The following is a 72,089-nucleotide window of genomic DNA, read 5'->3' on the forward strand; positions in this document are numbered from 1 at the left end:
GCTTATTATTTATTTTCCTCCACTGTTTTTTAATACTTTCCTGGCATGGGTCTCCTAAATTTCCCTCACTTGGAAGGAATTCCTGCCCTTATCATGGGTACTGCACAGGTTGCAGTCCCTCGGGGACATCCTTGCTCTGGTGTGAGTCACCCATGGCCTTGGAGGTATCTCCTGCATAAGAGAGTGTTTCCTTCCAAGGTGATGTCTCCATCTGCCTCCTGCCCTTTGCAGATGCTGCTCTTTCTTATACAGGTTTGAGTAGGGGTACCATAAACTCCTCTGATGGATTAAAGGTCTGACATGCAATGGGCAGCTTTGATCTGTTTCAAAGACTTTTGGGACTAGCCATACTGGTACAGGGCATTGTCTTCTCCCACCCACCTCTGAAGTGCCCAATTACCAAAAATGTGCCCAATGCAAGAAAAAAAATCGTAACAATAATGATGGAGTACATACCCAACTCCAATATGGAACGTGATGCCTTCTCATGTTGGCTTGGTGAATTAGTGAAGGAATGTGAATGGTGACAGAATGTTTTGAATTAGGTCTCTCTTGAGATCTGGAGCTTATGAACAACCAGCCTATTCATAAAATAAACAGATTGCATTTGTTTTCAGTTTGCAGAACTTGATGGGCTCAGGAAATGTGGATTCTGTCTACTAAACAAAGTCACTTTGCACCATTCCATTATAGATTCAGTTAATCTCTTTGGAAATCAGTAACACCTCTAACCTATACTTACACCTCAGAAAGGGATTTATGCTATTCAACCCTTTGAAAGTGCATTCTTAAATGCTTTCACACTCAGATGATGTTTTGCAGTGATAAATTCCTGCCAAACTAAATATTTCTGTTCTGTAGAGTGAGATGGGTGTTCAGATCTAACTACTAATTTGATCATTTCCAGGTTCTCAGTTTAATATGATTTATCTACCTGAAAGAAGCAGTATGGTTGTTATCAGCCACCACTAATGAATGCATGAAAATGACACAGTATGTACTTCTATTGGCCAGTCATGTAGTCTAAATATAATCATATAAACTACTGGCACAGTTCTGGTACTCTTTGAGCCGTGATGACATGAAAAGTTGCTAGAAGATATGAGTGTGCAGATTTAGTATAAAAGAATGTCTGTAAGCCAGCTGGCCTAATGTTTGTGCACTGTAAGGGGGTCAAGGACCTTGTATGGTCTTAATAAATAGAATCAACTGACTTCATATGTATTTTGGCACTAATATGTGGCCTATGGCATCATTTCCTGAGCTTTAGTATAATATTAATAAAAAGGCTATTCCAGATTAGGTCCAAATCAGTGTTATAGTGGAGAACAGTTTTTCTCTTTGCTTATTCAGAAAATAAATAAATAAATAAATAAATAAATAAAGTGGAATACAGCACAGCTGCTTATGGCATTATGCCAAAATAGCCACACAAACACAAATCCTCAAGTCAAGTTGAGGCATGCTTCAATTATATTTATTTCTCATTAGTTTGCTTTAAATCACTGATTTCTCTGGGAAGGAAAAAAAGTGAAAAGAAAAAAAGAAAAAAAAAAAAATCTGCCCAGGCCTGAGAAATGAATTAAGCCCATGCCAACAATAAATCCAGGTTTAGCCTTTGGATTTAAAACACCCTGAATTCATTACATTTGTTTGTGCAGCCACTATTAATCTGTTGTGACAACAAATTTAAGTCTGATTCAAATTAAAGCAAATCACAAAATTAGAGCTTTTTCTCTCTTATACCACCTTCCAGTTCTTAATCTATTAACCTGGCTCAGGTTAGGGATTCACAGCCTTCCTTCCCTTCCTTCTTTCTCTTTTCCCTTCCTTCCTTCCTTCCCTCCTTCCTTCCTTCCTTCCTTCCTTTCTTCCTTCCTTCCTTCCTTCCTTCCTTCCTTCCTTCCTTCCTTCCTTCCTTCCTTCCTTCCTTCCTTCCTTCCTTCCTTCCTTCCTTCCTTCCTTCCTTCCTTCCTTCCTTCCTTCCTTTCCTTCCTTCCTTTTCCTTTCTTTCTTTCTTTCTTTCTTTCTTTCTTTCTTTCTTTCTTTCTTTCTTCTTTCTTTCTTTCTTTCTTTCTTTCTTTCTTTCTTTCTTTTTCTTTCTTTCTTTCTCTCTCTCTCTCTCTCTCTCTCTCTCTCTCTCTTTCTTTCTTTCTTTCTTTCTTTCTTTCTTTCTTTCCTTTTCCACAATATAATGTGAAGAACTTGGACATTAACCTTTGCTTGACCTGCTAAACTTCAAATAATCATAGAATCACAGAATGGCTCAGGTTGGAAGGGACATTAAAGATCACCTACTTAAATGCCCCCTGTCATGGGCTGGAATGCCACCCACAAGATCAGGTTGGCCAGGGTCTCATCTAACTGCCTTGAACACCTCCAGGGATGGAGTATACACAACTCTGGGCAACCTGCTCCAGTGGTTCACCACCCTCTGAACGAAGAACTTCCTCAGAACTTCCTCTTAACATTTAATCTAAATCTTGCTTTTTTTTTTTTTTTTTTTAAGTTTAGTTTAAAAGTTTTCTACTTTGTCCTATTATTATCTGTCCAAGAAAAAGTCCCTCTCTATCACTCTCTATCTTTTTTTATTAAGCCCCCTTTAAGTATTGAAAAGTTTCAATAAGGTCACTCCGGAACTTTCTCTTCTTTAGGCTGAACGTCCCCAGATTTCTCAGCCTTTCTTCATATTTCTCTCTTCAGAGAGGTACTCCAGCTCTCTGATCATCTTCATGGCCCTCCTCTGGAACCGTTTTAACAGTTCCACTTCCTTCTTGTGTTGGAAGCCAAGACTTGGATGCAGGACTCTAAGTGGAGCCTCACAAGGGCAGAAAAGAGAGGACAATCCCCTCCATTGACTTGCTGGCCACCACTCTGTTGATGCAGCCCAGAATATAGTTGGCCTTCTGGGCTGCATGTTCAATGCTGGCTTATGTCAAGCTTTTTGTCCACCAGAACACCCAAGTTATTCTCTGCAGGGCTGCTCTCAACAAGTTCTTCTCCCAGTCTGTTCTCATGTTTGGGATTGCCCTGGCCCAGGTGCAGCATCTGGCACTTAAACTCCTACTTTAGGTGTTAGAGGAAAATATACTTCTTAATTTCTTTTTTAGTGGCACTAAGTACTTGTTCCATCCTTTCATTATTGATTTCTTTGTAGATTTTTGAGTTACTCTGAAAGATATCTTTTGAAATAAATGTTTCCCATTCCAATGCATCATATTCCATAAAAAAGCTGCATTATGGCTCACTGTGCAGCACTTTTACTTGCAGATGCACTCCTCAAGTGAACCTATATTCCTGTCTTATTTACTATTTTATTTCCTTTTCTTTTTTCTTTTTTTTTTTTTTTCTTTTTTTGCCCTTAGTAAATATTAAATCCAAATTTGTATTTAAATATGGAAACATGAATATGGAAGTAGTTATGTAAAGTGTAAGATGTTAAAAATTCTATATCCAAGACATTTATTAATCAATAAAATGTGCAGTCCATCCTTATCTGAAGTATACAACATACATATGTTTAAAATACATCCATGTTTAAGCCCTATTTTGAAACAAACAAACAAACATACAAAAGTTCATAAGTCTTTTCAAAACCTTTTTAACAGAGATGGATTTCATATTTTAACAGAGCTTTCATAGAGCAAGTTCTTGTGCTTGTGTATGAGTTTGCCATGGCTGAGAGGGAAAAAAAAAAAAAAAAACAGCTTCAGTTTCAGCATTGAATCATAGAATAACTGAGTTGGAAGGGACCCACAAGGATTACCGAGTCCAATTCCCAGGTCGCCAAAAGATCAGCCAAAGGATGGCAGGTTATTCCAAACAATAGAATAAAATAAAAACTTTCCTGGCTATAAATCCTCTTGTAAACTTCTCATATTTTCTCCACTCTGTTTTCTACTTATCTGCCAATAATGACAATGAAGTGCTATATATGTACTGAAAAATATTATTACATTAAGAAGATAATACAGATACTTTCTTGTTAACTAGTTTGAAGCCCAGCTCAATGGAAACAAATGGACATCTAGATGTTCTCTTCAAGAAATTGTAAAGAAGTTTTATGGACTGTGTATATCCCCAACATAGCAGGAATATTAACAGTGATGTCAGCAGTTTGTGATCGCAGCCACATTTAACATTAAAGTTAATTGCGGTGGTTTTGTTAGAGAATAAAGAATTGCATAGGGAGAAGAAAAACATATAAAGTCTAGCTTCATGGGTGGTGTTTTAAGCATGGTATAACTCATTCTTTGTTTAATCACATAACATGTTGATATTATCAGAGAAGATTAAGAAGGCAAATTAGAATCATATAATCATTAAGGTTGGAAAAGACCTCAAAGATCATCTGATTCAACCATCACCCTACTACTAATGTCACCCACTAAGCCATGTCCCTAAGCACCACATCCAACCTTTCCTTAAACACCTCCAGAGACAGTGACTCCATCGGTCAACCCATTCCAATGCCTGAGTACTCTTTCTGAGAATAAATTAAAATTAAAATATCTCCTCCTTTTGTATCTACTAGGTTGAATGTGTAATTCCACTAAGTAGAGGTAGAAATGAATACGCCACTAGAATTTCACTGTCATAGAAATTGTACTTGTCTTTCCTAGCTTTGTTTATGAAATATAATAGTCTATGACTAGGTTTATAATAATCAATCCTGTAATAAGCAAGTTAATTTTAAATAGCAGTACTGAAAACATATTTTATCACTAAATTACTGAAATTTAGAACAGTTATTGGAGAGTGATTTACTACTGGCAACAGATTAAGTATATTAAGTAGGGTATATCATAAAAATAACAATAATAATAAAAACATTTCTTTACAACTTGGTCCATACCCACAAAAATTAATAGAAGTGACTTCACTGAAATTAGTTTTCCTACTGTTAAAAGCAAGGACGTTTTACATATTTTTCTTCTTTTTAAAGGGTTCAAAATATGTATAACTTAGAAAACAGAAAAAAAAATGCATTTAATTGTCTCGATTCACTCTTTTCAAAACCACAGAGTACTGTGGGGCTCTACTCTATTTGTCTCTGAAGTTATTACAGAGATTAATAAAATAGAAAGAATTCAAGATCTGTAGAGTGCTTCTACTCTCTGTGATGTTTCTAGTACTCTCTGGTGTTTCTAATATTCTGTGTCGAACAGGACCATAAACTAACCATTAGTATAAAATACCTATATCACAACATAGGTTTTTGATAACTATATTCTTTGGTATCAAATAAGATATCCTTTTCTTTTTTCATGTAATAACTGAAGAAATAATATTAAACACTGAGATTCAGATTTGCAATCCATTTTATATCTTCCTTTTCCATGAAATGGAATGATATTCTGACTTTGGAGAAAGATATTACTGTTTTTCTGCATGTGCTATTTTTTTCACAATCATACATAAGGACATCCTTTAGTTGTGTTTACAAGTATTTTATACTTGGGTGAAATCCCAACACAAAACAAAATAGTTATAGTACTCCGTATGAACAAAATATTTTATTTTCTATTTTGGAAATATTAATGTGGTTCTACATGTATATTAATTATTTTCCAGGCAGCTCGGCAGGACAATTTTACACTTCAAACATCTTAATAATTTTAGTCCAACCTTGAATATTCACTTGCTTCTAACTTTTGAGGAAAGGGAAAGATCTGTACCTGTGAGCCAACAATAAATAATATATTATTAGTGATGATAAAAATAATAATAATGTTCATTTGACAAAACATTTTTTTGTCTATAAAATTATTTCTGTAATTCTGATATACAGCTTCGATAAATTATTTTTTAACTTTTTACCATAAGAAGGCTTTCCAAAATTTAGAGATTTTCCTAAATAACAGTATAGCAAGCAACACAGAGAGGTTTTTGGTTTTGCTAAAATTGACAATAAACTGGGAATAGTTTAATTGAATTTCATTAGCTACTATATAATTATAAAATAAATAATTACAGTTTATTACAATTCAGTTTTGTACGTGCTAAAGTAGCACAACCTATGTGAAAAATACACTGTGTATACAACTTCAAAAGTTTAGTAAAATGTGACTTTTTTCCATCTGTCTTCCAAAACTAATAAAAGTATGCCTATGGCTACATTAAAAATAATAATAAAATAAAAAGGAAAAATGCAAACTACCATCTATTATACCATCTGTGTGACAAATAAATAAATAAATAAATAAATAGATAAGTTAATAAATCCTTCAGCTTTATTTTCTTCTTCACTTAGTTCATTGATTAACCTATCCTTGAGAAAGAGTTTAGGTTTCTTTTATTTTTTATTATAGTTGTTTGCATCTTTTTTTTACTATTATTATTATTTTCCAAATCTTATGAAAAGTAAGACAATGATGCTTGTCACTACTTGCATGACAAGTCTGTAACTAAAGCATTTGTCCACAAACTTTCAGTCCAAGATCAGCAACATTACTCTATTTTTCTTACTTTCAGACCAATGCACTAGAATGGAGAGATACTTCTAGATCAGCCGCCCTTGTCCTTATGGGGAACTTCAACTTGCTAGATATCGACCAGGGATATCATACAGCTGAGACAAACAAGTCCAAGAGATTTCTAAAGATCCTTGATGATAAATTCTTTATAGATACTAAAAGAGCTGACTAAGAAAGGTGCCCTCCTAGACCCATCTCTTGTGAACAAGAAGGGTCTTGTGGATGAAGTAGCCATAGGTGACTGCCTTGGCCAAAGTAACCATGAGGTAGATGAATTCAAAATCTTTGGTGCTAGGAGAAAACTGTTACCTAAACTTCAGCCCTGGATTCAGGGGAAGTAGACTTCAGACTGCTCAGGTAACTAGTTAGTGAGGTCCCCTGGGAAACTGCTTGTGAAGACATTGGGAAACTGCATTTTGAAGACATCAGTGCTGGTTGTTTTTTAAGCACAGCCTCCTAAGAGAAAAGAACAGGCAATTCCAGAATGTCAGAAGTCAAGCAGGAGGAGGAGAAGGAGGGATTGACTGAGTAGAGACCTTCAAGAGCTTAGGAAAAAAAAAAAAAAAGTGGATAGTCATGGGAAGCAAGGTCAGGCAACATGTGAGGACTACTGGGATGCTGCTCACCTTTGTAAAAAGAGAATCCGGATGGCCAAAGCTCAATTAGAGTTGAAGCTAGCCATTAATGTGGGGGACAATAAAAGAGGCTTTTAAAAGTATGTTAACGGGAAATGGAGGACCAAAGCAAACATTGATCTGATACTTGATGAGGATGGTCACCTAACAAATAGGGACATAAACAAAGCAGAGATGTTTACTGCATTTTTTTTTACCTCTGTCTTCAACACCAGTGATGGGGTCTGGGACTCCAGCTGCCTTGAGTCGGAGGACTGTGATAGTGGGTCATCTTCCAGTCACTCTTGAATATGTGCAGGATTTGCTACTCCACCTGGATTCGTATAAGTCCATGGGGACTGATGGAATTCATCCATGGGTGCTCAGAGAGCTGGCTGATGTTGTCGTGGGACCTCTCAATTATTTTTCAATGGTCTTGGGTATCTGAAGAGGTCCCAGTTGTCTGGAAGCTGGCAAGTGTGGTCCTAATTTTCAAGAAGGACAAGAAAGAACATCCTAGTAATTACAGACCTGTCAGTCTCACTTCAGTACCTGGTGAAATTATGGAAATTATTCTGGGAGTTATTGAAAAAAAAAAAAAAAACCAACTTGAAAGACAATGTAATCATTGGTCAGAGCCAGCATGGGTTCGCAAAGAGAAGATCATGTCTAACAAATTTAATTTCCTTTTACAGCAAGACCACCCATCTAGTCGACCAAAAGAAACCAGCTGGTGTAATTTTTCTGGATTTCAGGAAAGCTTTTGATACTCTTTCTTACAGTATCCTTCTGGACAAAATGACCAGAATACAGTTAGATAAAAGCATAATAAGATGGTTGAAAAATTGGCTGAAGGGTCAGGCCCCAAGGGTTCTTGTAAATAGGGTTACATCAAAATGGTGACCTGTCACTAGTGGGGTTCCCCAGAGCTCCATATTAGGAACAGTCCTCTTCAATGTTTTCATAAACAATTTGGATGAAAGATTTTAATTTTTTTGTTTGTTTATTTGTTTGTGTATTTGTTTGTTTTCAGAAAGTTTGCAGAAAATACTAAATTGGGTGGAGCTGTTGACTCCATAGATGGTTGTGAGGCCTTGCAGAGAGATCTGGACAAGTTAGAGAGCTGGGCAATCTCCAACAACACGAAGTTTAACAAGAGCAAGTGACAGATTCTGCACCTGGGAAGGGACAACCCTGCTTATACATACAGACTGGTGAACAAGATGCTGATCATCCCCACAGAAAGGGATCAGGGAGGTTGATCAACAGCAAGCCCATGAGCCTGCCACAGCACAGGCATCTCCTGTTATGCAGAAGACGGAGGCTCCCTCCTCCTGCCAGGCAGCGGGAGGAGACCTAGATCAAGGGGGGGAATGGAGGCAGGTGCCTATTCGGGGTGGTAGGCGAGCCCTCTCTCTGCCCACCTCACCTTCTCATCTACCCTTAAATAATCGATATGAAGGACTAGAACAAGACAATCTGAATGACAAAGTAGATAAAAACCTGTCCCAGTTGGAGGGGGCGCCTAAGACAAGGCGACCTACACATCGCATTGCCACATCATCCTTCAAAAAAGAAAGAAGGGCTATTGTTATGGGGGGCTCCCTTCTGAAAGGGACAGAGGGACCGATATGCCGACCGGACCCAACCTGCAGAGAAATCTGTTGCCTCCCTGGAGATCGGGTGAGAGACTTTGCCAAGAAAGTCAAGCACCTGGTACGGCCCACTGACTACTACCCACTACTGGTCTTTCAGGCTGGTAGCGATGAAGTAGCAATGAGAAGTCCGAAGGCGATCAAAAGAGACTTTAGGGATTTGGGGTGACTACTTAGAGGATCAGGGACGCAGGTTGTGTTTGCCTCTGTCCTTCCGATAGGGGGGATCGGAGCTGAAAGGCGTGCTGTTCACATAAACTCGTGGCTTCGAGACTGGTGTGACCGGCAGAACTTTGGGTTCTTTGATCACGGGAAGGTCTACGCTACACCGGGCCTGATGGCACCGGATGGGATGCGCCTCTCTCGGAGAGGGGTAAGGATCTTTGGTCAGGAGTTGGCAGGGCTGATAGATAGGGCTTTAAACTAGAGTTGAAAGGGGAAGGGGCTAAAACCAGGCACGCCGGTGAAGACCTAAGGGATGGTACTCTAGAATCAGAGGGGCTGTGTGCCAGTGAGGTCCTTCAGTCAGATCCACAAGGTGCTGAGTGTAAGGAGACGCACCTGAAGTGCTTCTACACGAACGCACGCAGTATGAGGAATAAAATGGATGAGCTAGAAGTCCTGGCCCAGTCCCGCAATTACGACATCATCGGCATAAGCGAAACCTGGTGGGATGAGTCCTGTGACTGGGATGTTGCGATAGATGGTTACAGGCTCTTCAGGAGGGACAGGCAGGGTAGGCGAGGTGGTGGGGTGGCGATGTATGTGAAGCAGGGACTGGACTGTGTGCAACTTCAGGTCGGCAATGGCAAAGTTGAGAGCCTCTGGGTAAGAATCAAGGGATGAACGAATAAAGGGGATGTCGTTGTGGGAGTCTATTACAGACCGCCTGGCCAGGACGATAGCGCCGATAAATTATTCTTTACAGAACTAAGAGATGCCTCGAGATTAACTCCCCTTGTCCTTATGGGGGACTTCAACTTGCCAGACGTTAACTGGGAGTGCCACACGGCTGACACGAGCAAGTCCAGGAGGTTCATGAAGCACCTAGATGATAACTTCTTGGTGCAGGTGCTAACGGAGCCAACTAGGAAAGGTGCCCTCCTAGACCTGTTGCTAGAAAACAGAGAGGGTCTGGTGGGAGATGTGGTGATTGGTGGCCGCCTTGGTCATAGCGACCATGAAGTGGTTGAGTTCAAAATTTACGGTGACAGAAGGAAAAGTGCCACCAAAACCTCATCCCTAGATATGGGGAAAGCGGACTTCAGGCTGCTCAGGGAACTAGTCAGCAAGGTCCCCTGGGAAACTGCTCTTGAAGGCCTCGATGTCCACCAGTGCTGGTCATTCTTTAAGCGATGCCTCCTAGAAGCACAAGATCAGGCAATTCCTAAATATTGCAAGTCAGGCAGGCGGGGCAGGAGGCTGGCGTGGCTGACCAGGAACATTCTAATGGAGATTAGGCGGAAACAGAGAGTGTTTCGCTACTGGAAGGAGGGCCAGGTGTCATGGAAAGAATACAGGGATGCTGTTCGTGTTTGTAGGGAGAAAGTTCATGTGGCCAAAGCACACCTAGAGTTGAAGCTGGCTGTGTCTGTGAGAGAAAATAAAAAGTTTTTTTTTAGATATGTGAACGGAAAAAGGAGAACTAAAGAATACATAGGGCCACTCCTTGATAGGGAAGGTCTCCTCACAGACAATGACATAGGCAAAGCAGAGACGCTTAACGCCTTCTTTGCCTCTGTCTTCAATGCCGATGATGGGCTTCGGGACCCAGGGTGCCCTGAGCTGGAGGACCGGGACAGTGGGGATGACAAACTCCCAAACGACCCTGAACGTGTGCAGGATTTGCTACTCCACCTGGATCCCTACAAGTCCATGGGTCCGGATGGGATTCATCCCTGAGTGCTGAAAGAGCTGGCGGACTTCATCGCGGAACCTCTCTCAATTATTTTTCAACGATCCTGGGAATTTGGAGAGGTCCCGGTAGACTGGAAGCTGGCAAATGTTGTGCCGATTTTCAAGAAAGGTCAGAAAGAAGACCCTAGCAATTACAGGCCTGTCAGTCTCACGTCAGTGCCTGGTAAAATCATGGAGAAGATGGTTCTCGAACTTACTGAGGTGCACCTGGGGGACAAAGCAGTCATTGGTCCCAGCCAGCATGGGTTTGTGAAGGGTAGGTCCTGCCTAACTAACCTGATTTCCTTTTATGATAAGATCACCCGTATGGTGGACCAAGGGAAACCAGCTGATGTGATTTTTTTGGACTTCAGCAAGGCTTTTGACACGGTTTCCCATAGGATCCTACTGGACAAAATGTCCACCATACAGCTAAATAAAAACATCATACGATGGGTGAGCAATTGGCTAACGGGCAGGGCCCAAAGGGTTATGGTAAATGGGGCTGCGTCAGGCTGGCGGGCGGTCACCAGTGGGGTCCCTCAAGGTTCCATTTTAGGGCCGGTATTTTTCAATATTTTTATAAATGATCTGGATGTAGGAATAGAAGGTATTTTGAGCAAGTTTGCTGATGACACCAAACTTGGAGGAGTTGTGGACTCGAATGAGGGTGGAAAGGCCTTGCAGAGGGATCTGGATAGGTTGGAGAGCTGGGCGATCACCAACCGCATGAAGTTCAATAAGAGCAAGTGCCGGGTCCTGCACCTGGGACGGGGAAACCCTGGCTGCACGTACAGACTGGGCGATGAGACGCTGGAGAGCAACCTAGAAGAGAGGGATCTGGGGGTCATGGTAGACAGCAAGTTGAATATGAGCCAGCAGTGTGCCCTGGCAGCCAGGAGGGCCAACCGTGTCCTGGGGTGCATCAAGCACGGCATCGCTAGTAGGTCAAGGGAGATGATTGTCCCGCTCTACTCTGCGCTGGTGCGGCCTCACCTTGAGTACTGTGTGCAGTTCTGGGCACCACAGTATAAAAAGGACATGAAACTGTTGGAGAGTGTCCAGAGGAGGGCTACGAAGATGGTGAAAGGCCTGGAGGGGAAGAAGTACAAAGAACGACTGAGGTCACTGGGCCTGTTCAGCCTGGAGAAGAGGAGGCTGAGGGGAGACCTCATCACAGTCTACAACTTCCTCGTAAGGGGGTGTCGAGAGGCAGGAGACCTTTTCTCCATTAACACCAGTGACAGGACCCGCGGGAACGGGGTTAAGCTGAGGCAGGGGAAATTTAGGCTTGACATCAGGAGGGGGTTCTTCACAGAGCGGGTGGTTGCACACTGGAACAGGCTCCCCAGGGAAGTGGTCACTGCACCGAGCCTGTCTGAATTTAAGAAGAGATTGGACTGTGCACTTAGTCACATGGTCTGAACTTTTGGGTAGACCTGTGCGGTGTCAAGAGTTGGACTTGATGATCCTTAAGGGTCCTTCCCAACTCAGAATATTCTATGATTCTATGATAAGCCAGCATGAGCCAGAAGTGTGCCTTGGCAGTCAGGAGGGTCAACCATACCCTGGTGTGCATGAAGAACACCATTGCTAGCCAGTCAAGGGAAGCGATTGTCCTGCTCTACTCTGCACTGGTGTGGCCTCAGCTTGAGCACTGTGTGCAGTTTTGAACACTACAGTAAAAGAAAGCTGTAAAACTGGTAGAGTGTGTCCAAAGGAGGGCAACAAAGATGTTATAGGTTCTATAGGGAAAGATGTATGAGGAGGAGCTGAAGTCACTTATATTGTTCAGCCTGGAGAAGACGAAACTAAGGGGAGACCTCATTGTAGTCCACAACTTCCTCATGAGGGGGAAACAGAGAGGCAGGTGCTGATCGTTTTTCTTTGGTGACCTGCGGCAGGACCTGAAGGAACAGCATGGAGCTGTGACAGGGGTGTTTCAGGCTGTGTTTCAGGAAAAGGCTTTTCTCCAAGAGGGTAGTCAGGCACTGGAGCAGGGTCCCCAGGGAAGTGGTCATGGTGCTGAGCTTGCCAGAGTTCAGGAAGCATTTGGATAATGCTCTCAGACACATTATCTTATTTTTATCTGTTTTTTAAAAAAATGTTGGCTGATCCTTTGGGGACCTGGGAATTGGACTCGGTGATCCTTGTGGGTCCCTTCCAACTCAGTTATTCTATGATTCTATATTTCCACTAACTGGTGGTTTATAAGGTGCTAAAACAAGAACTAACTGAGCTTTTGTCCTAGATATTCATAACAAAACCACTGAGAGAAGAGAGGTATTTCTCATCTAGCAATGTTTTATTTCTTCCTCCAGTCAGAAAAGGAAAACAAAACAAAACAAAACAAAACAAAAAACTCTTAAGAACGTAATCTGAAGTGAATAGACTGCCAAGAGCTTTTAGGTAAGTCTTAAGTTCCTATAGTTTAGTAGGATCTAGACACTTTTAAATATTACATATGCATAACAAACATTCAGTGACTGATAAAAGAAGATAAATTAATGTGCATATCTAGTATAACTATGTGTAACTCGTGGCCTAAAGTACAGCTCATCTTTTTAAACAAAAATACTATATTCCCTTAGAAAAGGAAACGTTCCTGGTAGAAAAATTGATTAAATTTAATCAAGGTCCTACCAACAGTTTTTCTCCTTCTCCTTCTCCTTCTCCTTCTCCTTCTCCTTCTCCTTCTCCTTCTCCTTCTCCTTCTCCTTCTCCTTCTCCTTCTCCTTCTCCTTCTCCTTCTCCTTCTCCTTCTCCTTCTCCTTCTCCTTCTCCTTCTCCTTCTCCTTCTCCTTCTCCTTCTCCTTCTCCTTCTCCTTCTCCTTCTCCTTCTCCTTCTCCTTCTCCTTCTTCTATTCTCTCTCTCTGTGGGCTCCTTTTTACTAGATTAAATGACCATGGTCATGCAAGAGGTTCTCCAGTAATTGTATTGGCACAAATGGCATACAAAACTGTAAGACTTATTATTTAAAGAGATATATAAGAAGCAATGACAATAAAAGTAGAAAGCAATAAATCAGTTCACTCTTTTGGAACCAAACTAAAAATCCATTTTCAAAAATGCTATTAGTTCAGCCGTAATCTGAAGCACATAGGAGCTCAAAATTTCTAAGATGGAAATATTTATTAGACAGATCAATATAGACTGGGGATTTTTCAACTCCTTTTCTTGATGGTTGTTCCCAATGTCTCTGTTTTGGCCAGCTGAGCTTTTGGAAGATGACACCAAGGAAAGACTGGAGGTCAAGGAATGGCAATCATGTCTGAAAAATTCAGAATGGAGCAGTAACTGTAATGATGCTTCCCATGAGTGAGAAGACTGGGCTAGAGCTCATTCAGAGACCTTTGTCTAGTGTTGAACTGTGTAGTTTAAATCTTCTGCAAGCCATTTTCCTATTAAAATTATCCAGACCCAAAGTTTTTTTGCTTTCTGAGTTGACAGGATTTGCTGCTTATTTTGGAAATGTTTTGGAATTTTTGTTTTGGAAATATAGATAGTGTTTTCTTTCTAGTGATTTAAACTGGCAATAGAGCATGGCTGTAAGTATGTAACAAGGATTACTTCACACTTTTGATCCTCTGAGACCTAATGTGGCAAAAGCATTTCTAAAATCAAATCATCTCCAGCAACTTCAATCAACCAATTTAAAGTGAACTACTAAAACTACTCAACTACTTCTCTGGGCAGCCTGTTTCAATGCTTCACAACCCTTTCAGGGAAGAAATTTTTCCCCATATCCAACCTAAACCTCCCCTGGTGCAACTGAGTCCATTCCTTTTGTCCTGTCACGTTGCCTGGGAGAAGAGACTGACTGCTACCTCACTACAACCACCTCTGAGGTAGTGATAGAGAGCAATAAGGTCTCCCCTGAGCCTTCTTTTCTATTGGTTAAATACGGTTCCCTCAACCATTCCTCATAAGACTTGTTCTCTAGAACCTTCACCATCTTTGTTACCCTTCTTTGGACACTCCAGCACCTCAATGTCTTTCTTGTAGTTAGGGGATGAAAACTGAGCACACTATTCAAGGTGTGGCCTCCTCGGCACCACTTACAAAGAGACAATCTCTTTCTTAGGCCTGCCAGCCACACAATTTCTGATACAGGACAGGATGACATTGGCTTTCTTGGCCACCCTGGTCACACTGATGGCTCATGTTCATCCAACTGTTGACTAGAACCCCTAGGTACTTTTCTGCTGGACAGATTCCTAGCAACTCTTCCTCCAGTCTGTAGCATTGTGTGAGGTTGTTGTGCCCCAGTTGCAGACCCCAGCACTTAGTTTTTTGAGCTTTATTTAAGTAGCCTTGGCCCATTGATCCAGCCTACCCAGATCCCTCTGTGGATCCTTACTAGCCATCAGCATTCCCATCTACTTGGTGCTGTCTAAAAACTTAATGAGGATACATTTTATTGCTTTATCCAGATCATTGTTAAAGATATTAAAGATAATTGGTCCCAAAATGGGGAGGGGTGAGGGGGGTGGAGGGGTAGAGGGTGGAGGCCTGTCACTCCACTTGCGACAGGCCTCCAAATGGACTTAATTCACCAGAGCAGTTTTTCTTATCCAGCAAGGTATATGTCCATCCATCCAAGTCATGACCAGCCAGTTTCCCCAGGAAAATGCTGTGGGATACAGTGTGAAAATCTTTACTAAAGACTACGTAGACAACAGCCTTCCCCTTATCCACAAAGTGGGTCACCTTGTCAAAGAAAGAGATCAAGTTTGTCAGTCAAGACCTGCCTCTTGCATAAAACCATGTTGATTGGGCCTTATCACCTCATTGTTCTGTATATCTCACATGGTAGGACTCAAGACAATCTGCTCTATAATCTTTCCCATCACCAAAGTCAGACTGACAGGCCTGTGGTACCCCAGATTGTCCTTCCTGTCCTTTTTGTAGATGAGAGTTACATTTGCTAGCTTCCAGCCAAGTCAGACCTCCCCAGTAGCCAGGAATGTTGATACATGATGGAAAGCAGCTTGGTGGGCACTTCTGAAAGCTCTCTCAGTACCCTTGAGTGGATACCCTCTGGTCCCATAGACTTGTGTGCATCTAACAGGTCACTATTTTCTCTCGGATTATGCTCCCTGTCTCTGGAAAGATCAGGAGGCTGGGTACCCAGAGACCAACTGATCTTACTACTAAATAATGAGGAAAAGAAGACATTGAGTACCTCAGCCTTTTCCACATCTCCTGTCACTATGTTTCCCCCCACAACCAACAAAGGATAAAGATTCTTTTAGTCTTTCTTTTGTTACTAATGTATTTATAAAAGTATTTTGTATTATCTTCAATGGCAGTAGCCATATCAAGATTCAAGGGAAGATCCTTTTAATAATAAACTCAAAAGGAAGCCCTTCTGTGTAAGAAGGGCTTTGTCTCTTCTAATTTACTCCCTGAATACATAGCCTTATGACATATTTATAGTCCTCCTGAGTGGCCTGCCCCTTCTTTCAAAGGTCATAATTTTTTGTTTGTTTGTTTGTTTGTTTTTTCTCTGAACCAAAACTCTCTGTTTAGGCAGACCTGTCTTCTTCCCCACTGACTCATCTTTTGGCACATGGGGACAGTCTGTTCCTCCACCTTTAAGATCTTAAGATTTCCTTCTTAAAGAGTGTCCAGCCTTCTTGGATTCCTTTGCCCAGCTCTGTGGTACTGTATACTCACAGCTAGTTTGGAATATCATTGTTAAGTACTAGCAGTTCTATGTATGTAGTGATGGCTGAAGATGTGTCATAATTGGCAATAGCATTAAGTGTGTTTTTATTGAATGAATTTGAGAGTTTCATTTTGAAGATGAAATCTGGCCTGATTCTTCCAAACACTTCTATCATAGCAACCTTTAGTTTCCTCATTGATACATATCTAGCTAAATCTATATATCTATACCATCTATATCTATATCTACATCATTTGCATCAATATCTATACCAATTATATCTGTGTATATGTGTATCCATCTACCTATAGCTATAGCTATAGAGTTAGATATATAGAATTAAATAGAACTATATAGATATACATGTATGTAGTTGCAGAATGCTCTTAATTACTCCATCCTCAGCTTGTGGTAGGCTGGGGTATTAAACGTGTTAAACTCCACTGTGCTGGTTCACTGAGTGAAGTGCCTTGAATTTTATGTGAATTATGGTATCTATCACTAAAACTTTTTGCGTGCCACAAAGGAAGGGCTGTCTTCCTGGCTCCATGCATATCACATTTTCGGTAAGTGACATACTTCATGAACACATATATCACTGTTAAGCTTCCAGTCCTGGAAGCCACAAACCTAGAGCATACTCCAGTGGCAGGTCTGATCCCAATATTTATGAGGTGTCTCAATTTGACTGAATTAAAGAGATGAGGAGGAAGTCAAGTGATGCATCAACAGTGAAAGAAAGAGTAAAGAAAAGGGGAACTGTTGTTGGCTGTGGAGAAGGAATGTTGAGAGACAATCAGTATGTCCAAGGCTGGAGACAGAGAAGGAAAACTCTTTGAGAAAATATGGAAATAGTTTTATGCATTTTAAAATGGTACAGGTATGTATGCTTTTGTAAATTGTTCCTCTCTTAGAACTAGAATTAACCTTAAGTGATTTCAGGAACTAAAAGATTCCACCTGTATCTGTTAAAAGATACTTAAAGAAGTCCCTGTTGACCTCACAGGTATGATATACCTAGACCTAAAAGATGGTAATTGCACACAAAGATATCTGATTTGCAATCTGAATTAATTCCTTACTGCTATTCATAGAATCATAGAATGGCTTGTGTTGGACAGGACCTTAAAGATCATCCAGTTCCAACCCCTCTGCCTTAGACATGGATGACACCTACTAGATCAGGTTGCTCAGGGCCTCATCTAACCTGGTCTTGAACACCTCCAGGAATGGGGCATCCACAACCTCTCTGGGCAACTTGTTCCAGTGCTTCACCACCCTCTGAGTGAAGAATTTCCTCTTAACCTCTAAATTTCTTCTCTTTTAGTTTAAAACCTTTCCCCCTCATCCTGTCACTATCTGATTAAGCAGAGTCACTCCCCATTTTTTTATAAGCCCCCTTTAAGTACTGAAAAGCCACAATGAGGTCACCTTCTTTTCTTTATGCTGAACATCCTCATCTCACTCAACCTTTCTTCATAGGAGAGGTACTCTAGCTCCTTGATCATCTTTGTGGCCCTCCTCTGGACCCACTCTAACAGATCAACATCCTTTTTGTTATGGGTGCCCCAGACCTGGACACAGTGGGGCCCCACAAGGGCAGAGTAGATGAGGGCAATCACCTGCCTTGACCTGCTGGACACTCTTCTTTTCATCCACCACAACCCCCAAGCCATTCTCTGCAGGCCTGCTCTAAATGAATCCTTCTCTCAGGCTGTACTCATGTCTGTGATTGCTGCAGCCCAGGTTAAGCAGCTTGCACTTGGACTTGTTGAACCTCATGAGATTCATGTGGGCCTACTTCTTAAGCTTGTCCAGATCCCTTTGGATGGCATCCCTTTCTTCTATTGTATCAACCACACCACTCAGTTTAGTGTCATCTGAAAATTTGCTAAAAGTACACTCAATCCCACTGTCTATGTCACTGATAAAGATATTACAGTACCTGTCCCATGACAGACCCTAGAGGAACAACTTTCATCACCGGCCTCCACCTGGACATCAAGCCATTGACCACCATTCTCTGGGTGCAACCTTCAAGCCAACTCCTAACCTACTGGATATCCCACCAATCAAATCCATATCTTTATATACCTCTATACCATACCTTTAAACTAGTCAAGAAGGGGGATGGGGATGATATAAGGCTTGTTGGAGGTGTGCCAGGGGAAATAATGGCTAGGCCAGAGGAGAAGGCAATGGCCCAACTGAAGTGCATCTACACTAATACATGCAGCATGGGTAACAAACAAGACGAGCTGGAAGCCATCGTGCAGCAGGCAGGCTATGATTTGGTTGCCATCACGGAAACATGGTTGGACCACTCCCATGACTGGAGTGCTGCAATGTCTGGCTATAGGCTCTTCAGAAGGGACAGGCAGCAGAGAAAGGGTGGTGGTGTGGCTTTCTATATCAGAGAGTTTTTTGATGTTGTAGAACTTGAGGCTGGGAATGATAAGGTTGAGTCCTTATGGGTTAGGATCAGTGGGAAGGCCAACAAGGCAAGCATCCTGGTGGGGGTCTGTTATAGACCGCCGAACCAGGATGAGGAGATGGATGAGGAATTCTACGGGCAGCAGGCAGAAGTTGCAAAATTGTCAGTGCTTGTTCTCGTGGGGGACTTCAACTTCCCAGACATATCCTGGAAGCACAACACAGCCCAGAGAAAACAGTCTAGGAGGTTTCTGGAGGGTGTGGAAGGTAACTTTCTGATGCAGCTGGTTAGTGAGCCTACCAGGGGAGGTGCCCTGCTAGACCTGCTGTTCACAGAGGACTGGTGGGAGATGTGGTGGTCAGGAGCTGTCTTGGGCAGAGTGACCACAAAATGGTAGAGTTCTCCATTCTTGGCAAAGTCAGGAGGGGGATCATTAAAACCACAGTCTTGGACTTCCATAGGGCTGACTTTAAGGTGTTCAGGACACTGGTTGGCAGAGTCCCTTGGAGGTGGTTCTGAAGGGCAGAGGAGTCCAGGAAGGCTGGGCATTCTTCAAGAAGGAAATCTTAATGGCTCAGGAGCAGTCTGTCCCCACGTGCCCAAAGATGAGCCAGCGTGGAAGAAGACCAGCCTGGCTGAACAGAGAGTTGTGGCTTGAGCTTAGGAGAAAAAAGAGGGTTTATAATCTTTGGAAAAGAGGGCGGGCCACTCGGGAGGACTATAAGGATGTTGCAAGGCAGGGACAAAATTAGAAAGGCCAAAGTTCATCTGGAGCTCAATCTGGCTACTGCCATTAAAGATAACAAAAATAATTTTATAAATACATCAACACAAAAAGGAGAACTAAGGAGAATCTCCATCCTTTACTGGATGCGTAGGGAAACTTAATTACAAGAGATGAGAAAAAAGCTGAGGTGCTTAATGTCTTCTTTGCCTCAGGCTTTAACGGCAAGATCAGTTCTCTGGATATCTAGTACCCTGAGGGTACTAGGGGAGCAGAATGTGGCCCTCATAATCCACAAGTTAATGTTTAGTGACCTGCTACAGCACTTGGATGTATGCAAGTCGATGGGGCCAGATGGGATCCAGTCGATGGTACTGAGAGAACTGGCGGAGGAGCTGGCCAAGCCACTTTCCATCATTTATCAGCAGTCCTGGCTATCAGAGAAGGTCCCAGTTGACTGGCGGCTACCAAATGTGACTCCCATCTACAGGAAGGGCTGGAGGGTAGACCTGATCTTTTCCATGATCTTGCCAGGCACAGAAGTGAGGCTCACCAGTCTGTAGTTCTCTGGGTCCTCCTTTCCACCCTTTTTAAAAAGGAAGAGATCTTTCCTTTTTTCCAGTTACCAGGGACTTCGTTTGACTGCCAGGACTTTTCAAAGATGATGGAAAGGAGGTACTATTCTGCAGGAGCTGACCTTAAAGCCTGTATGGTTGATGAAGTAGAAACACAAGAGAGCAACTACAGGGGATAGCTGGGGGAGGACAGAGTCAATAAATCTCTTCTCTGCAAAACACTTAGAAGATTGTGATCTGATCCTCGCTGAAAAGACCTGTTGTTGTGATTTAACCATGACAGGAAATTAATTATCATACAGCCGCTCACTCAGTCTCCTTAGGTGGACAGGGTAGAGAATCGTAAAGTAAAACTGAAAACTCATGGGTTGAAATAGATAAAGACCTACATTTCACTAGGTAAAGCCAAAGCCACATATGCAAGTAAAGAAAACAAGGAATTTACTCAAAGGCAGATGTTCAGTCACTTTCTTGGAAAGCAAGGCTCATCACAAGTAGTGGTTTCTTAGGAAGACATATACCATCACTCTCAATATCCTCCTTCCTCCCCTTAGATTTTACTGTTGAGCATGATGTCATATGGATTATCCTTTTGGTTGGTTGGAGTCAGATGACATGGCTTTGATCCCCCCCAACGTCTCATGCAACCTTCCTCGGTGGAAAGACATCTAGAGAAGCAGAAAAGTTCTTGACTCTGTGTAAGCACTGCTCTGCAACAATGAATAAAATCAGTGTGTTATCACCACTATCCTCATCAAAAACAAGCACACACACACACACAAAAAAAAACAAACAACACAACCTAACAGCATCATATGGGCCTCTGGGAGGAAACTTAACTCTATCCCAGCCAAAACCGTTACACCTGCATTTATTAACATCATCATCCACATGTAAGAGCTATTAATAACTCTTAATAACTATAACAACTTATAATAACTTAGTAACTATATAATGACTCTTACTAACTCTTAACAACTCTATTAATAGCCAGATTATTGTCCAATAAATTGGCATAGCTCTCTAAAATAGAAAGTAGCAGTTCTTTACCCAGATATAGATCCTGCTGGATATCATTTGAATAATATATGGATACCCTCAAAGCTGTACTGGGTCTGGCTGGGATGGAGTTAATTTTCCCTGCAGCAGCCCATACAGTACTGTTATAAATGGCTGGCCATTTATAACAGTACTGTGCTCTGCACTTGTAGCTAGATCAGTACTGGTATCACACTACTGTTTTGTCTATTGCTGAGCATCTCCCTCCAAACCCCCATATTGGCATACATGTATGATGGCACACAGCAATAAAAGGTGGGAAAGTGAGGTGAGGGAAGAGGGAGGTTATCATTATGAAGACATATATCCTCCCCAACAACTGCTACACATATTGAGGTCTTGCTTCCAAGGGGCTGAACGTGGCCAAACATTGCTTGTTGATGGGAAGTAGAGAATATACATTTTTTTCTCTCTCTGTGCTTCTGCATGGCCTTTGCTTTGTTGTTGTTTGTTTGTTTTCCTGCTTCCTTTTCCCTTTAATTAAAACATCTTTATCTCAAATCTTATCTCAAACTTTTTTCTTCTTACCAGCATGCTCTCTTCTCCCCCTTTTCTTATGTGGAGGGAAAGTGAGAAAGTGTTTGTAGTGGAGTTTAGCTGCCCAGCAAAGTAAAACCATTACACTCACAAAGAAAATAAGGAATTAATTCACTACTGTCAAGCAGATGTTCAGACACTTCTAGGAAAGAAACAGAAAATAAGCAAAAAATAAGAAAAACTTATTACAAGTTTTTTTTTTTTTATTGTTGAGTATGATGTCAGATAGACCAGAGCATCCCTTTGGTCAGTTGGTGTCAGCTGTGTTGGCTCTGTCCCCTCCCAACTCTTTGTGTACAGCTGGCCTACTTGCTGGCAGAGCAGTATAAGAAAAACAAACAAACAAACAAACAAACAAACAACAACAACAAAAAAAACCAATTATATGTAAGCTCTATTCAGAAATAGCTAAAACATTAGTGTGTTATCACCACTGTTTTAATCAAAAATCCAAAACACAGCATCATACAGGGACTCTAGGAAGAAAATTATATTCCAGCCAAAGCCAGGACAGCCACCTAGAACCAATTGCCAAAAACAATGTCCAGAAAGGACTTATTTCTACTGTATAGATAAACTTCTGTAGTGTGCAGATAACACATAGTTTATACATATCATTTTAATTCTGTATGAGTATTTAGAGAAAATATTCATTAGCCACATATAAAAGCCTTACAAACATTTTAAATGCAAACTTTTGAATAGAACACTAAACACAGTGAATTAGGTTTTTCCATGTTGCAGAATAATATAATATTTATTCATCAATTCCAAACATTAGAAATTATGAGTCCTTTTCTATTGGTCATTATTTATTTATTTATTTATTTAAAGGAAAAGCATATTCTAAGATGAGTTTAATTTAACAGGGAAAAAAGAATTAGTGGAAAATGATAAAATGATTAGGATTGTCTCTTAATGTGTATAATATTTCTAATGAGATTTACACAGTTCTTTGCCTTTATTTATCAAGTCAGATTATTATCATTTCTCTGTTGAATTTCCTAGTTGGAAGTCATCTGTATCTATTGCAGCCATTTAAATCCATTCTTCTTTTAAATCCATTTAAAAGAAGAAATAAAAGCAGTAAATAGTTTAATAGAAATGTTTATTGATGTGGCTAACAAAATCCTCTTACTTTACATTTTTCTTTTAGTTTTAAAATTTGTTAAATAATTACTTGAAGTACCTCATTTACTAATATGTTGGTGACATGTTATTCAAACATATGTTGACCAGTACAGGCAAACTTAGCCCAAAACCTACTTTTCAGTTTTCTAGTGTTTTTGAAATGTTTACTTGTTGTTGACTGACACGTACGTCCCAGCCCTGATGTTATTAGGGCTGGATGTTAATATTATAAATATTAAATAATAAAGCTGATGTTAATATTATAAATATTAATAAGTTTGATTTGTTTGATTGATTGCTTGTTATAAAGTGGTCAACAAGTTCTGTACAAGCATTTTAAGTACATACATGCTATGCAAATTACCTTCCTAAGCCAGTAGCAGGCTTCACATCTAGAAAGCCTGCTTCTACATCAGTAGCAGTATTCACATCTAGAAAAATTTTCACTTATAGACTTTCCTCTCATTCCCCCCCCCCTCTCAAATCACTCTTCTCATTTTATCTACTTCAAATATTTCATGCTGTCAGATTCAATGATAATATGAACTAAGGTTTAGTGTAGGTGGAATTGTCATTGCAGGTTTTCCATATTTGACACTTTTTTCAATTTATTTTTTTTTCTCTTGAATATAGAAAGTGACAAATTATTAAAAATGATAGATAGATAGATAGATAGATAGATAGACAGACAGACAGACAGGCAGACAGACAGACAGACAGACGATAGATCTCTCTGCATGATAGATCTCTCTGCATGATCCCCAGAACAAAAAAGACAGGGATCTCCTGGAAAGAGTCTAGCAGAGAGACACAAAGATGATACGGGGCCTGGAGAATCTTCCCTATGAGGAAAGGCTGAGAGACCTGGGTATGTTAGGCCTTGAGAAAAGAAGACTGAGAGAGGATCTTATTGATGTTTACAAATACCTTAAGTGTGGGAGACAGAGGGATTTGGCCTTTTCAGTGGTTTGTGGGGACAGGACAAGGGGCAAGGGACACAAAATAGAGCACAAGAAGTTCCACGCCTACATGAAAAGGAACTTCTTCATGGTGAGAGTGACAGAGCACTGGAACAGGCTGCCCAGGGTGGTTGTTGAGTCTCCTTCTCTGCAGATATTCAAGGCCCATTTGGACACCTTGGCAACCTGATCTAGGGAACCTGCTTTGGCGGGGGGGGTGGACCTCTTGAGGTATCTTCCAACCTCTACAATTGTGTATCACTCTGATTGAATCACTGTGATTCTGTGGTTCTGTGATACTTCATAACAAAATGAGATTGCGGGAGGTTATACTCTAGAGCATGTCTTCCTACAAACTAAAGCACAAAAAGATATTGTTTGGATTGTTTTTCCACTGCTCAAGATTTCTCAAAGTTGTTCTCAGTTATCTTCTCCCTTCTGGAGACAGGAAAAGATCCACTTATGTAGCAGAAAACTGACAAAGGATAACTTTATATAAGTTACATGGGAAAAATATGTATTCATTGTTTATTATACTCCCTGAATTTTGAACAAGAAGCCAACAGTACATCGGTTCTTATATAGTACCAAGAAGTATTCAGTTTTCATAATAGTACACAGTTTTCATAATAGTTCATGATCACGTTTCTGCTTTTGTTATCATAATGAATTACTCAACTTTTCTTATTTCTAGTTAGTGATAAATTGCTACATGTTGCCTCACTTTCCCAGTGAAGGAAATGGATTCAAGAAACTCTCTTGCTGATGATACTCTGTTTTGGCTCTCTGAAGGTTGAATCCACTCAGATATTGGCAAATACCCCATTATCTTAATGAACATAACAGTCTAATTTCAGAAGAAAGGGGGGGAGAGAGACAATCTTCTACTTTCAAGTTGTCTTCCAGACAGACTGAATGTACTGGTCATAAAATCATTTCAATTCTTGAATATATTCAAACATACCATTATACTTGGATTAATGCAATCGTCTTCATATGTTAGCTGGACAGAAATCTAAGTGAAGAAACAGTTAAAAATACTTTCTTATCTGCGGCTTAATAACTGTATTTGTGGAAATATTCTAAATAGATGGATTATGGGTCAGAATATCATAGTGAAAAAAGCTCTTGTGAGAATTAATCTAATTTGACTCTCGATAAAGAAAAAAGGAATGAAGAAAAAAAAATATTTATATTTATATATTAGCAATTGAAAGTATCTAGGTATCCTGTAGCTTATAAGATAATGCTTATAGCTTATAGTGTGTGTGATAGTTATATGTCTGTATTTCCTAAAATATTTTATGTTTATATGAATAATATATTGTCTTTTTAGATATACATTTTTCACAAGCACAATCTCAGTATATCTTACTTCATATCTCCCTTGCCTCTTCAAACCACATTTCTTTACACATTCTGGCAGATGTCATGCCTAAAGTCAATGAAAAATTTAGTAAAATGATGCTTCAGATCCCAGTCCTTCAAATAGATCCATATAGCTGGATAAAAATTTAGGTACTGTATGATGTTTTAAATGACAGAACTGCTGACAGTAAGACTTAATATTAGTCTTTATTAGTATAAAATAAATGATGTACACAACAGAAGCACTGCAAAATAAGAAAAAGAATATAGGTTGAAACAACAACAAAAATTAAGCTGTCATTTTGTAAGAGTAAATCCACACACACACACATACACAAAGTTAACTTGTGCAATAATTGAGTGGTAGATTCAGAATTTGTCCCAACTCAGTTGTGTGCACAATTTAGAACACATTTTTCAACTATAATGGATGATTCTGATTACATTGGTCTTCTATAGTATTCCACAAGTTGCACCTCTATTTATTTATTATTATTATTTTTCCTTTTCTGTTTTGTTGGGAAGAAAATGGGCTTCAGATGATATAAAACAAGCAGAGCAGAAATATCATTGGCCTGGACTGACAAAAGTTTAGTATGATTTATTGTAGTTCAAAACACAAGGTCATATGTTTAGAAACTAATGGACTGATAAACAGGTGGTGTTTTCTGAAAACTCATCATAAAAGAATTACATCAGATAAATCATCACAGAGTGACTAATGTTGATTACTGGGTAATGAAATACAGATTTGATCTTAAAGTGTTTCAAGGAAAGCTTTCTCAGTAGGCAGAAGAAGTGTTCCTGTTAGCTCTTAAGATACTTATGATGTTTCTTCTGGAATACTGCATGTTTTTAAATGACTTAGATTTAGGAAACTAAAAGAGGTGAATATATTTGAAGACATTAAAGAATGAACAGAAAAAGAGAACAATCTGGTTATGCTAAGAATGGCCAGAGATATAAACAGAGAATTTAAGATTTACTAAAAGTGAGGAAAATTAGTGGTTTGGGAATGGGTATGGATGGGTGTGGATTATTTGTGAATAAATTTGGGCTAAACATTAACAGTCATTGGAATCATGAGGTTTTGATGTGAGTTTTTGGTGGGAACACTAGAGTCAAAAAAAGTTGTCTTGTTTGAGGATGGATCATGAGGTACACCAGAAGGAATATACAGTGTAACTATTCATGGAAGCAGAGATCTGGATTCAGGAGTTTTCTTCAAAATACAGCTCTCTAGCCTGAAGTATGAACTAAATTTATAGCAGCCTAGTCTTTTAAAACTGTCTTCTGATGTTGCCTTTATTTCCAAACTTCCCCCGTTGCTTCTGCAACATTATAATAAGTTATTTCACCTGCAAATGAGATTCAGAATGCCTAAAAATTGTCAGTACATTAAATAGCTTATGAAAGAATTCACTGAATAAAAAATAGCACTGTTTCAGCATTAAAATTTGGAATCAAGTGACACTTCACACTTTATTCTGCTAATTTTAACAGAGTTATGCTGTTATATTTAAATATGCAGAACAGAGACAGTGATTTTTGCACATTCTACAGAAACAAGTATGAGACATCTTAATCAGGTGTAAAAGTCTATGATAATCTATCCCCTCTTTAATTTTGTTAACATGATACATTAGAGTAATTGATGCTATCATGGATTATCTACATACAGTTCTCATAACAGAACTTGTTGATATATCCATCATTCTTCTAAAATCTAGTAATTGTGAACATGCTAAAACAACATTGAAGAAACAGGTTTGCTAAATAAAATAACATTAACCAGAGAGTTTGCAGATTTCTCAGCTCTTAAAATACCTAATCAAGAAAACTACACTGATGCATTTTGGCACCAGAGTTATAAATTATGCATAACACAGCATAACATTAAAGCATTAACATAATTTAACAATACCAATCTATCAGTTGCTAAGTGAAAGAAATAAGTGTTATATCTGAGTGTCTTGACTTGATTCACCTAGTTTGCACATTTAACATTTGTAGTAATAAGAATAATCATTTAAAATCTTCTTTTATTTTATTTTATTTTTTTTTTTTGCTAATATGGGCTTACATTTTTCTTTAACTGTTTATATATATATTCAAGCTTTCATTTGTTTTTTTTTTTTTTTTTTCTTATACATGTGTGCATATATATATATATGTATATATATAGGTGCAGCTGACACATTAAGTAATGCCCTTTTCTAACCTGTCATATTGTATATTTAGCTAAGACTGGTTGCTTTAAATAAAAAAAAATAAAATTTAGTTCTGATATTTGTGTAAGTATTGAAATACATGTAACAAATATCATTATCAAAGATACTTCAACTAGTTTAGCTAACACTCAGAAGAATAAAATAGATAACAGTTATCTTCATTCATGATGATTGTCACTCTAATTATATTCCTAGCGGTTTTGGAATCTCAGCTGATTTTTTTTTTTCTTCATTTCAGCTTTCTAGCCAATAATCTCAGAAACGGTATGGTCTTATAGGTTTTCTTGCAGATTGGAAACATAGAACTTGGATTGGCATAAGAAATTCTGGATATCTATATCTGATCTGTAATATTTACATATTTTGTGGTATTGTCTTATTTAGGCATTAGTTACAAATGTAGCACTGGGAAAGACTTTTTGTTACACATTTAGGCACAGTAAATATGTGCAATATGCCTGTAAGTGATCTCCCAGGGTGTGTAACATCACCTTATGGTGCTATGCTCTTAGAGAACCAGATGAACTGCTATACTAAAAGAAAAAAAAAAAAAAAAAAGACAACAAAAACACATCTCCTCTTTACAAATATAAGTAGACAGTTTTATGGAGGAATTCTTTGCTGCTGAATGATTGTTCTTAATGTTTGTGTTATATGATGGTAGTTTTGTGTTTTGTTGTATGAAACATGAAATATTGCAATAACAAAATATGTGTGTCTACACTCATTTTCATTTTAAATGAAAGAGAAAACAAAATAATAATAATAAAAAAAAAAACTAAACTTTCATAACAGCATAACAAAAACGAAAAAGGTTAAAAGATCACTTATACTATAATTTCTCTACAGAAAAATAATAATTAAAAACAAACAAACAAAACATAAACTGCATACATTCAGACTGCATATTTACAGTTAACAATTGTGATTTTTATAATCATTTAGGTCATTCAGACTGTCTACACTAAAGAACATAAATTTCAAATCAGCATCTTCTACAGCATGATAAAATAATTTTATACTGCTTGCTCTTCTCTCAGACACACATACACTCTTTATCAGTCTATAAAACTAATTAAATATTTTTATGTGGGAATGTAAATAAAACACATGTGCCCTAACTAAAGGTACTCTCCTGAAAAATACTTTTCTTGAATAAGAAGTCCTCAGTGTATATCCTTGTTGTAAAAGCCTCTAATATTTTTCATTCAAAACTATTTATTTTTTTTTCTAAAGAATTCTGAGAAAAAAAAATAAATCCAGAATGCCCTGATCAGTATGCAAAGGTCATGTTCCTTCTTATTATTACTTCAACTTTATGTAGGGCTCATGACATTTATATCCTTTTCTACACAGAGGGCAATTTTTTGCAAGAGAGGTGGTGACAAGCTTGAACTGTCACTTAGTAGATGGGTAGGAATTTCTTTAGGCAGAAGAGGGCACTGAATACAAATCTAATTTGTTGGACAAATAGTATAACTCTTTCTATATTACACAATGTAGGCAGAAGTAACAATCAAAGTAATTACAAGCTGTTGTAATTTAAAAACAAACAAACAAACAAACCTATTCATCTTTATATAAAAGTTACATTGCAGTCTTAAATAAGATTGGAAGTTCAAGGGAGGGTCAGAATTTCAAATATGAATTTCTTTTGTACTCTTTGTATCATACATGAAGTATATCTTTTCATTAAAGATGATGTCTTCTGTGGAAAATTGTAGGATTTGGTATAGTTAAAAGTTGGGGTTAACTTCCCTCACGTTGGTATTTAATTCAGCTTCCAATTAGTGTACAAGGCAGGAAAAACAAATCCCCTGAAAGTACATTTACTGAAAACAAATAAACAAACAACAAAAACAACAACAGAACACGTAGTCTTAACTCTTAGATGGGTCCAATTAGGCAAGCTGAATGCACAAAGAATTAATTGAGCAAGTAATTCAGGTTCATAAGTCATACTTTTTAAAATTTCACTTCCCAAATGAAGCACATGATATTATGTTCCACATAATCAAATCTGAGACTTTGGTGGATTTTGGCATTAGAAACAAAATATGACCACAGAAAATTCTAAATTAAATATATCTATATGAATAGTACCATATTCAAAGTGTACTTAAGGAAGTGGAAAATGATACTCAGGTTCACAACTGAAGTGCTGAGAATTAAAAGAAATATTCATTAATCAGTTTAGAAAGTAATCTCTGTTCTCTGCACATAAGATTAAGAGTGTTAGTGAAGATGACAGCATGGTCATATATATAAGGATGATTAAATTAACCATGGCTGTACAGCATCGTTACTAAATTTTATAATTTATAAACTTCTGTCTATTTTGCTTTACTATTAATTAATTAATTAATTAATTACTTTTAATGCATCTTTGACAAATAAACACATGAAGATATATTATCCAGGAGTATGTATATGGAAATAAATGTGTTTAAATCTCCATTATTTCTGAATTGCATTTATTAGCCCTAGTGATTATACAAAAGCAGACAAACTTTGATCTAACACTGAGTATGGCAGCCCAGGCCATAAGGAATGGAAGCTTCAACACATTTCACTGTCATAGAGAGTTATCACTACTTTTGGTGGTAGTTTCCAATGTAACTTGACACTTAATAGCCATTCCAAATAAAGCTCTGGATCTGGAGTAAATAGCTTGGAGTTTTGAATTGCAACTTCATATCTGTAAATGTGGCAGATAGATATCACTATCAAAAAAGTGATAACTTTTTTTTTTTTTTTTTTTTTTTTATTGGTAGCAATGCAATGGACTTTAAGTGTTATTACAACTATGCAAATTTTACACAAATTACAAGAGAAGTTCTAAAACTAAGGTCTAAAACCAAGTTACCTGTCTACTCTACTGGTTTTATGTGGTTTGTCTGCCCAAGGGCAAAAATACATTAGCCAATTCTTCATTTTGAACACTGACTATACTGATACTAGTGGAAATTCTTTAATATGTAGTTGAGGATGATGCTTCTGCCACAGACAGCGCATTAACAGACAGTCCTAAACTAAATTAGAGCAATGAGATTCATTTTTTTGTAATTTAAGTAGAATTCAGAAAGCAAGGTGTTTTTGGAAAAGAAGAACTGAGAAACTGAAACTGAATAAAACCTTGTGTTACAGTAATGGCACCTTTGCTGTAGAAGTGTTTCAGCTAGTGGAAGAGCTGCTAAGCATACAGGCACGTGTGTTTAGAAATCTTTCAAACCCATTTTACATATATAGGACAGGTAGTCATTATTGAAATAAGGTACACCCTCCTCCTACACATTCACACCTTAAGTATTAGCTATGAATATTTATATAGCATCATTTTACAGATTCACACAAGAATATTGAAATTATTGAAGGGAGATAAAAAACTAATTAGTTCCCTTTCATATTTAGACTTTTATTTAAGATAGTGGAGGTTTGAAAATCATAGCACCACTGCAAATAAAGCTATATCTGTGGCAGACATGTTTAAAATGAAGGCAGAGAAAAAAAACGGTAGAAGTCAAATTTGAACTAGTTGAGCTTTATTCTGGTAACTTTAACTTATTTATATCAAATGTGGACAGCAGTCGCATGGAACATGCTTATACAAAAAGCATCGCCCATTCAGGCTCAGAAAGATTCTATTTATCCCCTGAAACACATAATATCTTGTGTTGTTTTTATTAATCTAATTTGACATTTCTAGTTTGTCTTATTTGTGTGCATATTCACATTTTTTGAAGTGGCAGGGAGTAGAAACTGCCAGATCACTAATGTGAAAAGAAATCCAGAGCCACTGTTTGCAGTGATATTATCATTCATGGAATTTAAAATTGCAGAGAGTAATCTTATCCGGAGTATTAACAGCCTAAAGGTATAGCTTTATTTATTTATTTATTTATTTATTTTTTGTGACAGATTAATTGTTAAAGTGTTGTTTGTGACACCTTCTTAATTTTCTTTGGCTTACTGTGCACCTTCAAAGTTTTTTTGAACATCTCTCTTCAGTGAGAAAGAAGTACATTGCTCATGTTTTTGTTACAGTTTACAATAATCTCAGCTAAAGTTGTTCCAATAAAAGTAAAAGTAAAAAGTAAATAGTTCCAATAAAACCAGCCTGAAAAAGTCTCTGGGATGATTTGGCCTTAGATTTGTTAGATCAGCTTATAAAGCCAGGAGAGGGGAAAAAAATAATAAAATAATAATAATAATAAAAAAGGCATGGTATGGTTTTGGGAACACCAGACCTTTTCAGTTCTTATATCCCAATATATATCTGCTAAAATAATCACTACTGTTTTAATATTTAATCTGTGAAACATCTAGGTGTTTCTATACTCCCAGGAACAGAAAAATAAATTTTTAATTTATTCTAAAATAATAATAATAATAAAATGCTATGTGTCATATATATTTTACAAAACATTGTTGGTTGTTTCTTTAATGACTCATGTTTTTCATCTTCACTCCATAATTATTTGTCTTTTAAGATATGGCATGATTGTGAAGCCACTGAATTCTAAAACCTGAAAAAATTATTTCTCGGTTCAAAATATTTTATTTATTCAGAGAATGAATGGTAAACTGTTTTAAAGACGTAGTTGTGTGGGTGCTTATATTGTTAGCTGGTATTACAGTAACTCCCTTAATTTATTACATATTCATTTGCTGTTCTGTAGATTTAACGATCTCTGTCAGTATATAACTTTAGATCTCTTAACTAAAGATGTACAATTCCTTTACAGTTAGTGATTTGTGGAGTATCCTACATCACCAGATTTACTAATTTCTGAGTTATTAGTGTGGTCAGTGTAAAAGCTTCCAACATATCTGACAACATCTTTGACAAACCATAGTTGCATATAAACTGATCTGAAGTTTGGAATATCTTGGTAATATGAGCAAGATCATTCTGTACCATAATTAAGCCAAACACATACAGTCTTTATGTGAAATGTGATGTGGCTGAGAAAAGAAGGACAGGTTCTGGTAGCATGTTCTGCTGTCATGGCTATGGAAGTTTTTGTCCTCTGTCCATTGCCAGAGTATGGGCTACATTTACCTCCTATTCTGAAAGTGTCTTCGGTCAACATTCTGCTAGCATTAGCTGAAGAACTTCCTTTTTTACATGTTCATAGTTTTGAACATGTGGCTTCTGGCTTTGATTTGTTTCAATAGTAGGAAATCACAGAATCACAGAATCACAGAATTTTCTAGGTTGGAAGAGACCTCAAGGTCATCGAGTCCAACCTCCAACCTAACGCTAACAGCCCTCCACTAAACCATATCCCTAAGCTCTACATCTAAACGTCTTTTGAAGACTTCCAGGGATGGTGACTCCACCACTCCCCTGGGCAGCCTGTTCCAATGTCTAACAACCCTCTCAGTAAAGAAGTTCTTCCTAACATCTAACCTAAAACTCCCCTGGCTCAACTTAAGCCCATTCCCCCTCGTCCTGTCACCAGGCACGTGGGAGAACAGGCCAACCCCCACCTCGCTACAGCCTCCCTTGAGGTACCTAAAAAGAGCGGGAGCTATCCTATTTGTTTCAGAAAAACAATAAGTGAAACATTATTTTTAATTACATTGGTGTAAAGTAGAATTTTATCCTAGTTAATCTGAGAGGATTAGATCTAAGTTTACATCTCAATACTAGAGATAAATATTTTGTTAAATATTCCCTAAAGCAGATTCAGGAATTTGTTTAGTTTGTGAATTTACCATTCATCCATTGATCATTCAATGTATATCATTGATCATTCAGATTAAATTGATGAATTATGTTGATTGAAATTGCTAACAAATTGTCAAGAAAGAGGAGCTGTGATATAGCTATATTCTTTGACATTCTCTGACATGCAAAATAATAGAATAGCTATTTTACACAATAATGAAATATTTCAAAATAATAAAATATTTGAAATATTTTATTATTCTCTTATTTTGATCAAAAATATTTGATCTTCTACTCCTCTCTTCCCAAAATAAATCAAGTAAAAGAAAGAAAAAAAAGTAAAAATATGCAAATTATTGAATAAACTCAGATGGCTTTTTATTTTTAGCTAGCACTTTTTATTTATTTATTTTGTTTGTTTGTTTTTTAAACCATATATTTTCAGTCCTGGGTCTGGTACATTCTCCTTTTTACCTGACCTTTTGAATTTTACATATATTTATTTTAGCTTAAAAGTTTAAAAAATACCTTAAAAGTTTACAAAATAACAATTATTTTTTCTCCTTTTTATTTATTCTGCATTAGGATATCCTGAAAAATCATTTTTTTTTCCATATCCTTTGAAGAGGAGGACTGAGAGAACAGCTGTGGTGGAGCTTAGCTGCCCGGCAGGGTAAAGCCACCATAAATGGTAACTTATGGCCCACAACACAACAATTTCACTTCAATAAATGTATCAAGGTCCTTTTTGAGTTTGCCAGTATGAAGGTACTAGGTACTGTACTAGGTATAGGTACTCTAAAAGATGTGTATGGTTTAAACTGGGTTGTCAAAATTTTGATATATATTTGTTTGTAGATCTAATAATAAAGTATGACTTCAAATGATTTGAAATATAATTTTTTTTTAAGTCCAAAAACTTGATTTCATTTTTAATAATAATAATAGTAATAAAAAAAGCTTTTTTTAAAGACGTATACTCTTGCTTTACCCAATTTTGATTGATACAGAGGTGACAAAAAGGAAAGGTGATCTCACCTTGTCAAGTATTTAATTTTAATAGATGTTAAGAACAAATACATGTGCTTCTATTTTATACTTTACTATAGTAATTAGTCCCCATTAAAAAATAAATAAATAAAATAAAATAAAATAAAATAAAATAAAATAAAATAAAATAAAATAAAATAAATTGGAAAGATCGATTTAATAATTATGAAAAGTAATGCAGTGTGGAAAAAAACTTTTTTTTTTCAATAAAAGTGTATTTCATATTAGCTTGTTTTCAATCTCATGCTAACATTCTAGTTGTTCACCAAAAGATTGTAGACATTCTTAAAACAAAATAATAATAAACAAAAAATGTAGTTGCAATTATTATTATGAAAATAAATAATTCTTTTACATATTATAGATATTAAAAATCCCATTGAACTGATCACAGCAAAGTTCTTTTTTTTTTTTTTTTTTTTTTTTTTTTTGAGTTATTTTAGTTCACCATACCAACATTAGGCAGGTAGATGTTTTAGAAAAGAAGACTTATACTGGAAGGTTTAATGCCAGAAAGGCAATTGTAGAGTCTCTTATATGGTAATAAATGTTACTGTGAAGCAACTCAATCAAACCTCAGATTCCCCATGATTGTAATGGAAGCTTAGACATGTACTTGTAGAAGAGCTTCATTCAGTGTATAGTATCTCCTCACACCCAAGTACTTCCGTTTTACAAACCTCCCACAGGTCCTGAGTGAGCACCGCATGGAAATCCCAGGTGTCCTAGGGTACCTTAAATAGCTCCAGATGAATATAGGAATATACACAACTGAACTGAGCTCCTATTTCTATTAAATTTAATAGGAACCCAGACACTTAGCTTGCACATGGAAGCCAACTTTTGGATGTCCACATAGGTCAATACTGTTATGCAGGGCTAAAAAGGTGAAGGTGAAGGGCTATAAAGGTGAAGGGTCTAGAGGGAAGACTTCAACATCAGCTGAAATAACTTGGTTTGTTCAGCCTACAGAAGAGGAGACTGAGGGGAGACTCACAAAGAGGCCTACTGTTTGTTCACAAGGATGAGCATCACGAGGGGCAGGTACTGATCACTTCTCTCTGGTGACCAGTGACAGGATCTGAGGGAATGTCATGAAACTGCAACGTGGAAGGTTCAACTTGGATATCAGGAAGAATTTTTTCACTGAGAGGGTGTCTGGGCATTGGAATAGGTAAGTGTCCTAGGGATGTGGTCACAGCACCGAGTCTTGCAGAGTTCAAGAAGAATTTGGACAACATTCATTTGGTCTGATATTTGAGTGGACCTCAAATTCAGTGGACTGTGCGGAACAAGGAGTTGGACTCAACGACCCCTTCCAACTCAGGATATTCTACCTAAGAATGCTGGAATCAGGATTTCAACCTGTATCTCAAGATAACCTCTTCAGTGCTACAGAAAAAAAAAAATAAAATCATATTTTGGTCTTAAGGCTGTCATTTGTGTTTGAGGTAATAAATAATTACCATGAAACCCAACTATTAAGAATTACAGTAAAGTACAAAAAGATACTATTAAAGAGAAGAAAAGCAAGATGAGTCCCTTCCTAAGCTGTAGTTTAAATGTTTCAAAGACAAAGAGAATCTATAATCAGCTTCTCACAAAGTATTGCCAAGAAATGGTGACTGTACAGCTGGACTGATCCAGATTGACATCAGTAGCAGGGGAGTCCAATAGAATCTTTCAGGAAATTAGATATTCTTGGCAATGAAACTAAAAATATGACTAGTTATACCAATTCTTATATAAAAGTGGCAGGCGGTCTTCACATTTTTTAACAACATTATCAGTTGAAAGCAATCCAAGTGGTGATGAGCAAAAGAGAGCACCTGCTTTTCATTGATAAACACATACTGCTCAGTGCATGAGTTCCTGGATAAAGAAACATGCATGTGCTTCTGTAATAACTGCCTGTTTAAGTAATGTCTGGGAAAAGAATGTAGTGAACAATCAGATCAACATGACTAAATTAAAAAGAGACTCTCATGCTGAGTATGTATTTCAAGGATAATTTGTCTTGCCATTTTTAAAACTTCATCAACAATAGCTGTTTCTACAAGGCCTTCTTTTTCAGCTTAGCTGCCCCTCCGATTTTACCATTCAGAAAGACTTGATTTGTAAATACTAAAATGGTGAGATTAGAAATAGGTAACATTAGAAAGACCTATTTTTGAAATTAAAATATTGTAATGATAGAAAATAATGGAGACTGTTACCAGTCACATAAAATAAATACTTCAACATTACAGCAACCATGTTCCTTTTTCTAGCAATGTGCCTAGACTGAAATAATATGTGCGAATCTTAAACCATAAAATAGAAATTGCCATTAAAACTGAATCAAATATTAGAGATATGTGAAACATATTGTATAATTGTCTAGGTCTTTTCTTACAAAATTTGCCAATGACTGAATTTGTGAATTCTATTAAATTCAACATTGAATATTAAATCATAGAATCATAGAATATCCTGAGTTGGAAGGTATCCACAAGCATCACTGAGTCCAATTCCTGGCTACCTTCAGAACCACCCAAAATAAAACCATATGTATGAGGCTGTTGTCCAAATGCTTTTTCAACTCTGGGATTATTGAGATGAATATTATTCATATTATTATAACACCAAAATATATGAAATACAATTTAGGTAAAAATATTACTCTTCACAGCTGAATTCATGCACATTGACTATTTTGCCCTCATACTTCAGGAACAACAACAAAAAAAAATCCTTACATTTTTAACAGAAATTCAATAACTAACCATAATTTAAAAGATTTAAGAACAAGTATAATGTAAAAGAAGCAGATATTTTACAATGGAAAATGTAGTTCATTCTTCTAGGATAGTACAAATTATGTGTATTAGCATTTGTCAGATGATAACCTTTCAATTAACCTGCCAAGAAAGTGACAAAGAGATGAATTCTAATACTGAAAAATAAAATTTCATACAATAAAATTTCCTGAAGACTTGTAAACAGTCTGAAAATTGTTGAATCTAATCTGTATGATAACACATGTAAATGAGAGTTCATCCATAGATTTATAAAAGTATTTATGGAAATACACATAGAAAAGAATACATCTTACCTCCTAACAGATCATTACAACTCAGATTATTTATAAAAAATCCAAGAATGCAAGCAAGTATACAAACAAAAACAATAACAGCAAAAACTTCCATAGAAAAATGAGTAAAAGTAAGGAAACGAAGATTTAAACACAGCTGTCTTATTTTTAAAGTCTTTGTGTTTAAGTCTTTGGATACTGAAGTGTTTCATTGTCATGATATAAAATCAAATGATTACGATACTATTATTATTTCTAGATTGATTATTTCTGGACTTAATGATCACACAGCATTATGAATTAAAGACAGGTTGTATTTTAAAAGATCCTTAGGAAAGCATTCACGATATTATTAAAGAATTTATTTCTCTTTGTGAAAGGAACTTTAAATGAACTTCTCTGTTTGTCTATGTTATAAACATAAGTGTAGTCAAATCTACTCCACCCCAAACAGTATAATTATTACCTATCTATTACTAACACCCATACTGTTACTGTATTTTTCTAAACAAATAAATAAATAATAATGAAAATGTCTACTGAAAACAGTAGACATTTTGGAAAACTATGATTGATGGTAATGATTAATACACATTAATTAAAAAGATATAATATTTGGTAGAATTTTAAATTGTTTTACTTTTTCAGTTCAAGTAATGTCTCCATGATCCTACATTTTATTGACTTCATGACAGAAGTCATGATCTAACCTACACCTTCCATTATCTACCTTATATTACCTTTTATCATGCACTCCAGAGTAAAGAAGAAAAAAAAAAACCAAACCAAACCAAACCAAAACAAAACAAAAAAGATAGTATCAGACTTCCTTAACTGAACATCAAGAGGGACTTTCTGAAAGTCTGAAGTGATTATATCAACAATTCTCTTTTTCACAGTACTCTTGCTGACAAGCAGAAGATTCCAATGTGGCAGTTGTCAAATGCTTTTGATTGAATATGCTATTTGGGAGCCAAAACACATCACAAATACATATTGCAATTTTCCCCTTTTCCCATCCTTTCCTACATCCATCCTTTCACAAGACAGATTTTTCAACACATTTCCCTTCAAAATATATTTATAGACATGGAAAAGAGTTGTGAAAAAGAATTGGTTTTCTCCCAGCCATTGTATGGGAGAAAACCCATATTTTTTATTTTCATTTTATCAAGAGATTGTTTCAGGCCTGTGGACCAGCTGAGAAGAGCATAATATCACCACACCCATGTTTTTCTTCTATGGAACTTTTTTCAGGTACAATATTTATTTAGTATTAAACTATTCAAAATTTTTAACAAATCTTTTCATATATATTTTTCAATGTAATTTCCGATTATGAAAGGAAATGTTTTTTTTTTGTTTGTTTTGTTTTGTTTTGTTTTTGTTTTTGTTTTTTTCCCCTGTGAATACCTGTCATATGGTAGATTATAATACAGAGTAAAACAATACAGAATAAAAGTGAAAACCTGGCCTTTAAAAATTATATTTTTTTTTAACATTGTATACATGAAAAACAATCTGTCTTGTCTCAAGGGAGTTTTTTTGTTTGTTTGTTTTTGTTTTTTATTTATTTTTAAAAAAAGAGGGGGTTGAGGTATGAAACAACAATTTTAACACTCAAACATGACTGGTGGAGAAGAAACCTATTAAGAATTATTAAGTCTAGCTCCTGAAGAGTTTGTCAGTTCATACTGTAAAGTTTGTTTTACCAGCTTTACTTTGTCTTACTAGCCTTACTTTTTAAATTATATAACGCATAAGAAAACTAAACTGGCTGTTTTCACAAAATAGGAGAACATAATACACTGATCTTTATTTTTACCCTCCATATAGAAGTAGAAGGCTACTTAAGAACTATTACTGTAAGTTTTTATTACATTATTTTCCACAACCTCTTTTTTGTTTATTCTTGACAGGTAAATTGATTTTTTTAGTATTTAAAATATCAAGGAAGCATATATTTTTCAAATCAAATAAGTGGAATAAATTTACTTAGTTTAGAAGGTTTTGTGTAGACTCAAATGTTTTACACTGTAATGTGTGATCAATTACAAGGAAGATGCAAAGTCCTCAATTTATTCTCTCTCTCTCTCTTTTTTTTATATTTATTTTTTTTCTCACTATCAAAGTAATCTCAAAGAGTTTGTTAGAATCATACACAATTTAAACTCTTCTAGTGATAAAAATAAATAGTATTAATGTATATAATTACTTATTTATTAAAAAAATAAATAAAATCTTGGCCATATGAGATATTTACACAGCCTTTTTAATCTGAGAACTAACCCCTTAAATGAATGGACATCCAGGTATAATATTTTTCAGAGCGCCAATGTTAAAATGAATGAATGACAACAAAAATGGCGGTTATTAATATAATGATTAATTATAATTTTATAACATAAAACTAAAAGAGGGAAAATGCACACACACACACAGAAATGTAGAGTCCTAATTTCAGTACTATACCATACAATTTCATTTCTATTACAATAAATAAATAATTAAAATATTTAGAACTTAACTACGCTACTGCTATAGAGCATATGCTTATAATGTTATTGTGATATGTTCTTATGTTGTTTTGTGTTTTGCTTTTTTTTGCTGTCTCCTTTTGGTCAAACATTTTCATGCTTTCTAAATTCTCCAGTGTATCTTAGTCAAATTTTATTTTTTTTTTTAATTCTCTGGTGTTAAACTAATAAAAAGTACTATAAATATTAATATAAATAAGAGGCTTATAAATTGCTGCTGCAGATGTTCAGACTATTTATAGTAGAAAAATATGCAAATGATCAAGGAAAACTTGATTGGATAGATCAGTATCACCACTGAGTATACTGATTTTGTAAGGAACATGCACTGAATTATATTTTTATCCTAAGATCTTTCCATAAGAAAGATAAGACTGGTATTGATCCAGTTTATAGTGGTCAGAGAACAGGGAACACATTTCCTCTTTTTACCTGATGCCAAAGGTTAAGGAGGTGATTTATCTGACTGAACTACACATCTTGAGTGCAATGTTTTCAGAACATGGTATATTTATGGACAGTATTATAGAATTTAAAAACTCCAAACATAATTTATATTTGTTGCAAACATTGATTTTTGACAGTTTTTAAACAGTCATAAGCTTGAGATTGTTCTGCTACATCTGTGTGGCAGTTTTGAAGACTTCCTGCATTGCTCTTTTAAGCTTTCAGCGATGATACTGAAGGACTTGCTCAACACAAAAACAATGATTTAGAGAAAAGACTGGGTTATCAATGATTAGTCAGCCCTGCAGGAACATATCCATTCATAGAAGAAACAGCCTCAACATTCCCATACCCCACCATTTTCCCAAGTTATTTGATGGATTTTCTTTTTGTATTTTCTTCAGTGATAAAATTTCTTCCCAGCAGCAAGCAGATAAACCATTCTAATAACTTCCTATTTCAGTTTTGGCAAGGCTTTTATAAATACTACCTCATTGCAAGAAGAGTAAATATGGCTCTTTCTTAATCCAAAAATGTCTAAAATCTCACTTTACTCATCAGTAGCTTGAATTAGTATTAGGAAAATGTAGATGAGAGTTTAACAATTGATTAAAAAGCAAATTTAGCAATGTTAAAACAAACAACCAAACAAAAAGAAAAGTTAAGTAGAGTCAGTCTATCACAGCTCTAAGCAAATGATTAGTAAAATTTCAAAGTTGAAATGGTGAATCTTCTCTTAAATAAATGACACATATTAGCAATTACTTCATATCAGAAGATTTAGGACTTAGAGTCAGATTTAAACCCAAATTGTGACACTGCATGGCAATTGTAACTAGGAAAAAATATTTGAAAATCATTAATATTTTAGCTAAAGAAAGCGTCAAGTATGAAATAAAGATGGAATAAAGGAATAAAAATTTATAAATTTTAACGGTAATATTTCTCTGTCCCTTGAATTACATTAATTTTTTATTATTTTTTTTTTCTCCAGTGGAAATGTTTATTTCCTAATGATACGTATAGGTAATATGTGAATAGACTCAGATTACTGAGTTGTTATGACTGATTCATTTCACACGTTTGTCAGGTTTACATTAAAGAGAAATTGCTAAGTTCAGGCAGGCTTAATACTAAAGGCAGAAGGTTGTAAATGTAATACAGGCCTTATAAAGGTTTGTGAAGGTAGCTGTCTTAATGTTATTTTCTTTGAGGATAAGAGAAAAATCTGTTTTAGACTTCATTACATCCCTTCTTGGATCTTTTAAAGATTTGTAAGGACTGATCTGTTTTGTGCAAATACCTATCATCAACATGATGTCTCAAAATATTTTTTCTTTTCTGTCTTACTATTCAGCAGCAAGAGTGAATGAAAATATTAGCATATGGCTTTAAAAATAAAGCAAATGAAAGCTTTAGACTTTCAATTGTTATGATTTTTATACATAATTTACATACTTTAAAGCTTATATTCTCCTTAAGGGATACTGTTTCAATTACAATATTAATACAAGTGCTGAGTAAACTGGAAGTGCACTTTATGGAAAGATCTTTTGGCTTTCTTGAATCCCCCAAATACACCACCTTTACTGATGGCCTGGACAAACAGCAGGGCTTGTTTATTTCTTGAAGGTAATTTTGTTTGAAGATCAATATTCACATTATTTATGCAGATTTATTTGGAAATTGAAATTATACCTTAGAGTTTTTTTGTCATTGTTAGGAGGTCAAAGGATATTTTCTGGAAAAGAACTTGCCGTTTAAGTAAACGTTTAACACAGTGTCTTAACATAGAAACCTATTAGGTTTTAGAGAGACGGAGCCTGTCTAGCATTTATGGAAACTTCAGAAAAAGAATTTTCTCAGGTTCAAGATAGAATTTCTGCCTAGGCCTACAGGTAAAGAGAGCTGGGGCATATTAAACAGCAAACAACACTTTTGTAAAACAGAAGATTTTACAGAAGATTTTTACCCCTATGTTCAAGTGCTGGACTATCTGATACCAGTATGGGATAGGACATTTCAGAACATTTCTTGCTTTGTGTTTGTCTTGACCATAGGCTATTCTGAGGTATCTTCTGAGACATCCAGAATGTCTTTAATATTAAAAGGACCATAAACACATATCAGCTACAGACCTGGAAATGCTTGGAATATGCTCACAGAAGTCTGCAGTATTGCTAAACAAGACTGCTATGTCATGTAATAGAACTGCTCTTTAATGCCCTGAAAATCTTCCAATCAGCATTGTGTAATCCATGAAACTACATAAGGCTTCAATGGGGACTTATTTAATAGTCCATTGAGTGACTTTGTGAAATAGTATAGTCTATAATACCATGATGTATATTCTGTAATGGTGAGTGATTTCTTTTACCAGTTGTGTTGCCTCTTGGATACTAATTTGTTTTAGTTACTCTGAGATCCTTGGAGTAATTTTGTTGAAAATATGTGTATTTTAATTAAAAAACATTATTTCGTGTATGTTTTACCATATATGTATGAGAATCGACACAACTGGAATTTTTAGCAATCAAAACCTCTCTTATTTTTGGCTAAGATGTCAGGAACAGCTCTGATATATTACCAGGGATAAATATTAAGTGATATCATAAAACAAGACATATGGTAATAAATGATACATTAGATGCATATTAGCAAATAATAAAATCAAATGGTGTGTATCCAATCCAGCTTCTGAAAAGAGTTTTGCGGCTGAATATATATTTTTTCTTTTGATGTCAAATTTGGGCCCCTTACTATAGTTCTAGAAACTGAACACATTACAATAAAATAAAAGCTAGTAATTGACTGGTATTTTAGTATATTCTCCGATTGTGGGGTTGATTCTCAAAGATGGTAATTGGAAATCAAAATATTGAAAGGGGTACAAAAATAGCTATCAAGTATACCTCATTTCCACTGTGGCTGCTGGGGGAGGAAGAGAGAAATAGAAAATATTTGAAACAGTTCCAGAGGATTTGAAGCAATAACATGAACAAACATAATTTATTTAGAGTCAGTCGGTACAAGTTTAAGAATGGCAACTCATGCTCAAGCACATTAAAAGGTCTTCAAAGATATTACTGGCATGAAGTTCTGAGTGACTTTGGGTGATGGTAACAGGATATGGATCCTTTCATCCCTGGGTCATGATTTCATATTTAGCTGAGGTTTATGGCAACCAAAAGTTATCTTATGTCTGCTTGGTGACCTGTGTGAAATAAGCTGTGGGTCTTCTTCATATGTTTCTTGGACCATAGACCACATCAAAAAGGCAGCCTCACGCTGCTGCTGTTGTCAGTCTTAGCGATGAAGGGCCTGCACAGGCATGCAATCTGTACTCCCCTCTGACATATGGAAGTTATCTTTCTAGGTCAAGACAGAAATTCTTCTAACAGTGATTTTGCTGTACCTGTACAGAGATGTGAACAACCTTACTGAATCACTGTATTAAAAATGTATTTTAAAATATAAAACATTAAATAATTAAAAAAAAAAAAAAAGACAGTGATAAAAGACTGTGGTTGGTTGATTGGTTGGTTGATTGGTTGGTTGGTTTAGGCTATATGGATATTTTCTCAAAATAATTTTACATCTAAAGTCATAGTGAATATTACAGATTTAGCAAAACAAACAAAAAAAAAAAAAACAACCTGAATATAAAACTCATCTAGATATGAATGTGTGTGTCTTGTAGAAATTTATCAACATGACATAAAAGCATAGTCTGCTCCATTCAATATATACACAGCATCTATATAGCATCAATAAAATATAATCTGTGCGGATGTGGTAAGCATAGAGCATACCGTAAATTTATCAGCAAATACATACACTACAGATATTTATTAGCTTATCAGTAATAAGTTAATAATGATAGGTGTATTTCTGGGGGGAGGGATGTTTTAGGTTTTTATTTATCTATCTATCTATCTATTTATTTATTTATTTATTTTTGTTTTAATTTAAGTTATGAATACACTGATCAAGAATAGTAATCAGAGATTGCAGAGACTGGAAAACAATAACCCAAACCAACATTGATTTATTTATATATTTGTTTGTTTTTCTTAAAGAATTATGCCAAATATGACTGCTCTGGTCTCCAACCCCAGCCCAGTTCATGTTTCCATCTACAGAGTTTTATCAGATTACTCTGAAGTACAGAAGAGTTCTCCCCCCAAAAAGTGACATTTTCTCTCCTCCTTCCTCTTGACTCTCAGTGCCACAATTCCTGGACTCCAAATACAAAATTAGATACGACTGTGGAGGAAACTTCTTACATATTTCTATCCCCATGTATCACTTCTGTGAAAGGCATCAAGTCAGGAATACCTGATGTTGAATATTACCTCGCAATAGATAGCTCCTGAGTAAAGATGCAGTATTACAATGGTAAGTACTAAATTCTATGATTTGTATATGATCATTGCAGAAGCCAATATGATCACGTGGCAGCAAATTTCAAAGAGATATGTACAACAGCTTATGTAGGGTAAAAACTACTTAATGCTGACAGCAGGTCAAATTAGATGTATAAAAAGCAGTTAATGCAAATCTAATAGCTGGCAGGATGCAGGTTTTAAAAAAAATGCTGATAAGCTAAAGAATCTTGTTTAAATTACTTTTGTTAAACTGATAAATAATTCCCCTCTTAAATGTATCTTTCAAACATGGACAATTTTATTTATATATGTATTTATACATACATACATATACATAAATATATGGATGTGGGGGGAAACTTAGTTACAAGAGATGAGGAAAAGGCTGAGGTGCTTAATGCCTTCTTTGCCTCAGGCTTTAATGGCAAGAGCAGTTGTTCTCTGCATACCTAGTACCCTGAGATGGTGGAAGGAGATGGGAAGCAGAATGTGCAAGGTTCCCCATCAGAGCTGAGGCAATCTCAAACACAAATACAGGGTGAGTGGTGAATGGACTGAAAGCAGCCCTAAGGAGAAGGACCTGTGGGTGTTCATTATCAAGAAGCTTGACATGAGACTGTAACGTGCACTTACAGCCCAGAAAGCCAACAATATCCTGGGCTGCATCAAAAGAAGTGTGGCCAGGTTGAAGGAGGTAATTCTCCCCCTCTGATCTTCCCTTGTGAAACCCCACCTGGAGTGCTGTGTTCAGCTCTGGCCCCCCAGCACAAGAAGGACATGTAAGTATTACAATGAGTCCAGAGGAGGGCCATGAAGATGATCAAAGGCCTGGGGCACCACTCCTGTGAAGACAGGCTGAGGGAGTTAGGGTTGCTCAGCCTGGAGAACAGAAGGCTCTGGGGAGACCTTATAAAAACCTTCCAGTACTTAAAGGGGACTACAGGAAAGATGGGGAAGGACTCTGCCATAGAATATAGTGATAGAACAAGGAGTAGTGGCTTTAAACTAAACAAAGGTAGATTTAGAATAGATATTAGGAAGAAAATCTTTACTTCAAGGGTGGTGAGGAACCGAAAGAGGATGTCCAGAGAGGTTGTGGATGCCTCATCACTGGAATTGTTCAAGGTCAGGTTGGACAGGGCTTTTAGCAGCCTTATCAAGTGTGAGGTGTTCCTGCCCATAGCAGGTGGGATTGGAGTTGGGTGATCTTTTAGGTCCCCTCCAACCCAAACCGTTGTATGATTCTATGATGTGCAAAAGACAATAAAATATGAAAACCTCTAAAAATAATACTTGCTGCATTTTAAAATGTTATAGTAGCCCTGAATAAGGTAATGACAGTCTGTGCTGGCCATAGTACATAAATGTTAGATATCTTTCTCTCATTAAAAAATTGACATGGTGGCTAATGAAAGAATTTACTTTTTATTTATTTATTTATATTGGACTGCATGGTTAATGGAACACTTGCTTAAAAACAAAGAATCCTTCACTACTGCTACTGTTTTCCTCATTTGTCTTACATGCTATCAGCAAGAATCAGCTTTCCCTGTGTAAAAATACCCTAGCTGCTTATCACACAGATAATATGTAAAAAAAAAAAAACAAAACTCTGCATTTGTGGGCATACTCTTATCTGTGACATACAGAAACACATGAAATATCAAAATAGAAATGTATCAACATTAATGCCAGTGAAGAGAAGTGAAACATGACCTGCCACTTTGATTCAGAAATCACATGACAGCAGTTCTTCCTGTGTACAGAGAACAAATATGTAACTTTGACAACCAGGCAGCATTGCTGTTTTCTCAAGTCACAATTATTAATTACTTTATAATCTTTGTTGAATATCACTGTACTTACACTATGGCACATAAAACTGAAGGCCCTATTTCCTTGTTTACATTTTCTCTATATCAGGTATGCTAGATATATTTCTTCATAGACAAACAGTTGTCTTTCTCTATTTTTTTTCCTTTCCTGTAATGAACTTTTTCATGAGCATATTATATGAGTAGTTTTAGATATTAGATTTTCCATAACTAGCAAGACCATTTTTATATGTATTTCTCCTTGTTTTATGAAATAATATGGTGTATTTGAATGACAGATTTCTCCTGTCAGTGTGAATGCTAGTTGGGAACTGTATGTGTAGTTGAAAACCATGAAAAATCACTGTATTTAAACTGTTATTACAGTGCTTCATATTTAATATACTTGCTCAGACATTACAAAATTATATGTATTCTGGATTTTGATAAATAATGTTACAAATGAGCAAGAGCAAATGAAACTGAACTGTCAAGTCTAGTTCTGTATGGACTTATGCAAGGAAACAGTGCAGGCAGCTTTGTATCTAACTGTTACAAATGACTGAATATTCTATTCACCTCATCATTTACTTTAGTCAAATATAGCCTTTGTTTTCCAATAAAAAATTCCAAGAAAACTTAATAAATTATTTTGTTCTCTTTTTATTGCATTTTTTCAATAGATTTTCAGTTTGTTTGTTAAAGATTATAGCAATAAAGAATATAGAGAATCAAAAGACACTGGCAGCTGAGGATTCCAAATGTAGGATCAGTACTGATTACTAACTGTCCATACTATCGGGATCTTGTCTTATTTAAGTATATTCAGTTTTTGTTAAGGAGAAAAAAACACCGTACATGGTTTAATTTTCTCCCTTGGCAATCTTCAAACCTCATCCTTTTCCAGTGCATAGCCTTTGGAAAGGACATAAAAAATGACTCTTGCTCTCCCCATTCAAAACACAAGCACTTTGAAGTCAAACCCTATGACTTTTGGATAGCCTACATTGGGTAGACTGTTTTTGCTGCTCTATACTTAATAAAAGTCTGTAGTAAGAACCATAAAGAAATGTCCTTAAGGACAAACAGGATAACTAAAGGCATGACACTGCCACTCTTAAAAGGATTTTAGGAATCTAATGCTTAGATTGTATGAAATTTCTTTTTTCAATATATAATTTTATAAAATGTTGTTTCTCTTTGACTTCCACTACCTTATAAGGTTACTTCCTCTCCCTTAGTTTCTGAAATCTGTTTGGTAACATATAATGGCATTTTGGGAAAATTGATGTTTTTTTTCAGGTTATTAATCATTAGTAACCTTGCAGTCAAAGTTAGCTCATTAAATATGCATGCCTTTTAGTAATTCAATGCCTAATATATATTACAAACTTTGCGCACTAACAGCAATTATATTCTGTTTAATGGGTTTTATAATTGTAGTGCCATCTTAGAGAAGTATGTGAAGTATAAAATTCTAAAGATATCAATTAAACAAAATCTGTTAAATGATTGCTTAGTAATAAGCATATGGAGAAAGAAATGCATTTAACGTATTAAAGGATGAACTACATAGGGAAATTAATTATTAAGACTGATCTTTATTTCAATCTGACAAAGGAAAAGAAAAAAAAAAAGAAAAAAGAGAGATGAGGAGAAAAATATATCACAAACACCAGAAAATATCTGGGCGCTAAAATATTATTCTTTAATTCACATGTCCTCGCGGCACTAAGCATGGTGTATTTAAGACTTGTTAAAGCATGTTTGTTTTTTGCTTGTTGTTTGTTTGTTTGTTTGTTTTTCCCAGTATGATTGTACCTTTTGAGTTAGATAACCAAGGATGTCATGGTTTTAAGTGGGATAAAGTTAATTTTCTTCATAGAGACTCACACAATGTTGTGTTTTGATTTTTTGATGAAAAAAACAACAGTGATAACATGTTGATGTTTGTAGTTCTTGCACAGCCAAGACTTACACAGAGCCAAGGACTTTACTGCTTCTTATGATGTCCTGCCAGCGTGGAGGCTGGGGATGCACAAGAAGCTGAGAGAGGACACAGTCAGGACAGCTGACCCAGACTGACCAAAGAGATATTCCATACTGTATGGTGTTGTGCTGAACAATAAAAGCAGAGGTAAAGAATGAAGAAAGGGTGAGGGGGGTGGGGGGATTGTAATTCAAGGTCATGGTGTTTGTCTTCCCAAGAAACCATTACATGTGATGAACCCCGCTTTCCTGAAAGTGGCTGAAAAACTGCCAGCTGATGGGAAGTAGCAAATTAATTCCTTGCTTTGTTTTTCTTGTGCATGCAGCTTTTGCTTTACTTAATCTGTGTTTATCTCAACCCATGAGTTCTCTCACTTTTACCTTTCTGATTCTCTCCCCCATCCCACCTGGGGAGAGTGAGTGAGCAGCTGTATGGCCTGCTGGGGTTAAACCACAGCAAAGAACGAACAGAATACTCTTGGTGGAGTATTGTTTTATGCTGATAAGCCTTCAATAATGACAGCAATACTGTTACTGACTATATATATATATGTGAAAACACAAACAAGTATATACTTTTATTTATAAGACATTTTTTTCTCTGTACTTAAACAAACTTTCATAGACCATGATGTCCTGTCAGCAAATACCTGGCATGCTTAGAATTGATTCAGAAAACTTGTTGGGATTATAGCTGTTTGTAGCAAGTTGTGTGGTTCAGGTGCATTGGTGAGGATACTACTTCAGTGATAAAGGTTTTCAGTACGTTTTCTTATGGCATTCAGGAGCATCACTGACATAGAGCAAAGCCCATGAAATTTGAGAATTTCCATAATTTCCAACACATTACAGGCGATGAGTGGTCACTGAGATTCAAAATGATATGCTGGCGTCTAACATCTTAAATTTCCATGGTGCGATAATATCTTTAAGATTCTTGTTAGGTTGTTATAAAAAACATGTTTTTAAACACATAAAAGAGTGTAGAGGAATACAGGCTGTTGAGGGAACCAAATAAGTACCTATCATAGCCCAACAAAGGAGAGCCATCAGCCCACCAAAGGCTCTACCATGCACACAAATAAACACAGAATTGCACAACAGCAGACAGGGGAACACAAACCCTCAACTTGGTCCCTCCTCAGACTGTCCCAGGAGAGCCTCCAGCCCCATGGATGAGGAGCACACACAACAACATGAGTCAACGAGAGCAGCTCTCTGGAGCACATTTTGGATGGAGGTGTGTTATTGCCCACAGGGTATGGGATGTTTATGGAAAATATTTTGGGATTGGGCAAGACTTATTATAACATGTTTAAAGGATAAACCAAACATAAAGAAAGAGAGGGATCAAGGTGGTTTGGGAGGAACAGGTGTAGTGTTCCTACACTATGTAGAAATACATAAAAACATATGTAGAAATACATAGAAAAGGAGATAAAAGAGACATGTTGCATGAAAACAGACTGTTGATCAACACACTTGTCTAGCCATGCCCTGCAGCTGATCAGTACAGTCTGTCCTGTCTTCTTATTAAACTCCTTTCATAACTATTTTCATAGGTGAGGGGACTTTGTTCTCTCTCTCTGTATCAGTTTGGTCCAGCAACTGGAGTGGGGCTGCAACCTTGGTAGCTCATATATTTAGACATCAGAAACTGTGGGGATGGGGAGCTGGGTGGATGGGGGATGGGACAGGGACCCATCTGCTGGGTAAACTGGGTGTCTAAGGCCAGCTACTAGAAGGATTTGCACTATACATGCCTATATATTTCTATTTACAGACCTTCACACTGATCATCCAGAGAGGGCAACAGGAGTTTTTGTGCTATGTTTCTGTTCGGGGTTGATATGACTGAGCATGTAACTATATTTATGTGTATATACTGTATATAAATACATATATAGTATATGCACACTATATGTATGTGTTTGTGGCATGTTTATTGGGAATACTTTCTCAGACTGACTGCCTGTTGGGCCTGGGGGCATGCAGCTTCTGCAGCCTCACTTCTCATATTACTAGATTCAGCAACTCCGTAAGAGATGAGACCTCATTTTTTTCAGATTTAAATTTAATTTTCTTAGAAGAACATATTAGCTATAGGAAGAGCTTGTTCCCTTGGGCTTGAAAATGGTCATCAGCTCCTTAACCCAACAAATTACTGTTTGAAATTACTGTAGGTGTTTTTGTTGTTGTTTTTTTTGTTGTTGTTGTTGTTTTTGTTTTGTTTTGTTTGGGAGGGTAAGGAGTGGAGGTGATTTAACAAACTACAAATTCTGACAAATGTATTCCATACTATTTGGAAATTTCAAGTTAACTGGTTTACATATAAGTAAATGTTTATACTAGCAATTATTGTGAGCTTTTCTTTTGAAGAAATATTTCTAGATTGTTTTGAACCTAATCTTCTCCTACAGTGAATTCTTACAGTCCCTGCTTTTGCCTTCTGGGACTTGGATGATGTGGCTTCAGCTCTTTCTAGTGAAGGCTGAGATAAATAATAATAATAATAATAATAATAATAATAATAATAATAATAACAACAACAATAACAACAACAACAACAACAACAACAACAACAACAACAATAATAATAATAATAATAATAATAATAATAATAAAAATAATAAATCAGTGAGTACCTCAGCCTTTTCAATATTTTGGGTAATCATCAGGTCTCGCGTTTCCTTCTGGAGAGGGCCCGTAATTTCCCCAGTCTTCCTTTTATCACCAATGTACCTACAGAAGCCTTTCTTGTTACCCCTGACGTCCCTGGCCAAATTTATTTTTAAAAGAGATTGGCTTTCCCAATGTGATCCATGGCTATTTTTACAATGTCTCTGTATCCCTCCCAGGCTATCTGTCTTTTCTTCCACCTTCTGTAGGCCTCCTTTTTCTGTGAGTTTGGCCAGGCCTCCTGGCATTTTTGTCTGACTTCCTCTTTGTTAGGATGAATCACTTCTGAGTTTGAAGGAGATGATCCTTGAATATTTACCAGCTTTCTTGTGCCCTTCTTCCCTCAGGGCTATGTCCCATGGTACTCTAACCTGAAGAGGAGATTTCTTCTGTAAAAAAAAAAAAAAAATAAATAAATACAGTAGTTAGAGAAGGTATGGAGAAGAGCAACTAAACCAAACAAAAGAACAGAACAAATCTTTTTTTAAGAAGAACTTGAAAATTCCAAGACTCAAAGCTTGAAAAGGAGAAGGACAAGGAGGATTATTAATAAGATTTAAAAGCAAACAAACAAAGAAACAAACAAAAAAAAACAGGAAAGCAATGGGTAAGATGAACGCAGAACTGTTATTTCTAAGATCACACAATACTGGACATGGAGGGATCTCATTAGAATCATGGAACAGCTCAGGTTGGAAAAGACCTCAGAAGATCATCAGGTCCATCTTTTCATTTAAATGGGGGCCTAGATGAAGTAATGTAGTATCCTATTCAGTTGAAGCTTTTTGTTGAACCATTGATGGGTATTCTACCACATCCTTAAGGAGGTTGTTCCAGTGCTTGATTGTTCTCACTGTAAAAACATTATTTCTTATATCGTGATGAAATCTCACCCCAGTGCATATTGTACCCATTACTCCTTGTCTTCTCCATTTGTCTGTTTGAGAAGGGAAAGCCACTATCCTCTTTGTAGCTATCCCCTAAGCACTGGAACACTGTGATAAGGTTGTTTGAACCTTCTCTATTCCAGGGTGAAAAGACCTAACTCCTTCAGTCTTTGTTCACAGGGCAAGTTCATCAACTTCTCAGACATTTTCATGGCTCCCTTTTAGACCCTCTTCAGTCTGTCCACTTTTTTATTTTTATTTTTTTTCATTGTGGAGATCAGAACAGGACAAACTGGACATGGTACATAGTACTTATTGAAGCAAGTATAACATAAACAGATATAAAAGTACATAAAACACTAGGCAGAAAAATTCTGTAATTTATTGCTGTAGAATTTTGTGGGTGTAGGCTATCTCAACAGTGGAATAGATTCCACTTATCTATTCTAAGTGGAATAGAATAGATAGCAAGTACATAGACAGTTATTAAAGTGAATGCATGATGTACTTTATATCATCCCAAATTTAACTACTGTGGATAATAGAGTTTACAAGGGGAATGGACTGCAGTTCTGAAATGGGATTTCCCACTGTCATTGTTGGAAGAAGGACTAAGTGAGGATTGTTGCTCTGACCCCAAGAACATTTCTTACATTCTTATTTTTATGTATTTCTCTCAGGTTCAGGAGTCAATTTTCTTAAGTGTTATATAGATGCATTCTATAAATTTGTGCCTCAAGGTCCTCATTCTGCAGTTTTATACATGAAGATGGACTTTTTGGACTTAAGTTAAGTTCTGTGGTTAAGAAAAAAAAAAAAAAGTTATGGCCCAAGACCGTTAAAAGTTTCAGAAAAATAAAATGTTAATGAAAGAAATACGATCCAAAAAATATGATCCAAAAAGGAATTATAGTTTATAGTGACAGTTAATCAACTTAGCATTAGCAGCATGAATAAAATATCAGAACAGGAAATATTGCTTAAAACTATAGTCTTAAAATATAACATTAAAAGCATTTAGGCTTTTGCTAGGAAATAGCCAGAAACTGTCAATAGATTTATTTTTAGAAGATTCTTTTAAATCAGTCAGTAGATTCTTCCAGTTTGGTCTCAGTGTTTAAAGAAGGATCTGCTGTCAGGCTAAGTAGTTTGAGGAAATTGTGTTTCCTTAGGGCATGCAAAAAAATCTTTTACTGTTCACCATTTCTACTTTAGACACCCTTCAGAAAAATAAGAATTTATAGTAAATATAACACTGTTAAAAGATAAATTTAAAAGATTGTTCTTCCTTGACCTTGGACAAAATCACGAATTTGTTTACAGAGAAAGACCTCCATCAATTAATAAAACTTATTAATTGGCAAAGAAGTTATAGTGAAAGTTATTGGAAAAAACATTTCCTTCACAGTATGGCTTTGCTCATCCTATCACTAGTTAATTTCAAAACAGGGTTAAGAAAAAAGTTCAGCTAGTTAGTATTAGGTAGGTTGTTTTTAGGCCAGGTATGAAGAAAAAAAAGTAAATAAATCAATCAAATATAATCCGCTTTCTACCCATAAAAATAAGACTAGAAAGACAAGTTTTGATGTTGTATATATAGTGATTCAATGCTTATAAGTCTGTCTGAAAATCACCCTCATGTTACTCATTTCTCTACAGAGGTATCATTTAAAGCAAATGACAGCCAATAATATAATTTTAAAATAAATGCATAATTAGTATCTGCAAAAAATATAAATTTAGAAAACAGTTGTTCTCTGTGAGGCATTGATACCAAATGTGAAATTGTCTTAGCTCTTAGCATGGGAAACCATTTATGTATCTGCAGCATAGTGCTTCTGATGCTATTGCTTTTTTACTATTAAAGCAAAATCTTTGGCAGTGTCTCCTGGTATAGAAGTCCTCTGGCTGGCTGTAAGACAACCTTTGAAACTATAAGGGTTACTTTTAGTCAGTGATGATTGCCAATTGTTCCCAATATTCAGAGACTCTAAAATTAAGCATATAGATATTTTAAGTTGGATATTCTAGAAAGTCTCTCCTAACCTGAGACTAGTCTGGAAAACACAGGCATTGACAGCCTGCTGTGTGAGCAGAATCTAAATTAAATATTTAAAGATATTGTCTAGATCTGCAGGTGCAAAAATGGTATTTAAAATCAGTAATTGTCCCCAAAACCACTCTCAGAAAAAGTAGATGCCCAGTTTAAATAATCAGAACTAATAACTGTTACATCTGTAACTTCTGTGATTTCATGATTGCTGAAGTTTTGAATGCATCCATTTCTATGCAAATTCAATATGAATACGTCTGTTTATATGCAAATAAAACAGAATATGAAAATTAATTTTTTAAAAGATGATTCACTTTTTAAATATAACTCATAAAATACACTGTAATATCTTTGTTCTTTTCATGTAATTGCTATAATTTCTTTGAAAATTTCTGTCCATCTTCTTTTGGATGCTGGGTATAGCTTAGATAATAAAATTTGTTAGCATGAAATTAAGGCTAGCATCAGAAGCATGCAAGCAAAATTTTTTTTGCAAAAATATCAAAAGTTGTGAAAATATAGGGATAAGAACTTCAGAGTTAGAGGAAAAATTTACATTTCAAAGCAAGAACATTTATGGTTAAGCTTCCTAAACTAACTAAACCCTTTCTCTTTAGACATCCCACTTTTATTCCTCTTTCTTTCTTTCTTCAAGACATATTATTCTTGGGTCTAAATTTCCTGAAAGAACCTTAAAAAGTCTAATACTCAAGCACTGAGTGTTCACTTTTATAGATCAGTGCTAAGCATGTGTCCCATGACATAAAGGCAGCTCTCCTGCCTTAGAAGTTGTCTCTGTATTCTGTGCATTGAGTTGGCATTTTTCATTGCTTGTTACATATTATTCTTAAAACAAAACAAAACAAACAAACAGTGCTTCTCAGGACTAAGTGGTAAAGTCCAATTTTTTTCTCAGGTTAATATTCCTTTAAATGAAATGCAGCAATCTGAGCATCTTAAGCATAACCCATGCTTAAGAACTTAGTTAGACTGGAAAGCAGCTCTTCTGTAGAGGAACTAGTTTTTATTCTCCAAAATAAAACCTGCCAGAGCAGGATGACTCCAAAAAAAAAGAAAAAAGAAAAAAAAAAAAAAAAAGAATAGTAAAAGGATGAGATTTTTCACACTTCAGTCATGTAAAAGCAAGTTCTGTAAGTCTAGAGCCCTTTTATACACAGTGAATCACCCCTGGAGAGTAAATGGTTCTGTAATATAGAAAGAACTGTGGCTGACGGACCAAATCAGTGAATTTCTGCTCAGTGAATTAAGTTCTAGCTTAGCCCAGAGACTTGTTCATCCAAGTTCTGAATATAGCCAAGGACAGGCTATTGGCAATGCTCACAGTGGAAAATGCATTGCCTTTCCTCCAAGAACAGTGCACCTCCAAGAAATCCTGGCTTCATCTTTTCTGCACTCTCCCATGAAGTAGCTGAGGACAGAAGTAATGCATCTGTTTCCCATCCCCTTCCACATGTGATCAAACCTAGCTTCCTCAGTCTCTATGGAGGAAATGCATCATATACTTAAGGCCCCACTAGCCACCTTGGTACAACCCCCCACAGGGATACTACTCATATTCACTGGAACATTATACCTGTTATTGCTGAGGCTATATCAACACTGAGCTTATTACTCCAAATAGATTTCCAGTCTATGCAGTTTTCTTCTCATTCTCTGAAGAATGTTTTGAACTTAGGTCTTTCACTTCTTTGAAAATTGATTTATACACACATATTTTATTCATACACAACAGAATGTAATATATAGATTAAATAGACTAAGTATATCTATGAATAGATTTAATAAAATATATTTTAAAACAGTTATCATAACCTTCTCCTAGGGTAATGACCTATCTCTAACAGGCTTGTGACCTTTTTGATGTCCAAATCACTATCTATGTGAAACAATATCTTTCTTTTTGAGGTAAATGGTCTCATAAAATATACGTAAAAGTTTTAACTTAATGGAGTTTTAACTGTCTTTCACATCTTCAGGCATGTGTCTGCATGAAGGTTTTTAATTATACTGACTTAACATTGCTAACTGCAGTACCATTCAATCTCTAGGTTAAAGAATGAACAATCTCTAGGTTAAAGCTGAAATAAAGACTTCATTGTTTTGATTATAAAATCGTAAAGTACTAAAACTCTGATGAAAACAGGTTGTTGTGTTTGTTTTTTTTTAATGGAAAAAAAAAATGAAAGAAAATAACTCGACTCCCTTTTAAAAATAAAAACAATATTTTTTTTTATGGATTCCAGCTTCAAGTATATTTTTCAGTAGATGAGAAATATGACTTCTCCAATAACTTAGTTTCAAGTATCTATCTAATAATTTATCAATAGGAACTAATGAACTCCCACACAGTGTACCATTTAATTTAGGTTAGGAAAACATACACTAAATTGAAAATCATCCATACAGTCTACATTCAAAGCACAAATGAAAACTTAAATACAGAGCTTCTATAGTACACAAACTCAATAAATAAACTACATTTTTTAAATACTGTACTGATTATCATAAAGCTGACTGAGAAACATTGAAATTGCTTCTCCCTTACATCACAATACTCCATTTACTTTAATGTATTGTCTCAGTGCTGCATTGATATAAAGATGTTTGAAAATGGTGCCTGTAATCTACATTTTTGATCTGTTTAAAGAGCTGCTGGCTTCAGCAGAACATTAATGCAAATCTAATGTACCTGCTGATATGATTAGCTGAATCAAATGATGGCATTTAAGTAACACCTAAATAATCTTAATTAGGATCTTTAGCTCATCTTAGCACTTGGAACTCTACAGATGGATAGTCTTAATTATCAGCCTTTTGATTAGGATAACAGCTCTAATCAAGATGATGTGGTTCTGATAGACAGCGTATCAGTAAATTAATGACTGTTGTTAAGAGAAAAACATGAGTGAAAAACAAGAGCTGTCTGCTATCTGGAACATGCTAAAAGAATAAAGTCTACAATATGTGAAAAAAAAAATAATCTTTTGCAGGAAGAACATAAGTATTCACATTTGGTATGTGTGGAATCGAGCCAATAATAACGCCTACTCCTAGTTTTCCCCCGTCTACTCCCCCACACTAAATATGCCTATATGAGTTCTCTCTTGCACAGTCACAAATCATGAGTAATGCAAATTAGTTTATAAACATTCCTTTTTGGCACCTTGTGATTTTATGAAAGTCCGATGGACACAGGGTATTTGAACCAATGCCAGTGAAAAGGTTCTGTATGTAGGTAAAAGTAAAAAATGGCTTGTTAGTGAGTGCTGTTCATTTGAAATGGAGGTTATAAATTTAAAAGTATTACTAGATCATATGAAACACAAAACCATATATGAAAATGCAACACTTTCTTGAAGCCAAGCTACATGGTGTAACTTCCACTTCTGAGATGTTTCATCGTTCACCACCAGAAAATTAATGTAAATGTTGGACTAATTAGGATATCAAAGTTTTATCCAATATCCGGTTATTGACACTATAAGTTAAGTGTTTAAAAATATATTAATTAATCCTAATGAAGGCAACCATATATTTTATTTATCTATATATCAGTAATTGTTTTTAGGAGTTATTCTGTATTAGTGAATAAAGAGGATTTAAATGTCAGCTCTTATGCCTAGTCCAGGTCATTGTACTGAATGATTTCTCACTTTGTTGTGAGATTAAGATCCATGGGGGCAAAAAAAATAAATAAATGTTTTTCAACTTTAAAAGATTATCTTGGGCTTCTCTTTCTGATGCACTCCTATTTCCTTACTGAAATAAGCAAACATCACCACCATAATTTGGAAAAACAAGCAAGCAAACCAAAACAACTGCATACAGAGAAAAAGCAGAATCAAAGTGGAAGACAGTATCTGGAGATGAAAGAAAGGTATGTTTTGGGGGATGTTATAAATTCCGAGTCAATTTAGCTTTATAAGATTTATTTATGGGGTCAATAAAAGGTAAGTAAACAATGCTGGGTGCACAGGGAGTCTCTGCTCCACCAAGACGCACACCAGTTACATCAAGCAGCTGATTTTTATGCTCCTAGGCTAATACATATTCATTACTACTTCTAGAAGAGGCAGGGTTATTATAATTAGTTCCCGGAATCTGAAATCTCTGGATTCAGATACTGACACGTGTGTTTCAGTTAACGTTGGCCTCGCCGGGGGTCTCTCATGCTGAAGGCTCATAGTCTTCCTCCAAGGCTTTTCCCTTGTCCTTCTCCTTTGTCCATCTTGGCCAGATGTCAAAGACTTGCACAGCATCCCATGCAACGTCTTTTAGTCGTTCGGATATCAGTCTTGCGTAGTGTCCCATGCAATAGTCACAATAGTTAGCAGTTATTCTGACCCTCCTCCCCCCCCCCCCCCCATATGTCAGAGACTTAAGGTTTACCCTTCAAGCCCTCTATTGACACGAATTGCTGAAACATTCCTTACAGGGAGGAAATCAGTAAACTAAGAAAAATGACTGATTCAAATAAGCTCTATGACAGTAGTTTTTGTATGTACACTGACATATCAATGTATTCTTTGAGTATTTAAATAATTTGGTGTGAGGGAAGGGTAAGAGGTTTTCACTCATGATTTATTTTCATAGAACATTGACAAATCCGTCTTACCTCTACAAACACTTTGAATAGAAACTAAATGCTGTACAGAGAGTGATCTACCTCCTGTAATCAAACTAATCTGGCATGCCATGACATTTAATGAGTTTATCTGATTAGGACTGTCTCCTGTCAAATGACCTGAGAAGTGCTGTGTTTAGACACATGAAGAACGTTTTCAGGGACAAGTGACAGTTATAAATGTTTTGAAAGATAAAAAGGAAAAAAGAAAAAAAAGTACTGACACTAGCATCAGATGGCACTCTTCCTTAAATAATCCTTCGAGAAAATATTAATGAAGACTTAGCATGTTCTTGATCATATGACCTGACAACCACTCAGGTCACACAGAAAAACTCACCTTGAAAATGGAGGATAGCAATCAGGCTAAGCTAAGAATGTTTCAAGAACATAAACAGTGATGGATTCCTAGTGATTCAAGTGTTGCCTTCAGGGGGCAGTGACGACCTGGTTCAGGAATGACACGGCGACCAACCCCAGGCCGCTCGGTCCATTGGCTCACAGATACCAATGTAGTGGATGGCAAATGGCATTTATTGTCGAGTCACATGGTGTTATATAGTCGAGGCCCATAACGTCACTTCCTCTTGCTTACGTCACAGACCACGCACTACTGTCCATCAAGGGAGGGGCTCCACCTTTCCGTACAGCATGGTATCTTCTGGCTGCCAGACCCTAACTACCCACATTCAAGATTGACATTTTAAATAAGCAAATGCTTGATATACTTATATAAAATATGAAATCAAAGAGTTTCCTTCAAACTGTATACATCTCATGAAATTAATTTAGTTGAGATAAATTTATTTTGGGAAAAAAAGAAAAAAAAAAAGGATTTTATAGTTTAGATAATTTCATGCAGGTGTCTCTCCTCCCTCATAACCCTTCCCCATCTAGTCCACAAATCTTCCAGCTCAGGGGACTGGGTGCCCTGAGAACAATTGGCCTCACTAAAAAGGATTGAAGAGGAAAAAAAAAAAAAATACCTCAGCCTTCAGCTTTCACCACTCACATAGAATTTTGCTTTGTTCTTTTAGAACATGGAAGAACAGAGGATACAATTTGTAACAAAATATTTCCGCTTATTTTTATGTAAATATTTCTAAGTATATTGATAAATTATTTAAAATTAAGACATTATAATCTTGTGAACTGTATGGAGCATGTACATTCCTAGAGGAGATAAGTTAGTAGTTTAAATATACAAATATTTAGATCAGTTTAAGTAAATTTAAAAAAGAAAGAAAGTTAGAAATAGTTTTAATATGTTGAATAAACAGCAATGTGTAGTTTAATATATCAGCCACTAAATAGTATCTAAAGTGTCTAAGTATCTAAATCTATTTTATACAAATCTATTTTATACATGGAACTATCTATTTTAAGTAATTGATTTTTAATAAACATTTGTATAGTGCTTGTTTTAATGTCAGTTAAATGCCTATTTGACAGTAAACAACCATTACCAATTTACATTTGTAAAGTAGGGCCCCGATCCTGTAAGTGTATCCACATAGATGTATTCTAGTACCAAACTGTCCCCAACAGGACACCACAGAAAACAGAAGAGAGATCATATAAGTCCAAAGGAAACAAAGAAAGGTTTTGGTATTATGTTGTTGTTGTTGTTGTTGTTGTTAGTAGTAGTAGTAGTAATTATATTATTATTATTATTATTATTATTATTATTATTATTATTATTATTATTATTAACATGTTCGTATATTTATATATTAATTATATATTATATATTATTATTATATATTCTATATTATAATAACAATAATAAATTCTTATTCTTCATCATCTTTTTTTCTTCTTTTTTGTTTGCTTGTTTTTGTTTTGTTTTGTTTTGTTTTCCTTGATATCTACCATACATTCTTGCCTGACATTCTTTATCCACTACCTGAGAACAAAAGCTGAAAAATCGTAGGTTGGCTCCTATGGCTTGAATACAAGCTATTACATGTACACTCACTGCCCTCCCCACCCACAAAATCTCTGTATGTTCACTGTTACATGAGTGAGGCTCTGTTCTCAGGTGACACTTTCTGAGTATTTTGTATATATTTATGCCTGCATTTTAGTGGTTACATTCACATCTAGGCCTGTAGGCCTGTAGGCCTAGATGTAGCCCTCCTTATAGAGCTGCTTCATTTTCATATTTGGTGTGCTTTTAATAAAGGACATATGTTTTCAGTTTCTGATGATATACAAATTTTTAAATAATGCTATTTTGAGACAAATTATTAGAGAGGGTCAAATGAAGAAGAAGAAGATGAAGGAGAAGGAGAACGACAACAAGTAAGGGTAGCAAAATAACAAGACTCTGAGAACTGATTTTGAAATTGCTCATCATTTACCATGGTACTAATTGGTCTCTATCTAAGACTTTTCAATTAAATATTATATGTTTTTTTGCTGTAGGTTATTGTTATCAATTAGTCATAATAATGACATTTCTAAAGGAGAACTCATCAGTGTGAACACTGAGTAAAGTCATAAAACCCACCCTGCAAAAAATGCCTAAAATTATTCAGTGTTTCAAAAGATATATATATATATTATATAAATATATATATAATAGATATATATTATACAAAAAGATATATATAATATGTAATATATATATATCTTTTCATATAATATATGAATATATTATATAATATATACATATTAATACATATAAATACATATAATAATAATATATAATATATTATATAATATGTTATATATATATATATATATTTCCTTAGGTTAGTTACACAGCTGCTTGCAAGTCTTGTGGTTGCTGGCACAAATAACCCAATTCAAGATGTTTATGCTTTAAAGCTACCTTAGAAAGGTTAGCTGATGAAATTTTAATGCCATGCAAAACTAACAGAGAGGTGGGAATTCACAATTCTTTAAAATTATGGAAATAATTTCTTGTTTATCTTTACTCTAGAAGACTACAGTATTTTCATTTATTTTCTGTTCAGGTTTTTAATGCAGGTTTAGATAATTAAGTATCACTTTAAGACATATTAAGTAGAAGAAAATAAACTGAAGTTAGTATGTAAAATGCGAAAATGTTTTCTAAATATATAAGGAACACAGTAGAGGTGTTTGACTCATGAGTAGATCTTTGATGTAGGCAATCTGTGCTGACATGATGCACGTTACTGGATCATAATATCGTACAGATTAAACTGCTAGTGATCATGTCAATATAAGCATATTTCTCAGATTATGCACTAAAACTTCCTGATTATCTTTCAGCTGAGTGATGTGTGTGGTGGTTTTACCGTGCTGGGCAGCTAAACCCCACAACTGCTCTCTCACTCCCCCTCCTTTAGATGAGGAGAGGGAGAAGTAAAGCAAAGAACAACTCACGGGTTGAGATAAGGATAATTTAATTAAAGGGAAATAATCATAATAATTAAATAAAGACTACCATGAACTAAACAATTTAACTAAGGGGAAATAAAAGGGAAAGGGGAAAAAGGGAGGAAAACAAACAAACAAAATAAATGAAAGCTATATGGAAGTGCAGAGGAAAGAAATTACTCTCTACTTCCCACAAATGAGCGATGATTGACCACGTCCTTGAAGCAAGGCCTCAACGCACGCAGCCGGTGTTCGAGAGGAGGACCGACGTCTTCTCAACGAGAGCCCACCCCTCCCGTCTTCTTCCTGTTTCCACCTTTTATTGCTGAGTGTGACACCACATGGTGTGGAATATCCCTTTGATTGGTTTAGGTCAGCTTCCCTAGTGATGTTTCTCTCCTCACTTTTTGCCCACCCCCTAGGAGGGTTAGAGAAAGGCCCAATGCTGTGCCACTGCTGCTCAGCAGTAGACACAACACGGATGTGATAACACTGCTGTTCCAGCTACAAGTACAGAGTACGGCACTGTATGGGCTGCTGCCGGGAAAGTTAACCTTCCAGCCAGACCCAGTACAATGTGCTATATTTATTTAGCATTATTTAGACCTGTTTAAGCAATAAGCAGTGAATTTTATAATACCTTTATACTTTTATTTGTTATTAGGGTTAATTTCATTATGTCTTTGTATGGAAAGTAAGTATACATATTATTAAATTTAATGTTTTAGAGTTTTACCTGAAACTTCATTATTCGCTGTCTAGATTTTGTTAGACATTCTTAAATGTAATGTTTGAACTATTCTTCACTGAGTTTTTAAAATGTTCTGATCACAAAACTGCAAGAGTAAAATGATGTCTAAAGACATAACAGTTGCGTGTTGTCTAAACGTCATTAGACTCTTGTTGATCCCCTGTTTACCTGACTCCTATGTTAATCTTTTTTTTTTCTTCTTCTTCTTCTTTTTGTTATTCCTGGGATGAATGAAAAAATGCCTGAGGTATTGAAAAATTATTTCAAATTCAGGAGTGTCTATTCAAGTATTCAAATAGACATCAGGCCCTTTTTCGTGATGTAGCTCTAGTGCATCAGTGAAAAAGGCTTGGAGTGATGTTCATTGTGGCACATGTTCAATCACATGTAGCTTGAACCCCAAACCATTCTGCTCCCTTCCCCTCTTGTTTTTCACATCAAGCAAGAAAAAAAGTAAGAAACTCAAATTATTCACAATCGCTGTTGTCCAAGATTGGCTGAGGGCAGACCTGAACCATGCATATAAAATTATCAATTATCCAAACTGAAAAAAATGTTCCATTGCTATAACTACATAATGTGCTGTGTAACAATATGTTATGCTACTATTACAATAATAAAGTTACAGTAACAGCCATGCCATGGATATTACTATCAAAAGTGGTCTTAAGCACGGACATCATTTGCAATGTACAGCTGGCCAGAAACAACAATTGCATTTCAAGGAAAAAAAAATAATATATATATATACACATATGTATTTCCTTTGTATTAAAAAAATAAAATACAATAAAAATTATTTTTTAATATTACATACATTATATATATACATACATATATATAATGTATACTTATATATAATAAGTACGCACACACACATTCCACCTACCTGTGAAACTATTTAATAAGTTTCTCTATTCCAGTCCCCACATAGTCACAAATGACCAAATGCATCATTATACTGTAATAAGCATTAGTTTTCTTTTCTTAGCTGGTATAACAAGATTCAGAACAAAATTCAAGGACTTGTTTTGCAAATGATGCAATAAGAACTTGAATGAAAATTTCATTTAGATAGACTGTTCCACACGTTATTTTGAAGGGGATGAAAACCAAAAACAAACAAACAAACAACAACGGAAATACACAAATGAACAAACAAAAAAACTTTCCCAAATTCAGTCATACTGAAAAACATTTTTTTTCTGTGAAACTGAATTTGTGTTAATGAATCATCTTATTCAACTAAAGAAATACAAAGTTACGTTCTTAAAAAATCAAGTTAGTTTCAGTGTAGTCACTTTTGTACCTTTATAAATTGAACATCCATTAATAGTCTCTAATAATGAGTCAAACAACTCATGCAAAGCTAATTATAAAATCAACCTTTACAGTGTAGTAATAATGAAGATAGACATAACTACTGTTGGCTTCCATCAGATTCTTTCAATTTGTAAACTAGTGACAATATTCTTATCCTTAAAATTTCAAATTTATAAAATACTTTGCAAAATTTGTCTAGAAAAGAAGTTAATACCTTCATGATTTCTTTTCTGTATATTTTTAATTGAAACTTACAATAAAAAATGTGCCACTTGTATAGGATTTTATTTAATTACCCACTCAGTTCAGTTATACTTAAGAATCTCAGCTTCATTTTGAAACTTGAGCTAGTTTATCTTTTTTTTTTAGCTGCTTAATGCATGCTTAAACCAGAAATAAAAGGAAAACAACAGCAATGACAACAAAATCCACATTAGTTACTTCCCAAAGCTTTTAGCCTCAAAGATATATGCTTGTTTAAAGTTCAAAATGTTCTTAATAATTTCAGAAAAATAATTCCTGAACTCCAAATATTAGAAAGTTAATCTTGTGCAAACAGACTTCAACACTAATTTTTTACAATACCTAGCTATGATAATAAACTTAACAGGGAGGACTTAAGAGTGTCAATTGGTTTTATCAACAACTAAATACTTATTTAATACTTATTTAATATTTATTTAAGAAAGTTTAGAAAGCAATCTGAGGAGCATTCAGGTTTATTTTGTTTGCTTTGCTTTTGGGCTAGAGACAGGTTGAAAGAAAGAAGGGAGGGCACATATACCAAAAAAAAATTTGTTTAAAAAAATCTAACTTTAGTAAAATTACAAAGCCAAATATTTAATTCTGTCATTGAACAGAAGCCCACAAACACTGTCAGATGCTAAGATACATGCTTAATGTCAGAGAAATAATTAGATAAGTCATTCACTGACTGGGAGGAACAGGGACAATTCCTTCCCTGTCTGCAAAGGTTTAAAGTCAGAAGACCTATGACAGTGAACAAACCACTGGAAATTATTACTAGCTCTAGAGAGATGCTGGGAAAGCATATCTGCTCAGTTAAGTGTAAGTAGGAGGAGAATGAAGATTTTAACTTCCTCTTACAAAAGAGAGTTTAAATCATGGGTCTTCCACTTTCTGAGTGTATAAATGACAAGTTTCAATCTTTCTTTCCAATAATTCCTAAAGAACAATTTGTTAGGAGCACTTTTTATGAATCTTGCTGGGGTATTCTAGGTATACTGGCTGTACTCCCTATTGAGTTAGTGCTCTTTGGAGACATAGAGAAGGGTGTCTGTTGCTGCCTGGATGTCTGTTGGCTTCCAGAAGGAAACTTGCTCACAAAGAAGTCCCCTCTCCCCCTTCTCTCCCTGTTTCTCTCTTTTACTCTCTCTTTCCCTCCTCCTCTCCCCACAAAGCAAGGTTAAGCTCGGAAGGAAAGAGTTCTGAATCAACAGCTGAGTCCTCTGTTTCTATAATGCAAAATAGGGGATACCCATCACAAATAAGTAAAATAATGTGATTCTGATAAAACATTTGTGATGAGAAATTTCATAAGAAAGAGCTCAATGATATCTTCACGTCTTAAATTAAAAGGATAAATTTGAGTCTAAGTCACAGGTCTGAACTTCCATCTTGTGTAGAAATGCCTCCTGTACACATAGAATCAAAAGTAGAATGGGTAGATCAATGTGCTTAAAAGCATAGGGTTTAGATTCAGTTTTGCTGATTTGGATAGGAATTTACACCAGAGAAGATCATTTAAACTAAATATTGTGAGTAAAACATTTATTGATCTGCAATCTGTAAAAACACTTGTGTAACTTCTGGTTGTTGATGGAATTATACTGAGACTACGTGCAATGAGTAATACATTCCCTTTTTGCTTTTATTATTATTTATATATTGCTGAAAAGCTCTGGTGGAATACCTGTTAGGAAATGAATAACGTTTCAGACTCTGCATTTAAATGTCTTGAAACTGATTTTATCCAGATTATAAACCTAGTTCACATCTGTACCTGATACTTCAGCTGTTCAGTAATTTATTGTTTGTGATGTTAACTACCCCCATACTGGGGACAAGAATATTTGTAAAAATAGTACAAACACACTCAAAACTAAACAAATAACATGGAAGTAAATATTTATGTGCTTATAAAAATATAACAAATCCAAGCAGAACAAATCAAAAGAAAATGCCTTTCATTGGGAAAGAGGGTCAGGGACTGTGCATTTGTTTTATTTTTAAGTTTCTTACTTCATTCTGACTTGGTTCTGTTAACATTCATGAAGTACAGAAAATAGAAGTATCAGCCAAAGATAAAAATAATGTTGTTTTGTTTGTTTGTTTGCTATAAGGTCTAAATAGGGTAGCATTAAGTAATAGACACCACCGCATTAATTTTCTGCAGAAATTATTTACTTGGGTCTGGTGAGGCAGCACTTTAAGCACTGTATTCAGGTTTGGGCCCCTCACTACAAGAAGTATATTGAGGTGCTCGAGAGAGTCCAGAGAAAGGCATTTAGGGAATGGCCTAAAGTCATGCCAGGGGAGGTTTAGATTGGATATTAAGAAGGACTTCTTTACTGACAGGGTTGTTAGGCATTGGAATGGGCTGCCCAGGGAAGAGGTTGAGTCACTATCTCTGGAGGTTTTTAAAAGATGTTTAGATGTAGAGCTTAGTGACATGGTTTAGTGGAGGACTGGTTAGTGTTAGGTCAGAGGTTGGACTAGGTGATCTTGGAGGTCTCTTCCAACCTAGATGATTCTGTGATTTTGTGAATAATAATAATCCTACTCACTTTTTTTATTATTTTGGTTTCTGTTGCAGACAGTTTGCAAGCCAATTTGAAAGCCAGTTTGAAAGCCAGACATATAATTTAAAGATGGTCTGGAATGCATATATTTTGGTATAGAAATTTTGAATCATGGATTATCTCTTCTAGACTATATTACATTGTGATTTATATTTAGAGAAAAAAAATAATAATGAAAGAGGACAAATAAACAAAAGATGTGAAACAACATTCGTATGAATGATTTTTAATAATCCTCAATAGAAACATAGAGTCAGAGAATGGAAGAGACCTTAAAGTTCATCTAGTTCGTCTAGTTTCAACCTCCATGCCATGTGCTGGGAAGGATACATGCCACTAGATCACATCTCCCGAAGCCTCATTCAACTTGGCCAGAGCTGAGTACAAGGGGATGATCACCTCTCTTGTCTTGCTGGCTACATGGTTCCTGATACAATCCAGGATGTTGTTAGACTTCTTGGCCACCTGGGCACACTGCTGGCTCATTTTCTGGTGAGTATTGACCAACACCTCCAGATCATTTTCCTCCAAACAGCTTTCCAGCCACTTTGTACCAAGCCTGTAACACTTCATGGCTTTTTTTGTAGCCAAAGTGCAGGACCTGGCACTTAGCGATATTGAACCTCAACCCATTGGCCTCTGTCCATCAATACAACCTGTCCAGGCACATCTTCAGGGCCTTCCTACCCTCCAGCAGAATGACACTTCCCCCCAAGTTGGTGTTGTGTTGTCTGCAAATTTACTGAGGGTGTACTCAGTTCCCTCATCCAAATCATCAATAAAGATATTAAAGAGGATGGGCCTCAACACCGACCCCTGGGGATCACTACTTGTGACTAGTCACCAGCTGGATTTCACTCCATTCACTAGGTCCATCCAGCAAGTTTTTATCCCAGCAAAGAGTATACCTGTCCAAGTCATGGGCTGCCAGCTTCTCCCAGACATGAATACAGACTGGGACAAGAACTCAGCCTTGAGCTCTCAAAGAGCAGCCCTGCAGAGAAAGGTTCTGGTGGATGAAAAGCTCAACATGAGCCACCACTGTATGCTTGCAGCCCAGAAGGCCAACTGCATTCTGGGCTGCATCAACAAAGGCATGGAGAGTCGGTAGAGGGAGGTGACTGTCCTCTGCTCTGCATTCTCAGTGCTGCATCCAGGTCTGAGGCCCCCACCATGAGAAAGATGTGGACCTGTTAGAGATGGTTCAGAAGAGGGCCAAAAAATCATGGATCAGAGGACTAGAGCACATCTTCTGTGAAGAAAGGCTGAGAGAGCCTGAGAATGTTTATTGTTAGAAAAATAAAGCAATTCAAACTCCATTTTTCCTCCTTATAGAACTGTATTATGCTTCTATAAAATATAAGAAGCTGTTTTGAAATCATCAGTCTGAAACTTATTCAATAAAATTGTAAGTAAATTAGAGTAATTTATTTTGTCAAAACTCTTCGTGGCACATGACCAAGAACTTAAATCATCACAAAATCATAGAATTGTAGTATGTCTCAGGTTGGAAGGGACCTTAAAGATCATCTAGTTCCAACCCCCCTGCCTTAGGCATGGATAACACCTGCTAGATCAGGTTGCACAGTCTCATCTAACATGGCCTTGAATACCTCCAGGGATGGGGCATCCATAACTTCTCTGGGCAACCTATTCCAGTGCTTCACCACCCTTTGAGTGAAGAATTTCCTCCTAACCTCTACTCTAAATCTCCCTGCTTTTAGTTTTAAACCTTACCCTGTCATTATCTGATTGAGTAAAGAGTCTCAATCTTTTTTATAAGACCCACTTAAGTACTGAAGAGGCACAATCAGGTCAACCTGGGGCCTTTTCTTCTGTAGGCTGAACATCCCCATCTCTCTCAGACTTTCTACGTAGGAGAGGTGCTCCAGCCATTTGATCATCTTCGTGGCCCTACTCTGGATATACTCAGATCAACATCCTTGTACTGGACACCATACTCCAAACAGGGCCTCAAAAGGGCAGAGTAGAATGGGACAATCACCTCCTTTGACCTGCTGGTCACAATTCTTTTGATGCAGCCCAGGATGCAGTCAGCCTTCTGAGCTGCAAGCACACACCAGTGGCTTATGTTGAGCTTTTCGTCCACCAGAACCCTCAACTTTTTCTCTGCAGGGCTGCTCTCAATGAGTTCTTCTCCAGTTTGGACTCATATCCAGGATTGCCCCAGCTCAGATGCAGTTCTTTGCACTTGGACTTGTTGAACCTCATTAGGTTCATGTGGGCCCACTTCTCAAGCTTGTCCAGATCCCTTTGGATGTTATCCCTTCTTCCTATTATATTAACTGCACCACTCAGCTTGGTGTCATCTTCAAATTTGCTGAGGGTGCACTCAATCCCATCATCTATATCACTGATAAAGATATTAAACTGTACCAGTCCAACGACAAACCCTGGAGGGACACCACTTATCACCTTCAACTTATCACCAGCTTCCACTTGGACAGAGAGCTATTGACCCTTTCAGTAAAGAAGTTCTTCCAAATATCCAACCTAAAACATCCCTGGAACAACTTTAGCCCATTCCCCCTCGTCCTGTCACCAGGCACATGGGAGAATAGACCATCCCCCACCTCGCTACAGCCTCTTTTAAGGTACCCGTAGAGAGAGCGATAAGGTTGCCCCCGAGCCTGCTTTTCTCCAGGCTGAACAACCCCAGTTCCCTCAGCCACTCCTCGTTTGTTCTCCAGACCCCTCACCAGCTTCATTGCCCTTCTCTGGACTCGCTCGAGCACCTCGATGTCCTTCTTGTAGCGAGGGGCCCAAAACTGAATACAGTACTCAAGGTGTGGCCTCACCAGAGCCAAGTACAGGGGGACAATCACTTCCCTAGACCTGCTGGCCATACTGCTTCTTATTCAAGCCAGGATGCTGTTGGCATTCTTGGCCACCTGAGCACACTGCTGGCTCATATTCAGCTGACTATCCACCAATACTCCCAGGTCCTTCTCCACCAGGCAGCTTTCTAACTACTCATCTCCCAGCCTGTAGTGCTGCTTGGGGTTGTTGTGCTCCAGTCGCAGGACCCAGCACTTAGCCTTGTTGAACTTCATACAGTTGACCTCAGCCCATCAGTCCAGCCTATCCAGATCCTAAATGTGATCTATCCCACCACATTTCTGTGATAACAATCAGGCCACATTTATTTAATTGCACCATGGTTTCTGATTCCTCTCACTTGTTTCCCATGCCACATGCATTGGTGTAGAGGCACTTCAGCTGGGCAATTAGTAGTATCATGTTTCCAGAACCCTTCCTGATTACATTGGACAATTCACAAGTATTTCTCTACCGTTACTTAGAGAGACAGTATTGTCGGGTATGCTTCACTCAGAGGTGCATCCTCTTCCCCCACCACATCTAGTTTAAAGCCCTCCTCATAAGCCTAGACAGCTTAGCACCCAGAACACTCTTGCCCCACCTGTTCATCTGTGCCACATCTGGCATCAACACGGCCGGTCTTTCAAAAGTTTGTCCAAGGACATAGAACCCAAAACCTTGGGCATGGCACCAGCCTCGCAGACAGTCATTCACTTGGCTCATTCATCTCCCTCTTCCTGGGACCCAGTCACTAAATGGGAAGACAGAGGAGAACACTACTTTCATTCCTGATCCCTTCAACATCTTTCCAAGGAACATAAAATCCTTTTTCATTTTTTGGAGTTTCCTAGTTACAGTTTCCTTTGATCCTACTTGAAAAAGAAGGAAGGGGTGGTAGTCTTTGGGACCCACCAGACTCAGTAGCCTCTTCGTAATATCATGAATATGGGCCCCAGGCAGGCAGCAAACCTGTCTGGAGAGATCATCTGGATGGCAAGTGGGAGCCTCAGTGCATCTCAGAGTGGAGTCTCCAATGGTTAACACCCTTCACACCTTCTTTGTGTCACTGGTTTTGATGCAGTGGGGAGACTGAGCCAACTTTGTGTGGCTGGCCTTTCTGAGGTCTTTACTAGTTCTCTGGGAGTCTCCTCTCTCCTGCTCTAGAATATCATATCTATTACACTGGAGCACTTCAGAGGCAAGGGGGAGACTCCTACACCAGCTCCGATCAGAGACAAGGGTCTATTCTCCCTTGTCCTGTGAGTCTTTCAGATGTGCTCATTCAGGGCTGCAAGCCTGTTTACCTACCACTTGCCTGGACTTAAGTCAGGGCTGTTGCTTGGACCGTACCGGCATATAATACCACTTGTCAATCTCCCACTCACGTTCCCAAATGATAAATCTGGTGAGCTCCTCTCACAACAGAGCATCAAGCTGGGCACACCTACACCCATGACACCCACATCTACCTTCAGGACCTAGGGGGATTTCCAGAGACAGGAGTTCCCCAGAACTGAGGGTCTGGGCAGCTCTTTTGATCCTTAGGTATATGCATCTGCCCAAGGAGGTTGCAGCTGCTCAGTCTGGGTTTCAGTCTCCGACCAGCAGTCTATGTGGGTGGACACCTTTTCTATCACAGTAGAAGGACCTTCCTTTCCTGATCATAGAATACAAAATGACCTATTCTGTGCCCTCCCTGCATGCACTGCCATACCATTCCGCATTTACCCACTCTTTGCTGTGCTTCTGGTCACTCACACTCCCCAGGGGCTGCCTTTGTATGACAGATGACAGATAGGGGTGCCTCTGGCTCTGCCCAAGCCTTGTCAGCCACTCTTGTGAGGGCTGCCAGGTCTTTTCAGCTCCTTCAGCTGCCTCAAAGGGACCTCAATGTAGGGAATCCCCCCTCTTATGTTTATACCTGATTTAAGGCATCCTTTCTTTTTTGCCTCATTAAACTAACAGCAATCTAATTCAGATTATACCTATTCTGTTCAGAAGTTTTGTTAAAGATGTATGTGTGCACTATAATACAATCTATAGCAATAATGCTCAGTATTTATATTCTGTAGTTACTTGCTTTTTCAAGTTGGCTTCCCCAAACAGAGGACATTAACTTTGTAAAGGAAAAGAAAATGGTGAGGTAAAGAAGTCATTGTTCCTCCTGGGGAAAGGAGGATCACTGCTAAATGATAATACAATTGCTTTGGAGACAAATAGAAGTTTGGGGTTCTTTAATATTCCCTGAAATATGCATATAACTTTTTTCTTGTCCTGTATTACTCAGTCAAGACTACTGATATTTTGTACAAGAAATGGATGAAGAATGCCTAGGTCAAACACTCTTATAAAAGCAATGTATAACCAGAAGCACTGCTGTAGGTCCACATTGGTATTTTTAAAAGAAATCTGCCAA

This window comes from Netta rufina (genome assembly GCF_964035555.1).
Source record: "Netta rufina genome assembly, chromosome: 1".
NCBI classification, from domain to species: Eukaryota; Metazoa; Chordata; class Aves; order Anseriformes; family Anatidae; genus Netta; species Netta rufina.